At 48.8% G+C, this 63,431-nt stretch overlaps 1 protein-coding gene across 2 annotated transcripts; it reads left to right on the forward strand.

Moving 5' to 3' along the window:
- Nucleotides 1-13,345: 13,345 nt before the first annotated feature.
- Nucleotides 13,346-59,724, forward strand: WSCD1 (WSC domain containing 1). 2 transcript variants are annotated; one of them, XM_055131159.1, is made up of 9 exons: nucleotides 13,346-13,369; nucleotides 23,259-23,966; nucleotides 29,131-29,245; nucleotides 31,028-31,212; nucleotides 35,728-35,849; nucleotides 48,507-48,666; nucleotides 49,603-49,767; nucleotides 53,677-53,877; nucleotides 55,511-59,724. In XM_055131159.1, the coding sequence occupies exons 2-9, from the start codon at nucleotides 23,540-23,542 to the stop codon at nucleotides 55,861-55,863; spliced, it is 1,728 nt and encodes a 575-aa protein (XP_054987134.1). In that variant the 5' UTR covers nucleotides 13,346-13,369; nucleotides 23,259-23,539; the 3' UTR covers nucleotides 55,864-59,724. The 2 variants fall into 2 exon arrangements, with proteins under 2 accessions (XP_054987134.1, XP_054987133.1); XM_055131158.1 differs by lacking the exon at nucleotides 13,346-13,369 and adding an exon at nucleotides 14,518-14,762.
- The last annotated feature ends 3,707 nt before the right edge of the window (nucleotides 59,725-63,431 follow it).

Genomic DNA, 63,431 nt, shown 5'->3' on the forward strand with positions numbered 1-63,431 from the left:
AGTCTTCCTAATCCCAGCAGGGTCCAAGTCTCATCGTTACTTCTGGATCATGACAACATTTGTCTATGACCGTGCTCTCAACTTACAGTTGAGTATTGTGATGCTTTGGCCTGGCCCATTTTGATGCCAGGGTAGCTCACAGCTTGCCCTGGGTCCATTCCATCCCTCATTGGGACCCTGCTTTTGGGGTACTAAGAACTAAGGACAACTGAGTTGAGAAAGCAGATGCCCAGAAGTAAATATTATTGGAGTCAATCAACTCCCAAGTTACAAAGCATAATATTATCTGTCTTCCTGTTTCCATACAGAAGGGACAATTCTTTAAGGTAAACTAAGTTCCCTGCAGCAAGGCTAAAAGGTCAAACCTAATGTTATCCTACAATTGTCTAGAAGACCAAATTATTACATAAAGGTAAAGGCTTTGTGGTAATGCTTTTCTACCTAGTGCTGAGTTGAAAACAACAATGGTCTCTCTGCTGCAGAGAGAGGAGACAAAAGACAGAAGCAAAGGTAGAGAAATAAAAATATATAAAGGGACACAAAGAGAGAAACAGACATAAACAGGAAGAAAAATATTGAAATGTGATTAATACTTAAATAAAAGAAAAATAAAATGGATGGAGGTACACTCTGTGTTTCTGTGTTTATACTCCAAACCTCACTGAGGCCCAGCTGCATTCTTTCCCTGGGGTTCTATGAGATGCCCCATATTCAAATAACGAGCCCCCTTTACCTAAGTTATCTATCTATCTTGAGTGAGGACCTGACACAAACTAAAGTGTTGGTAAACTACACGACAATTTTAAGAACTTGGCACCATCATCATAAGACAAGAGAGAAGGCTGAGAGTTTAGATAAGGGGATCTGACTTTTGGTAAGAAATAAGGATGCTTCATGAGAGGCTGACATCAAATCACAGTCACAGAAGAACATAATCAGAGACAAACATTATTAAAATGTTACTCTACAGGTGATAGCAAGAGTCGAGTGGCATGGGCCTATACTATCCAACCCAGTTACCATTCCTGGCACCCTATAAGGTCTCCTGAGCCCCTCCAGTAGTGATCCCTGGGTGCAGAGTCAGGAGTAAGCCCTAAGCATCCCAGGTGTGGCCCAAACAAACAAAAAACAGCCACTCTATGCTACACAGTCTTCTAAGTACTCCATGCTTATCTCTAAATTAATCTTTGCATCAACCTAGGAAATATAGACAATGGTAATCTATTTCTTCAGATGGGAAAACTAAGATTCAGGTCACTTGCTCAAAATAACTCATGAGTAGTGACTGAAGTTTGCATCCTGGCCTCTGATTTTAATCAGTCACTGAGTTGTCCTACCTATCCTGTCCCCTGTACCCCCTCCCCAATGCTTAACACCTGAACAAGGAATAGGCAAGGCTGGGCCAAAGCCTGGTGAAACAACTTTTGCAAGGAAAGGGAGAGAAGGAAAGGATAAAATAGTGACTCTGAGCCAGGCTACATAATTTGTAGCATCTAGCACAAATAAGAACCTGGAGCACCTTGTCCAATGATTTCTAAGAATTTCAAGATGGCATCAGCAAAGCACAAAACCAGGTGAGGGTCCTTCAGGATGTCAGACCCTTGTGATTTCCAAGGTAGGGCCCACAAATATCACCTAGAGTTTGGGCAACCATCATGACCATTTCCAGCCTGGAGTTCGAAGAAGAGCTTGGTAGGTATCCTGGGGCTCCATGAATGGGAAGAAGGGTTTTTTTTAAATATTAAATGGTTTGGATTTAATGAATTTCAATGGGCTGGGAACAAGTGAAAAATTGTGAGAAACATGCAATTCCTTCCATCTAAGTTTGTACTTGCACGTTGTAAGTGCTACAAAGAGAGAAGGGCACAGCATTATTTCCATACGTAACTCCCACTGGGTTTTTAACACACCCTGCTTGGGACCTCTTGACTATTTGAAGTGATCTGGCCAAGGAAGTTCAGAGGCCACGAAGGGAAAATACTCATTTAGGGGATGTTGAATCCATTAACAGAATATTAAGAAAGAAGTCTCAGCTGGAGGAAAATATTTAAATAGAAGTCATTAGTGAGCATATTTCTGAAGCCAACAGCGCCTAATAAGTCAAAATTGCTTTCCCTAAAAATGAAACCTATTGAAGGTTTTCAACCCCCCTTTCTAAAGTGCTCAATTAGGATGGAAAAAAAAATCCATAGCTCTCGCTGGATTGAAATTGCTGAAAGGCAGGAGTGCTTTCTGGTTAGGCATTGTCCAACCACAGTGATACAAATCAGCCCTTTAAGATAATTTATATCTCAGAGAGGAGTTCGGAAATGGGTCTGCTTGGAGCTAAAAGCATCGTAAATAAGCTGGATTGGGCGGCTGAGCTGGCTGCAGTGGGAATTATAGACTGGTTTTCCTGCTGTACTTGCCTGAGGCCAGGGACCTGATTCCTGTTGGACGTGGTTCCACCCCATTCAGCCCACTAAGTCTTAGGGAAACTGAGTCTCGAGGATGGACATGGAGAGGCAGTGACAGAGACAGTCCAGTTCAATCCTCCTAATTACTTATTACATTTGTCTATCTTTCAGTCAGTGATGGCCTCTGCTGCCTGAGGGAGAGAGGGAACAGTGTAGATGATGAACGACCAGGACAGAAGGACACAAACACATGATAGAAAGCAGCAAACCTCAGTGCTAGACTGAGTGCTAGACATAAAAACTCTCTTGTGGATGTGCTCATGTATTGCACATTGCACATGATCATGAATGAACCTGTGTGGTACTCACATGTGCATGCACATGTGAATGGTTATATGTGTGTGTGCTCAAGTGTATTCACATGCCTGTGAATTGTTTGTGTGTGCACATGTGTGATCTTAAATGCACACACTTGTATGTGTGTGTCTGTATTAGGACTTGAAATACCTAAATCAGTTTGGGATAATCAGGGGATTTAATTCTGGGACAGAGAGTCAAGTCTTGGACCAGGCTGGCAAAGTGCAAATGGCAAATTTGACTGAATTGGGCCAGGATATGGACTGGCTAAAGAACCCTATCTTCTCATGTAGGGCTTTCAATCAAAAGCTGGTGATGACTTTGCCAATGCATTTCAGAGACTGCAAATGTCTACAAATAAAATGAGACTTTTTTCTCCAATCATTTCCTTCCAAAGTCTGTCATGTACCAAACAGGACACGTCTAGAATATTTTGAAAGCATGACTGGGGAAAGACATGGTAGCCTAAAATTCCTCAATCTTCCAGTAAAAATCGAAAAGGAGACAGTCAATTTCAACACAGATGGAGTAATTAATTATTCCTGGGAGACTGGACCCAGATTTGTTGGAGTGTAAGCAAATCTTTCAAAGGGTGTCTTTAAAACTACTATTGCCTAGTAAAAGCTGGTCCCACTGGCAAACAGTTCTGGGGTAAAGGCATTTTCTAAGAAAATGGTGCTTGGAGGTAAGGGTGCAGTTGTGGCTGCTCCCAGGGACCCAGGGACTAGGAGACAGCAGAACCTGACCTGGAATGGAGAAGCAGGGGCTGGAATCAGGGTTTGGGGCAGGAGAAAAGCCTCTGCAGGGACCAGGGTGTCTCTAGAGTGTCACATTCACTCAGAGTTGGCTCCATCTATCTAGAGATCATGGTGACAGAATGATAGTGACTCTTGGCACTTACTGTCACTTCCCATTTCCCAGGTCTTCAGAACTTGGTCAGAATGGAATGGAGGCTGATCAGAGAGCCTGAAGCACTGCTGAGCCCCACCATTTCTCACCACCTCACTGGGGAGGAGGGTGAGACCAGCAGAGGCACCAAACCCATAAGCCAGGCCTTAGTTTGCTGACATTGTCCTGAAATCTGACTGAGCTGTGGAGTCAGTGGGTCCTGCAATGTAGTCCTAAACTCAACCAAGGATTCCAAGTCAAGCACACAGGGACAGAAACAAAAGGATCCCTCTTTACTCCCCCCCTCCACTGGTTGCCATGACAGCAGGCAGGTCTAGGGATGTTTGTTGGGACAGTCAGAACTCTCCACTTATTCCCCTTCCTCACAGCACCATTTCTACCTCCAAGGAGAAATTGCTCCTTTTCTCATGTACCTACCTCCAGAGAAAAAAAACCAACTTCCTTAGCTTTCTCAAGGCACCCAGTTTCCAGCCCCTACATACCTGCTGCATGATTCCACACTTTAGCCTGAGCTTTCCAGGTATGTTTGCTCCCTTAAACCTGCTCTCATCCTCAAGACTCCTTTTCCCCATCTTCCCAACATTTCTTCTTTGAAGGGTTGGTCTTCAATTTCTATTTTTCTTCTTCCCAAAGTTGGCTTTGCTTTTATGAGTAACCCAACAGGTTGAAAACAGGATGGGAGGGTCTATTGGAATCATACAAGACCCTGCTGGCTCCAATCCTTCTCCACCAATGTCCAGCTTGCCACTTACCCGGACCAGAACACCAGGCCCTATTCCCACACTGTGTGGCAGGGGTGGTGGAAACTGGCACCCAGGCCATGCTTTTAGTTACCCAGGTCCAGAGAAGGCAGCACAAACAAGCTTGAGCACGGTCCTGTCTGTGGTTCTCAGGCAGATGCAAACCCCTACCTGCAAACCGTGCTGCTCTATCTGAAGGAAAGGAACTTCATGCAACCCTCAAAAAGAGGCTCCTTTTCATGGACTGTGTCAGCACCATACTGGACTACTGAGCTCCTCAAGGTGGAAGAGGCTGTAGGTCTGTGCAGTTTTGCTCTTTCCTGACCTTCTATTTCACGTGTATACCCCAAGTGGCACATACATGGAAGGGACAGAAAGACATCGATGAATGTGGAGAAAGACTTTCTCTGACTACTCCTCTGCATGTCCTGTGATAGAACCATTCCTCAAGGTCAGCCCACACACTGGGCTCTGCCCTGGGGACCCTACAGGACAGCCTAGGGAAAGCCTTTGCAGTGTTCCTTCCCTTCTCCCTAAACAATTCCCTTACCCAGCCCAGGGACCTCTCAGAGAGGAGAAATTTTCTCCTTGCTCCCCAATCTCCAGTCCTCTGACAGTGACATTGGCCACGTCTTCTGTCAGTGACAACTCAGCAGTATCCTTGCTGTGGAATTCTTCAGAACCTGGGATGGAGCATGCATGTCCTGGCCCGGAGGAGGATGACTGCAGGGAAGGGAACCAGAGACTTCTTCAGATATAACTGCAGGAGCATGCCTTAAATACTGGGGTGCAGTGGGGTTAAGGGAAGGGGATAGATTTGGAAGACAAGGCTAGGAACCAAACAGAGCTGAGCTCCAACCCAAGCTTTTTCACTTTCAAGTGAAAGTGATTCTGATTTAATCACTTAACCCTTCTGACTCAACTTTCTCATTTGAAAAATGGAACAACAGCCCATTCTGCATATGGTTCTGAGGAGGACTGAAAAAAAGCAATGTCTGTAAAATACCGTGTGTTCTTCTTCAGGGACATATGGTATCTTACATATGTTTCTTTACCATGCTTGCCATGCTCACCTGGGGCAGATGGTAAGCAAACAATTTCTTGGAAATAAAGCAATGAACCTTTCTTGGAAGTAAATCAGTCACCTTCACACACACACACACACTCACGCCTGCTTACATGTACACATGTATTTGTACACATATGCACATATACTTGAGCACATTTATACACACAAACACACACCATCTTATCTACTATAGTCCTGTATTTCCCATGGTCCTTCTATCTCAAGAAGGCTGCGTGAACATCAATGGAAGTGGAAGAGTGAACATGGATGTGGGGATCCCCAAAGACTTCTGAGAGGAGGTAGATCTGCGGCCGTCCCTAGAAGACAAGAGGCTCTGGTGACCAGAATGAGGAGGTGGGTGTTCCAGGCAGAGCAAACAATGGACACACTCCAGAGATGGGCTGACATGGGCCAACTGGGTGAAGTGAACAGGGCAAGGGAACACTAGAAGAGGCAGTTGGGAGAAAAGTGGCAATGACAGTACTTGGATTAAAAGAACAAATGACATATGAAACATACCTCCATTCTATCAGATCCCCAGGGGCTGGGCCACTGGACAGAGAGGCCTGCTGTGAAGTGTGGGCAAGGCAGAGGAAAATTATTCAAACAGGGGCACAGAAGCCAGTGAGAGCACAGGTTAGAAATGAGATGGGTGGAAGAAGAGAGTAAGAAATTCTGAGGCTGACCCCACCTGTCTAGTTCAGGCCATTTGGTGGATGCTTAGTGTGTTTATCACAGGGGAAGCAGGAGGAGGAGGCAGAAAGAGCCTCAGAAATGGGAACAAGAGATGGCATCACTATTCAGATGCTAATACCTACAAGGAGACCTTGACAGAAGGCAGAGGTCACAGAGAGCAAAAGTAGAGTCTAGAGGAGAACTAGGCAAGAAGGGATGCAAGGACAGAACATTCACGAAGATCTTTGTTTAAGGGGTGAGCAAAGAATGAGAAATCTCTGAAGAAGAGTGAGAATGAGTTGGAGAAAGAGGGAGATTGCAGCCTTGGGTACAGCACATTGAAGAGATGGAGAAGTAATCCTGCGCTCCTGCACCCCCTCTACACACACACACACACACACACACACACACACACACACACACACACACACACCATCTGGTAGCCAGGAGGCAGCTGATGATGATTAGGGGAAATTCTTCATTGAGTAAAGTGATTGAGGGCCAGTCTGACCTGGATGTTGCAAGGGTGTTTGCAGGAAGAAAGGTGATAAGAGCAGCTTGAAAGGAGGATGGAGAAACAATATGTGAAGTGTGAGGGAGCTGAAAGGTGATAAAGACAGTGAAAGGCCAGGGAAATAATTTTTAAGGTGCTTACCTTGTAGGTGGCTGACCCAGCTTCAATCCCTGGCACCTCATATGGTCCCCTAAGTACCACTAGGAATGATCCCTGAGCATAGAGCCAGTACTAAGCCCAGAACATCACAAAATGTGTCCCCTCGTCCCGAAATAAAATTTTTAAATAAATAAAGGCAGTGGAGAAAGTGGCATAATCAGAAGGAGCTGGAAAGAGGAGCTGGCAGGATGCCAGGGCCAGGGGACAGCATATTCCTGGAGAAGACAAATCACACAGGAAGGTGAGTATTCAGACAAGCTCTGAGAAGCAGGCAGAGAGGGGGGCTGGGAGCACCATGGATTTTCCATGAAGTTGGAGTCTTGCTGGTCTTCTCTTAGAGGTGAGGACAGGGAGGAGGAGATGGGAGAGATGTTGTAGGGAGGTACTAGTCCAGTGGGCAAACTAACAGGACTCACTCCAGATAGCCTTGACTTAAAGTCAGTTGGGGTTGAATAAAGATGAGGAGCTGGTGGAGGGTTCTATTCTGAGTAGAGTCCAAATACCCCAAATACCCCAAATACCCCAAATACCCCAAATACCCAAATACTCACTCTGAGCAAGCTGCAAGCACAGTATCACTCTGGCTCAGATGAGGCAAGTAGAAAGGCAGCACCTTCTGGCAGTTTGGGGGCTTCCTTGTACCCACATCCTTGCATACCTGTGAGGCAGGAACCAAGGAGTCTTGAGGCTTGACTCACCCCCTCATCTCGTAGGTCAAAATTTCCATCTGGGAGATATAATTTTCTCAACTTGAGAATCAGAACTGATCTTCGAGCATCACACATTTTTCTGACTCCTGTAAAGAATACCCCTTACAGAAAGGCAAAACAGGACTCTTAAAGATGAGTTCTTCGTGAGGTGATAAATGGCCCATTCAGATCTAGTCCTTTCAGATCTGCCTGGCATCCTTGTTCAAGTACTGGCTGTTCTCTCTGAGGTCTAGGAGCCTTTCAAGCACTTCTATTCCATGTCTGGGGAGCCCAGCTGCTCCCGCAGCAGACAGGTTTTCAGAAGGCCCCTGTCTTTCCCAGGCAGGTATAGCTTCTGCCTTGCCCAGCCCTCTCCCGGTGTCTGCAGGCCCCACTCAGCAGGGGGTACAATTACCCTCTGTGTCACTGGCATCTTTACAGAGGCAGTTTTAAGCTGCTGCAGCACTCACAGGAGAGAGCAAGTAAATAGGCAGCCCAACACAGCGCTGAACCTGGCCTCAGGTCTGAGCGTAGGAGGGCCCCCCAGCAGCTCACAGCACTGTGGAGAAAAGTAAAGGGAGAAGGAAGAATCTGCATCCGCCTCCTTCGGAGATTTTACTAAGGGCTCTCTTGGTCTTGGAATGATGCCGTCATCCTGAAGCAAATGTTCCACTGGAGCACAAGGCAGACTTTGCGAGCTATTCTGGGACAGTCTGGCCCAACTCGCTGTAGGCCAGCATGGGAGAACATGCAGATATGGGTATGTCAGGGTTTGTGGGGGGTACTGCCTTCTCATTCCAACACTTTGGCAGTGGGATGAGGTGCAGCCTTCTGCCTGCCCCAGATCTCAGCGGAGGCTAATGAATCCCCACAATTGTAAGAAGACTGCGTGCAAACCAGAATCTGCCTGTGAGTGGAGCGAGGAACAGTCTCAGGATTCTTGGGCAGAAATCTGGCAGCCACTGGGAACCCACTTGGATTCATTAAAAACATGTCATGCTTAGGCCCACTGCATTTTAAAAAGTCAGTTAATTATTTATTTAATAAATATTTAGTGAGCATGACGATGTGCCAAGAATTAAGCGAGGCACTAGAGAATTCAGAATGACACAGAAAGTTCTCTACTTTTAATGGGGGCTGAAATTCTAGCTGGGAAGGGGTAATTGTAAGGGTCCAGGAGAAGATAGCCAATTAACAGCAAACATATAAGGTGATCTATTATGCCACCTGGATGCTGGGCAGTGAGGTGGGGCTTTAACTGGATTTCCAGATGAAGACAGAGCTGGGAATGGGCTTCTGTCAGGGTTTGTCACCCTCATCAGGGTTCATGCTGCCATGGTCAACATGAGACAGGAGTCTGAGAGTAATGATTCATAACTTGCTGATGACTACTTCCAAAAGATGACGGCCAGGTAAGCATTCCAGAGAATAAGGCGGAATCTACTTGCTTGCTGCTCCAAAGATCTGAACAGCAGGTTGATACCAATGATCTGAATGAGAGCTCAGATAGCCAGTCATGGTATAACTTCCTCCCCAGCAACCATGTCCTACTCAGCCAAGATACCGAAAAGAGCACAACACACCATGAGTTACAGAGATTCCCACCTTTGCATGAGACACCTCTTTTCACCAGAATAACCTCTGCTTCAAATGGGCCCTTCCATGCCTACTTTTACAGTCAACTGAAATGCTCTTTCTTCTCTGAATCTTTTCCTGAATTTCTCTAGAGTGATGTGGCTGGCCTTTCAGTTTCCCACGCAACTAATCATGATGTTGACACACACACACCTAGTTGCCATCTTACAAATCATCTTCCAGCTTAATCTTTGCTAACACAGGAACAATTTTGACCAAGTGGAGATGTGCTCAAAGTTGTAAGCATCATAACTGGTAAAAGAGAGCTTCTTCTTTGTGGAATATTATTCCTTTGGGTCTATTCACTTGTTTAGTTTTCCACATTGAAAACTCCTTAGGGAGGAGGCTAGTCTTCCTTTTCAAAGATTTCCCAGTATTGGTGCAAAATATGCTACTCTATGGGTATCTTGATTAGCTAATAAATGAATTAAAGGATTGATGGGTGGATGGGTAGATGGGTGGAAGGATAAACCAGAATATGCTACAAAGCAAAGAGGAAATGTCAATACTTGTGATCCAATTTGGGGGGTCCACAAAGAGAGGAAGAGAGGGAGACAAGGGTGGAAGACAGATTGATTATATTGAAGTGGCATGAGACAGGTGTGATCCTGAGAACCAGACTTACAGAGAGTGTGGGAAGGAGTGCATTGCTACTCAGCAGTAATAGACATATACCATTCCATCATGGGTCCAACAAAGTCCCTTTGATATTAAGATATCTACCCACAATTGCCTATGGGTTATGTATTGATAGGGATGGTGTGCAAGAACCTACCAAATGGTCCTGGCTATGTAGGGAGAAGAGCTGAGATTCAGATAGTTGAACTGGGGTTGAAAGTGACTAGCAAAGTCATCAGGGAGATGCAAATAAAAACGACAATGAGATATCATCTCACACCACAGGACTGGCACACACTCAAAAGAACAAAGCAACCAGTGCTAACGTGGATGTGGGGGAAAAGGGAAGCTCCTTCACTGTTGGTGGGAATGCCAACTGGTACAGCCTTTCTGGAAAACAAAATGGACAGTCCTTCAAAAACCAGAAATTGAGCTTCCATATGACCCTGCAATACCACTTCTGGGAATATATCCTAAGGATGCAAAAAGCACAGTAGAAGTGACATCTATACCAATATGTTCACTGCAGCACTGTTCACAATAGCCAAAATCTGGAAACAACCCAAGTGTCCTAGAATAGATGACTGGTTAAAGAAACCTTGATACATCTACACAATGGAATACTATGCAGCTGTTAGGAGATACGAAGTCATGAAATATGTTTATAAATGGATTGGGATGGAGAGTGTCATGCTAAGTGAAGGACTGCACTCATTTGTGGAGTATAGAATAGCATCACATGAGGCTGACACCCAAGGACAGTAGATACAAGGGCCAGGAGGATTGCCCCATAGCTGGAAGACAGCTTCATTAATGGAGAGGAGAAGGCAGATGGAATAGAGAAGGGATCACTAAGAAAATAAAGACTAGAGGAATCAGTCAGGATGGGAGATGCGTGCTGAAGTAGACAATGAACGAAACATGATGACCTCTCAGTGTCTGTGTTGCAAGCCATAATGTCCAAAATTAGAGAGAGAGTATGGGGAATATTGTCTGCCATGGAGGCAGGGGGAGGGTGGTAATGGGGAGTTATACTAGGGATATTGGTGATGAGGAATGTGCACTGGTGGAGGGATGGGTGTTTGATCATTGTGTGATTGTAACCCAAACATGAAAGCTTATAACTATCTTATGATGATTTAATAAAAATTTTTTAAAAAGTGACTAGCAAAATTTCACCTGGTCTCCTTGTACCTTAGTGTTCTTCACCATTGCTATAAAGGAAGGTCTCCTCCCAACTTTAAACTATTTCAATTCTGTCTCCTTATAGATGGCCCAAGATACATGTCCCAAGCCCTTTCTTACAGTTGAACAACAGAGGTTCAAATAAACAGGTCCACTTATATCCAGGCGTATTTCAAAGATATGTCGATGTATTTTTCTCTTCCTTGATATTAACATTTTATTTTCTCTAACTTTCTAGTTTATGTTAGTGGCCAGGTTTTTAGTCAACTGCACATTATCACTGAAGTTTGGGAAAGTCAAATGTTATATGTGGATTTTCATCATACAGTGAGTTTGGTGACCTTAACCCTACATTGTTCAAGTATCAGTAACCTGCTGGATTCTTTTCTGCACCTCCATTCTCCCTTGAGTTAGCAGGTACGTCTACCTGTCTCCCACACAGGCGAAATGTCTTCAGAGGGCTTTTTAAAAAATGTTTTATTTTATAAAGTAGTTCACAATATTTGATTATATTTATTATTCAAACACCAATCCTACTACCATTACACCTTCTCACCACCATATTTGAAATGTTTCCATTCCAAACCCCAAGCCCTGTCCCAAAGCACAACCAAAATAATATATTTTGTATTATTTGTTATGAAAAACTGCTGAAACTGCTACAAAAAAGTATCCATAAAGGAAACAGTGTGAAGATTGTTCTATTTTGGCAGGGACCATTAAGACATTCCTTAGGATATCACTAACATGTTATCAAAGGTTGAATGATGTGAGCTTTCATTTATATATCTGAAAATATGTATATATGCATATATATATATTTTGCTCTATGATTGGTTGCCTACTATTTGGACCCCATCAAATGTGGTGTGATACTCTTTTTTTGATAATGGGTAGGGAGTGAACACAGGAATACATTCACTCATGCGTGAGGCTCAGCCTGAGCATGTGGGGAGCAGCCTTGAGCAATGCAGCAGTTGGGTCGTGGGGGTTTTCGTCTGTCAGGGCTGGGTCCCTTGGGGCGGGGAGGGCTCTCATCCTGCCCCTTCAGGGGGCTTTGTAAAACATGTGCGGTGTGACATCATGCACAGATAGTGAAGATGTCCAACAGTCTTTTCTCTCTCTGTTTTTGTTTTTGTTTTTGGATCACACCTGGTGATGCTCAGGGGTTACTCTTGACTCTGCACTCAGAAATTACTCCTGGCAGTGCTTAGGATATGGGATGCTGGGAATTAAACCCGGGTTGATCCCTTGCAAGGCAAGCACCCTATCCACTATACTATTGCTCCAGTACTATTTTTCTTCTGTTTTTAAAAAAAGTAATGACGGCAGCCACTTCAGCTTCTCAGCTTAAGTCTCAGTGACTTAAGTGGCATGTGGCTCTTCATGAGACCTATCTTCTCATGGGGTAGTTGAGGGTAGTGCCTCTCCCCACCCCCCACCCCTGACCCCCTAGAGGAACTTTTGTTTCCCTGGGCCTTACTAGCTATGATTCTGGGGCTTCATATGCCTTCAGGCTTCAGGAGCTGTATCTGGAAAGTGGAATGGGAAAGCAGCTCAAATTTAGGAATCTTTAAGTGAGACAATTTGGCATGAGAATCAGAGACAGCTTCCCAGGCATGAAACCCATGCTCCGAGGGGTTCGGTGTTTAGCTTCATGTCCTGCTCCGATGTCTTAAGTTTCTTAAACCAGACAACAACGTTTGTATTTTGCATTGGACCACACACATTGTGTGTTTGGCCCTGAAGTGGGCTTTTAACATCAAAATGCAATGCCAAAATCTGTGTATGAAATTAATGACAACAATATCAACGCAAACATTCACATTCTGGAAAGGATGTAAACAGGATGAAGGTTGAGAATTCAGCAAGCCAGGAAGGCTCCAGGAGCACAGGATGCATCTTTAGCTCCCTGTGCCCTGGTCCAATTTCCTCCCAGGGTTCCATAGTTCTCCCCAACTTACATCCCAGGGGAAAAATTCTATTCTAATTCTGGCTTTTGGACTGGCTAGCTCCTCAAACTTCAACAAGTCCCTTTCTTGTGCAGTCTCACAGAAAGCAGACCGCCCGCTGATCCCCAGACTAATCCTCTCCCTGCCTGTTTGCACCTGTTGAAACCCGGCTTCTCCACACCTCACCAAGCAGCTCTGCCCCTAGTGGGAGTCGATGGCATGAGATTCCCTTTCAGGAAGACAGGGTTAGAGTCACGCCACCACCAGCTTGCTCCTGCAGTCTCAGCTGGTCCTCAGCCTCCTAGAGCATCTTAACAGCCGGCCCTGGGTGAGGGCAGCATTGTATCTGGTGGGGCAGGGGTGGAGCTGTGGCTGGGCTTCAGAAGAGCAGGGCCAGGGCTTGGAGGGGAAATCCTGGGGTTGAATTCAGTCCCTTTAAAGGAGCTTGTGGATAGCAGTGTGATTATACCTGTAAGTCTGTACCAGCATCTTTCTGTTTTCCTCTCTCTCTCTCTCTCTCTCTCTCTCTCTCTCTCTCTCTCTCTCTCTCTCTCTCTCTCTCTCTCTCTCTCTCTCTCCCCCCTCTTTGAGTGTCTATATGTGTCTGTGTGTAGGTCCCTGTGGGGGGAGGGGAAGGCTGTGGACCAATGCTCAGTATGTGTGACTCTCTAAACAAAAATATGTTGGTGGACTCCAGTGTGTGGTATGCTTTTGTGGATAACTAAATCTCAGCGTGCGTCTGTCACTATGTGCCGCGTGGTAGTAGCTGGGAGCAGAATGAATGTAGGGGAAGGGAGTAGGCAGGGGAGAGGGAGTTCACTGATTTATCGGAGTGCTGTGGGCAGAGAGCATGTGAGTAGATAAGAACATGGGAGTCAGTGTCTAGCTCTGCACGGGACATTGGTGCCATGTGTATTGACTCTGTGTATTCGCATCAGCGTTGCAAACTGTGTGGCACTGGGTGTGTGTCTGTCATAGTGTCCCAGGTTGTCTGTGGATGGGACAGAGCCGTGTGTGTGTGTGTGTGTGTGTGTGTGTGTGTGTGTGTGTACAGACCTGAGCGAATCAAGGAGGTAATGATTCATGTGTGTCTGTCCCCTGGACATTTGTGTTGAGTGTGGGTTGTGTTCCTCAAGAAGGTGAGTAATCAGCGTGTTTGTGTATGTGTATGTCCATGTGATGTGTGCAATGGTGTGTCCATTAGAAGGAGTCAGGTTCTGAGTGTGTGTGTGTGTGTAGAAAGTATGCATTAGAAGCAGTAGAGCTGTGTATGCATTAGAGAGTGAGAATCTGTGTTTGTGTGTGTGTGTGTGTGTGTGTGTGTTAGAAGCAGTGGGGTTGTGTGTGCATTAGAGTGAGGCTGTGAGTGTGTGTGTGTGTGTGTGTGTGTGTGTGTGTGTGTGTGTGTGTTTCAGCGCCTTTGCTTGGGGCGCTTGTCCTGGAGGGGAGCCCGGGTCGGGTGGGGGCCCGTGGCCCTCGAGGGGCGACCCCTCCCGGGGGCAGAGCGCGGGCGTCTCTAGGACCCGGCGGCGGCCGGCCGCTGTCCCCGGGCCGCGCGAGTGAGCATGTGCAGAGCCAAGCGCCCGCTCGCCCGCTGCCCGCCTGCCGCCCGCTCGGCGCCCGCCGCCGGGTTCCGCGACCGCTCGCTCCACCGCCGCGGCTCAGCCCGGACGTCGGCAGCCCCAGGAGCCGGGCGGCGGCGCCCTGTGCCCGGGGCGCGTCGGGGGACTGGCCGCAGGCCAGCCGGGGGCGTGAGGGCGCAGGGGCGCCGGGGCTCCGGGCACTGCGGGGCTGCGGGCTCGGCGCCCGGGGGAGGCGGGCGCGTGGCCGCCGGTGCGGGCGCCCAGCCGGCCGCGATCTCCCGGTGAGTCCTGTGTGCCGGGTGCCCAGCCGGGACCCCCGCGCGGGCGCGGGCAGGCTGTTCCCCAGCGGCGGGCGAACAAGTTTGTGTCGACGCGGCCGGGAGCGCGGTGGGGCTGCGCCTGCCCCTGCTTTGGGGGCGTGCTAGCGGGGTCGCCTTTCTCGGGACCGGGGCAGCTTCTCCCGGGCTCGGGAGAGAGTGGGGAGCTCGGGAGGTGGGGGCGCTTCGGAATGCTCGGGATGGGGCGGGGAAGGGGCAGTTTCAGAAGCTGCGTCCTCCTCCCGGGATCCGAAGAGACTGTCCGTTTCCCGCGGATCCTGGCCGACGGAGGGGGCGCAGACAGGATTTGGGGTGCGCACTACCTAGGCTCCTCGGAGGAGACGTTCCCCCACGGCGGTAACCTCATTCAGAGACCTAGGCAGGCTTCCGGTCAGCGGAGGGTTTTCTCCCGCACTTGGTGAACTTAAACGGAGCCTTAAGCAAAAGCCGAACGTATTTATTTGGCCTGAAGAAATTGCTCCAAGTGAAGCTCTGTATCTTCCAAGGTGTGGATGGAGAGTCAAAACCGGAGCTGGCTGAGGGCGTTTTTCTTTTGTGCTGCTAAGCTTCCCGGGATATTTAACCTCGAGGTTACCCCCCCCCCCCCCATTCCGTGTCTGTTTTGCTGAGCATCTGAGCCACCGCTGGTGCCTGCTCTGACCTGGCTTGCTCCTGGGAGTTGGGAACAGAGAGGGGCTCTTCTGTCCCTTCTGCTGAGCAGTGGGATGGCCAGATGTGCCCGGGATCCAGCTGCTGCCCACACTCATCAACCCATACCCACTTTTCTAACCACATTGGATGCCACCAGCCCAAGGGTCCTGTGCAGTGTGCTTTGGTGGACTGGAATGCAGAGTGGTCCCTGGTTTGGAAGCTAGATATGGGATAGTGGCTTTCGGCTTCTGAATTGATTCCAGATGAGGAGGGGAAAGTGGGTCCCACCTGATGAGTGCAGGTACCAGAGAGGACTGTGAGGGTCTCCCACATGTGCCCCTTGCATTACTATGTTTCCAGGGTCCCCTGGGAGAAAGTAGCCCAGAGAGGCCCTAGAGCTAAGGGCTCTGTTAAGGGGGAGTAGCTGGGTCTGGAGCAAGTGTGTGGGTCTCCCAAGCACATTCTCTAAAAGATGCTAGGCAGGCAGAGGGGCAGGTGGGCTGAGCCTGGCCCCCGCTTCCCCTGCCCCAACCTGTGGCTGCATCTGCCTTGGCACAGTAGGACCATTTTCAAAGCACCTCTGGAGAATTGCTCTCTTCAGAGGGCATCAGAGTCCTTTAGACTTATCCCTTGACCCCCTTTTAGCTGGGCATAATGTGAACCCTGCATTCCTCAGAAGGCCAGACCCTGGGCCCTTCTCTGCTGTAATTTAGCTACACAGAAGTGTGTGCTTGATCCACAGGAAGGTCAGCTACCCATAGCCTAAGCTGCAGCCAGGCCAGTTAAGGCAGAGCACTGGGGAGCAAGTCCAGGCTGCTTCCCTGAAGAGTCTGCAGAAGGGGTTGCAGTGAGAGGTTCAGTAGGTTGTGTAGAACAGTATCTGAGCAGGGCCTCGCAGAAAGGGGTGTTTCTCTTTGTAGGCATTGCCTGTCCTGTCGGCCTATATGGGACCAGGCCCCCCAACTCTGCCTCTGGAATTGCCTTGGGGACAAGGACAAGGCAGTTTGGGGGCAGCTCAGTTCTGAGCTCTTTTGGATCTTCTGTGAAATCTTAACCACCATTCCAGCAGAGCTGGGCTAGAATTAGATTCTGCTCCTGTGTGGAGTGAGTGCCTGAGGGTGGCCTTTGACCCCTGCTCACTTAGCCTTGTGGGCTTGTTTTCACACACTTCTAATCATCCCTCACCAGGGCTTTAGTCATCATCATGTTGACACTTTGCCTGCAAAATTATTGGAAGCTTTTGGATAATGAGATACGGGAGGAACTGTCTCCGGTGTGGACATGGGGTGTGGACAGGAGAATAGGCTGAATTGATTTTATGTGCTCTACAATCCCACATGCCTGTTGGTACCAGCTAAAGCTGCACCCTACCCACTTGCCCAGGTATATTCATGTCATTCATTGGGTCTAGAAGTATAGGAACAGAAGAACAAAATAGGATTCTACAAAAAAGGGAGGAGCACAGATTATTGCAGAAGAGTTGGTGATGGGCTACTTCAAGAGGTCTTGTCTCTTCTTTGCATGTTTATAGTAGGCCCATTGCCTACCTAGCCATCTCATAGATAACATGTGAAGGCCATGTGATATGGCAGCTGAAACCAGTTTGGCAAAGATTGTCTCTCTGTTGTCAGGTTAATTGGCCCCCTCTGCTTCCATCTCATAATGGGACTGGCAATGACTGACCTCCTTAGGTGATTGGAAGATCATGCACAGAATCACACATACACTTGTTGATCTGGTGCGTCAGTGCTTTTGTGTCTAATCCAGTAGATCGGGATGTATTCATATGATATTATATCCAATGGTGGGTTTGATGGGGTTTTCCCCCACCCTGGTGACAAATGGTGTTTTGACCTTAGTGTGTTTTATGCCTTTTTGTTAATATTTCTAATTTGGGGGACCTCTTAAGTTCTAAAGTTCCAGAGATCAAAAGAGGGGCTTCTTCAAAAGCAGGGGCCTGGCCTCATTGCATTTCTCAAATCCTGTCCCATCCCTGGGTTCAGCAGTTTTCTTTGCTCACTTTCTCACCCTTTAAGGCCAGAAATGTGGGACCCCAGATGAGGGCAGCATGACCCTGATAATTGGAAGGTAGCAAGTGGGCACAGATTTCCTGAGAGAGGGGCAACACCCCAAACTGAGCAGAGACTGTGACTCTACCAGGGGCACAAGGACTGGCAGGTGAAGCAGGCAGAGTAACTGGGAGCCCGGTTGCCAGGGCACAGCACCCAGGTGCCCTTCCCAGACCTACCAGCTTTGCTGTCTAGCACTGGGAAATGACTCTGTCCCAGGGACCAGTAAAGCTTCCTGGAGGTGGTAGCAGTAGAGTCTAGTCTTGATGGCCAGTGGATATGACCCAGGCATCTGTGACCACCAGGAAAGCATGCGTGAGAATGACACATAGCATCCTATGCTGGCCAGGGCAGGCCAGTGTTCTAGAAGGAATACTGAGAGGAGTGGGGGACTAAATTGAGAAGGATTTTAGTGCCCAGCTGAAGCTATTAGTCTTCTGAGAGCTGGGGAGCCTCTGCAGGTGGCAGCATCGTTAGGAAGAACTTTGAGGAGAGGGTGCAGTCCAGATGATAGGTGCTGAGTCTGAGCTGATGAGAGAGCAGGCGTAGGAGTTGGGGGGACAGGGAGAGTGGGGAGAAGGGGGGGCTCGTTCAGAGCTTGAGGGTTCCTGATGTGGATTCGCCAATGTCCATGGCTGAGTCCTAGGCTGTAAGTCACCAAAGTCTTTGGGTGCTGGGCTGCTGGTGCCGTAAGTGGCCTGTCCTTGTGTGGGTGGGGCACAGCATGCTGGGCCATATACATTTGTTGTCAGAGTTCCTGCCCCTCCCGCTGCTCCCCGTTCCAGACTTCTTGACTACAAGCAAATGTACTTTTGGGGATATTTGGAGTTATTCTCCTCATCCTGTCCTTTCTGGCCAGGGGAGATAGTCATGTGATAGAAGCCCAGTGGCCCTTGGTTTGGCTGTGGCCAGCTGCAACCCCCAACACACTGGTACCCTCACCTCTCCCTTCCAATGCCCACCCTCACTCGCTTAGTCCTTGAACCCCCAACCCAGCTGAGAGGTTGGGACCTGGCGTCTTCCCAACCATGCCCCCCCTTCACACTCAGCATCTGCTTCCCAAGGGATCTAGATGGCAGCAGTCACAGACATCAGCTGGGATTTGCAGTGTGAGGCTCCTGCTTCCACCCTGGGAGCCCCACCAGAACAAGTCTCCATGCTCAACCTTGGAGCCCCTTGTTCCTCTGAGGCTCTTAGCATAGCCTTAAATGGGAGGTGAGGTAGGCAGTACGTTTTGTAGGGAATGGACTGACCCAGGAGAGGGGGCCCATTTGGAAGACTCAGTTCAGTGACCACGTGCAGCCTTGTCTCCAGCCAGGAGCTGCGGCCTGGCTGGTTTGCAAAAAGGTGCTGACGGAGGCAAACAAAACTCCTTTTAAGAATAAACTGCCTTGCGTGAAGCCACAGCCGGAGTGGGGAGAAGCAGGAAGCTCTGTGGGCACTGAGTAGGCCCTGGTGCAGGTGGCTTGGGCCTGCATGCAGTTCTGCTTGTCTGTGTCAGGGGCGGGTACTTTACCCAGCTGTGCTTTTGAGACCATGACTCTCAAAGTGGGGCTTGGGGGTGTCTGCTTGGTGGAGGGATGGAGTCAGTGAGCTGATGCAGGCCAGGCTAGCTGCCAGTACTCAGTACATGGTGCCACTGAAAACTAAAGCAAGTACTTAGTGTAGGGTCAGCCCGGAGCAAGAAAGAGGTCCCAGGCTTTCTCTGGGGAGTGGCGGTGCATGGCTGGTGAATGGCCCCTGCACTCTCACTTCACCCGTAGCAGGGCTGCCACAGTGCCACACTTTTGCCTCTTTTTAGTCATATCTGCATGCCCCAGCCAGTGGGTAACAAGTTTCTTATCCTGGCACCATCTCGCAGTCATGCTGATGTATGCCGGTTTAACGGGTGAGGAAGCAGTGGTCAACTGCAGGTGGATTTCATCTGACCAAGACTTCCTGAATTGGGGTGCAGCAGACACAGTGGATGTGCAGACAGACACACAGGTTCCCAGCCCCCTGCAGGCACTGGCTTGATACTCCCAGGTGTTGTCTGCTTCTACTGTCAAGTGACTCATGGCCTAGCTGTGAGCCCTCCCGCTACAGCCAGATCTGTAGCTGGCCCTTGCATGCTCAGTCACGCTGCCCTGTGGCTGTGTGCAGGGCACTGCCTGTCTTGAGAGGGGAGCCTGGCAGAAAGATGGACAATTGGAAGTATAATATTTACCCTTTGTGGGGTGGTGGTCTGGGCAGGAGGGAAAGGATATGTGTGTGTATGTGTGTGTAAGTGTAATATTTACCCTTTGTGGGGTGATGGTTTGGGCAGGAGGAAAGTGTGTGTGTGTGTGTGTGTGTGTCTGTGTCTGTGTAATATTTACCCTTTGTGAGGTGGTGATCTGGGCAGGAGAAAAAGGGTGTGTGTGTATGTGTGTGTGTGTGTGTGTGTGTGTGTGTGTGTGTGTGTGTGTGCAATATTTACCCTTTGTGAGGTGGTGATCTGGGCAGGAGAAAAAGGGTGTGTGTGTGTGTGTGTGTGTGTGAGACAGAGAGAGAGAGAGAGAGAGAGAGAGAGAGAGAGAGAGAGAGAGAGAGAGAGAGAGAGAGAGAGAGACCAGCCCATGGCAGATTCTCTGAGTTGGAAACCCAACTTGCAATTTAAAGTATTTGTTCATCTGAGGCTCTTAGCATAGCCTTAAATGGGAGGTGAGGTAGGCTTAGTAGGAGGTCTGGGGCTAGGAACTCTGCCCATCTTCCCATGCTGGGGAGATCCCTCTTAGAAAGGGGCAGCTCTGCTTTGGAAGAACTTTGGGGATCCAAGTGTAGTAGATGGAGTGCTGATAGAATTGCCCTGAACATTTTCCATCCTACTTGTCCTTGGTGTTCTGGTCCTATGGAAGATGTGTACAAGAGGCATACCACATACTGCCTTCAGCATTCTGTACTGTTGATCCTGCCTTTCTGCTCCTTCTTCAAATCTTTCCACCCAGAGTCTTTGCACCCAGAGTCTTTCCTTCTTCCCTTTAATTTTAGTACCATGGGATTTTCACAGATAGATAGTCTGGTGAGCAGACCTGAAGCCTCCTTCATAGAATCCCAGCACTGAAAGGAATTCCAGCATCTACAGCTTCACACCCTCATTCAGTTACCTGTGTCAGAAAGGTCTCAGCTGACCTCCCACATGCTTGTGCATGGCTCCACCTCTTCTACCTCTCAGCCTGGGCTCCCACAGTTCTGGATAAGTGGAACCTGAGATAGTCACCTCCCTAAGGAGCAGCTTTCTGTTAACAAGACGCCCTCATCAACCTCAGTCTTTTTAAAGAAATGTATTCAGAAACTATGACTGCGAGGCATGCAACCTCATTGCCTCAAGTTGGAGGAGCAGGGTATGGCCTCTAGCCTTGAGGGGATCATAGCCCTGCAAGAGTGATGGTTTAGTAGGTGGAGAATTCAAATCATCCTGCAATGGAGAGTGTCAGGTTGGGGTCAGGGAAAGCTTCTTGGAGAAGTTGGACTCTAGGCTGAGTTTTGGCAGATAGATGGACATTTGCCTGGCAACAGGGGAGAAATAGATGTGAAAGCAACCTGTGGAAAGATCCAGAGAGGTAGCCACTCTCTTGGACTGTGATATTTATGTTTGTGTGCATGTGTACGTACTAGAGAAGCTGAAGGGGAGAACTGGTTGGATCATCAAGGGAAGCATGGTAAAACATTCAAAGTTTGTCCCCAAAGCAGTAGAGAGCTATTGAAAGGGGTTTTAAGGTGGGGAGTACCATGATCAGATTTGTGTGTTAGGAAGATCGCCCTGGCGGCCTGGTGGTGAATGAATTGCAGGGGCCAAAGCTGGAGACCAAGAGATCAGTCAGGATTTTTGGGGATTTTCTCTGTGGTTTTTCAAATCTGTCGACGCTGGCTGGGATGGCCCGGATAGGCTTAGGAAATAATCCTAAAGCTCTGGAGACCAGTGAGAGGTGGCTTCCTGCCTCAATTTAATTCCCCCTTCATTTGCTGATTCCCAGGCGACCACCCCTAGTGGCCTAAAGCACCTGCTCACGTGGCTTCCCCGGATGCTGCCCTGGAGGAGACCTTAGAACCTGGGCAGCTTTGGCATCAAGTCAGAGAGGGTCGGGCTGTTGTGGGCCCCTCTGGATCTCTGCCCTTGCCGGCCCCAGGCCACAGAGCCCAAACATTGTCTTTCCTCTCACACCCGCTGCCGTCAGGCCCACAGAGCAGCCATTGAGGAGCAGTGCAGCCTGGCGGGAATCCCGGGCACATTAGTTACAGGCAGTGGCTTAGTCACGCTCCCTGGAGCCTTTCTCCCTGGGACAAGCCTGCCCTTGTCCTAAGGCCCTCCTCACCCAGCGGCCTGTCTTGAGCCAGCTGCAGGTGCCTCTGCCAACCCCTCACAGTCAACTTCAGAGGGGCCGCCAGTGAGAATTTATGCCCGGTGTAGGCGCTGAGCCCTGGGAATGGGAGCACCCTGGAAGTTTGCTCTGAGAACACTTTGCTCTGGGTTCTTCACATCACGTGTCCAGTCTCTCACCATAGGACACAGCCCAGGTGATGTCTGACTCTTTGGCTCCTGCCTGCATATTTTAGAAGCTGGGAGGGCAGTTCCAGCCCATTTTTCTTCTCCCCTATTCTCTCCTGTATCAAAGCTGACCAGGCTACCAGGCTGCAGAAGCAGTGTCCAAACCACGGGTGGCTTGCCAGTGCATGCCCAGGAGCCAGCAGACTGCATGTGCATGTTAAGCTGCATACTGTGCCTGGTCTGGGTGCTCATGTACCTGGTGATGTCTTATAACTGGCTGGGTCACATTCAGAACTCTGGATGCAGATGATTCCAAACCATGGCTCCTCTGTTTTCCTGCTGTGTGACTTTGCCCCTTTTTGCTACTATTGTATCATCTGTGGAATGGGGGTATTTTACTGGATTGGTATGAGGATTTTGGGAGAGGAATGTAAGATTGTTTTTTTTATTGAGGCATGATTTATAATAGCACTCATGATGTTTTTAAATGGAAAAATTTGTTATTTGGTTTAAATGATGTGGTCTCAATAATGTTAACATTTTTGATACTGATATACAAAAATTGGACTGGAGTGATACCACAGCGGGTAGGGCGTTTGCCTTGCATGCGACCGACCCGGGTTCGATTCCTCTGCCCCTCTCAGAGAGCCCAGCAAGCTACGGAGAGTATGTAGCCCCCACGGCAGAACCTGGCAAGCTATCCATTGTGTATTCGATATGCCAAAAACAGTAACAAGTCTCAAAATGGAGACGTTAGTGGTGCCCACTCGAGCAAATCGATGAGCAATGGGATGACAGTGACAGTGATATACAAAAATTATTGCACCTCACCACCAAATGCCAGGGACACCAGGCCTCCACTATTGCACCTAAGAGCATTAGGTAAGGGAATTCACACAAGTTTAGCCAAGGGCCAGCAGAGTCAGGATTCTATACACAGTTGCTCATTTCATCTTGGCATGTTTGCTATCAGCACTGAATCTTTCCCATTGCGGAAAATGGGGGTATTCCCATTTTATAAACGAGGGAGTCAAGACCCCACCAGGCCAAGTCGTGCACCACACATCTGGCCAGTGGCAGAATAGGAACTCGAACCTGGCTCTCTCCAGGATCCTGCTGCACATCTGGTGCTCCTAGGTGGTACAGCCCAGGTGGTCGGCACCCCTGACCCTGGAACAGAGGGAGAGTCAGCCTGTTTTGTTGCCTCTAAGCATTCTTTCTTTGCTCTTCCAGATCCCTGAGCCAGGAGACTCTCGTCAGTTGAGTCAGAGATGGCAAAATTCATTGACACTTGGGTAGAAGCTGCAACTGCTGGGCCCGGGTGCTCAGAGATAAGTGATGGTACCATTTGAGTACCAGCTGGAAACGAGGCAAGACCAGAAACTCTTGGAGCACACTGGCCGTATCAGGAATCAGAATGTGGGGATGACACCTCTGGAGGCCTGGGCCTCCCTCCCGCCTGGGTGCTAGGAGCCGTCCCCAGGCTCCAGCCAGGAGCCCTGCCACCAAGGGGCATGGCCAAACCTTTCTTCCGACTCCAGAAGTTTCTCCGCCGCACCCAGTTCCTGCTCTTCTTCCTTACGGCTGCCTACTTGATGACAGGCAGCCTGCTGCTGCTGCAGCGGGCCCGAGTGGCCCTCCCACAGGGCCCGCGGGCACCTGGCCCCCTGCCCGCCTTACCTGTGGCTGCCATGGCGCTGGGCGTGGGCCTACTGGACAGCAGAGCCCTGCATGACTCCCGCGTCAGTCCGGAGCTGCTGCTAGGTGTGGACGTGCTGCGGAACCCCCTGGCCCGGCCCCGACCTGGACCTCGCTGGCTTAGGAGCCGCAACTCAGAGCTGCGCCAGCTGCGGCGCCGCTGGTTCCACCACTTTATCGGTGATTCCCAGGGGCCACCCGCCCTGGGCCCTGAGGCCCCTCGGCCAGCTGCCAGCAGCCGAGGTAGGTGCTTTTGATATGCAGTACCACAGTGTGAGCCCCAAAGATGCACCATGGCTGTGTCGGTTGGTGACTAGGCCCAGCTATAGTGTGTCTACATCCCTGTTGCCACCCTTGTTGACCCTGTATTTTACCATAGTTGCAGGGGAACTGCTCTCTAAGGGTTAAACTGGGGAGACGCATGACAGGTGTGGCTGGAGCACAGCACTCTGACAGACAAAGCACCAAGGTAACAAGTGAATCTTGGGCCTGGGTTAGGAGCGATATGGATGCTGGTCTAGGCATTCTGCATTGTTCTGAGGGTGATGCGAAGGTTCCAGGGAACCAAGACTGTCTGCCTTAGAATAGCATTTTTCAACAGAGGATCATGTGGCCCAGGACACTGCAAGTCAGCCACAGTTGAGAAATCACATAAATGGGGGATGAATGTAGGAAACTAGGGGGTCCCAGAGGGCAGGGGGTCTACTGAAAGGAATCAAGGTCAAAAGGAAGCCAAGGTCAGGAAAAGGCTGAGAAGCACTGCCTTAGAGGGTAACTGGTGGTCCAGTAGAATCAAGTTTTGGAGGGCAATGCAAGAGTTTCTTGTTTGCAAGGAAGAAAGTTTCTTCTGAAGCCATAAAGCTCAAAGCCCTCACTGTACAATTCCTCAGTAAAGGTTCTATGTGAAAAGAAAGGGGGGAGCGTAGGTAACCGATTCTACAGCTCCTTGCATGCAGGTATGGTTTCCATACATCTTCCCCAAAACACTGAAAGACTGAATCTCTGTGCTGATCACATACACCAAGGCAGCTTGCTTAGGCTAAAGTGTAAATGATTTATCTAAATTATATGTGGTTTTCTAAGAGAAAATCATGAAAAGAGCTCAGAGTTTTCAAATAAACCAGTACTTCTTATTGGCTCTGTGGCCTTAGGAAAATGAGATGACTTCTCTCCGTCTCTCACATCCCAGTTACTGAGGATCCATGTGAGCTATTGACCGTAAACTTGATGTGCTTAGTCTAGTTGCAAAATGATAGAGGCACTCAGATGATCGCCACCCAGCACAACTGGGCACTCCGGGCATATGCAAAGGTCTGTGGACTCATCAGGGTGACCAAGCTGTAGCCCATGGTATAGAGTATATATGTCCCAAAGAAACAGTTGGTACCCCCTTATATCATCTCAGGACTTGTGAATGTGTGAGAGGCCTGTTATACCAGCTAGTGAGACTGACAGGGCTGCTGGGTGCCAGGATCAGTGTGAGGACCCCAGCCTTATGGGGTGCACCCAGCACTTCAATTGCATGCCCCGGCAACACCCCCAAACTTCCATTTCCAGCAGGTGAAGAGTGTTTGGTCATTATGTTAGAAGCATGAGGCCCTGCTGTTGAGTGTGGGGTACTGTCTGGTCAGCAGCCCTGTTGGTTATTAATATTTCTTCTTATACCTCCCCTGGAGAAAGGGGAAGAATGTGTGCTCTGACAGAGGATGTGGGGTCACATGGCTGAAGACATCTTGAGAATGGGGGAGACAGGAAACTGGTCTGGAACCCCCCCTGGACATTCTGGGTTACCGGCTCCCCTGGGTTCCGATGGCTGGGCAGGCCTCACTGTGGAGAGGAGCCCACGGACTGGCCTTCGGAACAGCTGCCGGGGCTGCAGACAAAGACGGCGTCTCTTTGAGGCCCCGGGCAGCCCGCCATTCTCCTGAAAGGGGATCCTGCAAGCCACGGAAGCTGTAGGAGACGCCATCAATCACCCGGCATTTCATTATACCTTGGACAACATCCATAATGGAATAAAATGTCAGTGAGTTTACTAGGGGAAAAATAGTAACTTCTCCATAGCCAGTTTGTTTTTTATTGATAGTAATTTCCAAAGACATTCCAATATCTCCAAAGCCATCGTTAATAGCCTCACGGCATGTCCATTTTGATGTGCAAATGAACAGATGCGGAGTTACAGACAATAATGCATTGCCTCCATTTCAGCCCAAAGTAATAAATCCGCCTCAGAGCGCGTCCCACTGTATCCCTCAGAAGTTCTTTCTTTTCCGCACATACTTGCCTCTGTCAGGGAGTTAGAAAAGCCATCTTTTTTCACTTTTGGGTTGTTGGATTTTTCTTGGTGGGGTGAGGGGGTGTCAGAAAATTAGGACTCAAATCCTCTCAAAGGACTTTACTAGCCTAAAGGAGCTGAGCCAACAGGTCAGCCCTTCCCGCCCTCCACCCCAAGGAGCAACCTTCCACATTACTTGATAACTTTTAGCTTCCAAAGAACCAGACCAGGCTGCTCAAAACCATTTCTTTCCCTCTTGTATTGATGTGTTAATTATTCAGCTAATATTTACTGATCCATCATCACATTGGGTCCCAGGTTAGAGTTGAGGATCAGAATACTAATTGTTGCTTTTTCAAGCTTCATTTTTCGAGCTTCATTTCATATAGATGTACATCTGCTGTCTCATTTCATCTTCAAATTGTGTTATGCTATAAGGCGTGTGATCACCACTTTAATGATGAAATATTTGAGTCTTAGAGAAGTAAAGCCATTTTAAAATGTTTGTATTGATAATGATGTGTTCCTCAGCACTGAATATTTACCCCATTCTCTCATGGAATTCGCTCATTGTACCCCCGAAATTGTGTAGGTCATCTGTCCATTTCATAGAGGGGAAGCTGAGACTCACAGAGGGAATCTACATTGTTGGCCACACAACCTCTAAATTAGATGGTGCACCCAGTCACTATCACCACCGCCCCCGCCAGAGCTCACCAGAAATATGCCAGGCCCAGCCTTCCAGGGTCTAGAGGCCAGACAACTTTTAAACCTTTTGGTTAATTTCCCAGCAACAATGACAAATGTTTAACAGTCCCTGTTTTTGTGTTTTGGGTGTTTAATTGGAAGCTGTAATAGAATTTCTTCTTTGCAAGATGTCAGAAAATTCTGAAATACTGTTTTTCTTTTGTTAAGTAGGCAGTTGACAGGGATGGTGAATGCTATTGCTCTCCAGATCTCAGCTGGTCCTGGGAAGATGGGGTGTGTATGTGTGTGTGTGGTGGTGGTGGTGGGGTGTTCCGCAGGGAAAGGAAGGGAAGAGACAGACCTGCAAGGCTTCTCTCTGGGCAGGAGTCCTCAGTAGAAAAGTGTTACCCTGTATATCAAGGGATATCAGAGGGAGGTGACCTTGAGAAGGTCATTGCCTGGAAGGCTCTTAGGCAGATGAGGGTAATCACGACTTGCTCTGGGCCCAGTGATCTCTAGTCTGAGATTGCGAGGTCTTTTGGCACTTCTTGGCACGCCCCTCCATTATGTCCTCATCCTCTGCTTCCCTTTCTCAAACATGGGTGCTGTGAGTTGCACATTGGTGTAGCCTCAGTGCTACCCTATCCCTTCACTTGGACTTTTTCCTCCTAGTGTCTGTCAGGACAGCTTTAGAGCTGCACTCCACAATAGGCCAGTAGGGGTTCATATTAACACTGGTGAGTTCCAGGGTGTGGGGTGGGGTGGGGGAACTGTGGAGGTCACAGCTTGGGGAATATATGGCCCCTGCATTGGTGATTCTTAAGTCATATGGCAGAGACAGAACTCACAGCTAGAAAGATTGTTCGCACGCTAATGACTTGGATTGGGGTGATGATAAGCTTTTCAGATACAAAATAGAAGATTTCCACAAAAGACCAGAAAGTTGGAGTGCTGAGCATTGTGAGTTTACCAGTACAGTTAGGAGGGCTAGGCACAGGCCCACACTTGGGACTAGAGAGACAAAGTGGATGGGGTGGGTACTTAGCCATTTGGTAGTTGTGGAAACTTTGGTCTGGGATGTTGAAATGATTTATCCAGGTTAAACTTGGATGTTATATTTTTCACCACAGAACCATATGTGAGTCAGCAGGTTGTTGGGATGCCTTTCTTCCCAGAGCCCCCGATATGTTTGGAGACTGTGGCACTTTGCCCAGGTGCCATTTCAGACCCCAGGAGTCAAATGCAGGTGCTTTCAGGAGTGTGTGTGACATTTTTGCCAGGGGCCTAATGCAGATGCAACAAAGCTATGGTGCATGAACCTCCTTGGCCCTGGGCCTCTCTCTGTGGACCAGATAAAGTTGAAATCATCTTGGTGAAGAACAGACATCCTGCCTTCGCACTTGGGACCCTGGAGGGAGTGTTTACAAATACCCCCCTCCCTCAAACAGCTGCCGTCCCCCAAGCAGCTGCCCCAAAAAGGAAGGTCATTGACTCTCCTTGTACATTTGTGAGATTCTCCTGGATTCTCCATGCCTCTCTGGGGCATCCCTGCCTCCCTTTGGGTGACAGAGCAGGTTTCTCAGTCTCCCTCCAGGGTGTGCCTTGGGTGGGTCAGCAGGGTCACTGTCATGTCCCCATGTTCTCTTCCAAGCATGTTCCAGAGATGCTTGGGCTGGGGAGGGCCTCACAGCCCTCACTGCCAGACCCCAGAAAGGGCAGAACCTTCACCTCCAGCATAGGGGTGCACCCCCTCTGGGGAGGACAGGTTGTTTTCCCCAGAGCTTGTTCTCACCATTTGAAACATTTTTCTCTTGAGTAGCCCAAACCAGACTTTTTTGAGGAAATAGGGGAGCTTGGGCCACACCTAGTGGTGCTCAGGGGTCACTCCTGGATCTGCTCTCAGGGATCACTCCTGGTGGGCTCAGAGAACCATATGGGATGCTGGGGATCTAACCCAGATTGGTTGTACAAGGCAAGCATCCTACCTGTTGTACTATCACTCTGGTCCCCAGACATTTTATAACTGATTTTCCCCCCTCTGGATCATGAAGACATGATGTCCAATCAGGACATCTGGAGACATGGAGCCTTCCCAGGAGTGGGGATAAGGGAAAGGGGGAGCTTGTGGGGAGCCTATTCCATCACAGTCAGGCTAGGGGTGGTGGGAGAGGTGTCATCAGGCTGACTTCAGGCTCCCGGGTGGACACTGGACCATTGACTTAGAAAAACTGCAGGGAGGGAACAAGATGGAAGTGCCCAGAGGTACTGTGGGCAGGTTGGATGGCAGTTACACCCTGGTCTCAGAGAGGGGGCTTGGCCAGGTAGGACTGAGATCACTGGCCAGGTAGGGCTGAAGTCTCCTTGGCATTTCCTTGAGTGTGCTCAGCATCAGTCTCTTCCTTCCAGCCTGTCTCCCTCAGAGTGTCTGTGCTTCCCACCCTGCAGGCACCTATGTTGGATGTTTCAGTGATGATGGCCAGGAGAGGACTCTGAAGGGGATTGTGTTTTATGACCTGAGGAAAATGACCATCTCTCACTGCCAGGATGCCTGTGCTGAGCGGTAAGTGTCGACTCCCTTGGAATCAGGCTAGGAGACAGTCCCAGGACCAGGTAAGGCCTTCCTGTCTTGTGCCTGGCCTTGGGCAGCTAATGCCCATCCATCAGAAGCCTCTTGTCCAGAAGAGTTTAATGATGAGATGGCACAGGGGTGGGGAAGGAACCTCAGGCCTAATCAGGAGTGATGGTCCTGTAACTTCAGTCAATTTTGTTCCTGGCCTCCAAGGTACACTCAGAGATTTAAAATACAAGTCTTTGAGCTGGATTTCTCTGAGGGTCCTATTCTTCTGGGGAAAGTTTCTGGCTTGACTTTGTCACCAAATTGCCAGCCCACCTAGTGGTCACCTGCACTAGTCACATCCCGAGGCTAGTCCTGCTGCCTGGCCACTCAGTTGACCCTGAAGGCCAGGGAGTGTGTAGGGGAGGCAGCCAGCATGAGGTCAGTGCTTGCTTCTTTAGAGTCTGGTAGCTGTAACCCCATCTGGGGTCTCATAACTGAAGGTGGGGGTCCTGACAAATTTGGCAGCAGTGAAATGTTTCTGATCGTACAATAGCCACGAATTAATTCAATCACAAATTCAGCAGTACAGTGAACTGGGGGTGTTTCTGCCAGCACCTGCTGGGTCGCAGCTCTGCATCGAAAAAATGCTCACGAGGGAATGAAGTTGAAAAAAGCCCTGCTCTGGACTTCTTCACCTTGAGTTCACTCACAGTTGTGCCATATACATCCTCACCACCTTCTGCATGGCAGCAACGAAGTGGCCTGGTTCACAGTTGGGGACACCAGCCCTGGAGAAGGAAAAGTCTGGGGTTCCTGCTCCAGTGGCTTCCCAGCCTCATAAACTTGAAGCTGAGACTGACCTGGCCTCTGTTCCTTCTAACACTCAGGAAACTGTGACTCAGAGGTAGTGGGGATTCTAGCTCACACAGCTGCGAAGTGTCCAGTCTGGGTTTTTGCCTGTGGTCCATGGAGATGGGAGTTTGAGAGCCATGGCTTCCTCCATAGTAAAAACCTGGTGTGATGGCTGCGGGGGGTGGGCGGAGAGCTCGGAGTTCCCCTTAGCTGCAGTAGCAGCAGCAACAGCAGCACAGCAAGGGTCAGAGCCAAAGGGCAGTGAGGTCAGCAGACCTGTTAGTGCAGGTGTGGCCCAACGGACTGAGTGTGGGGAGCTGGTCTGTTGCTCCAGAGGGAAAACTTAAAGAAGCCCATGACTAGAACATCAGGAGTTTGGCGCTGTCTGTGATGAGCATGTTTACAACTGTAAGAACTGACAGCTGATGTAGTTTAGGTCTCCCCATGCTGAGAACCAGCGCACCACTGCTTCACACCCACCGGCACTATATTTTTTCCAAATATTTGTTTTGGGGGCCATGCCCGGCTGTGCTCAGGGCTTTTTCCTGGCTCCGCTCTGGGATCACTCCTGGCAATGCTTAGGGGACCATATGTGGTGCTGGGCATGGAACCTAAGTCAGCAAGGTAAGCACTTTACCCACTGTAAAGTCTCTGGCCTCCATCCAGGCCGCATTAGGACTCACCCAAGGGAACAATGGGAAGACTGTTCCTGATACTCACCAGATAGCCCTCACGTTTGACCTGATCCCTCCCCTCAACCCTCTGCTGATGGCTACAATCATTGTCTTCTCACTTGACCAGCTTCAATCCTGACCCTTGTCCTGGGCCCAGGTCCACCCACTGTTCCCTAATGGAGACCTCAGTGCTGTTAGGACCCCGGCCCTCTCTCGGGGCCAAGATCAGAACTCAGGCCAGCCCGCACTGTCCCTGCAGGTCCTACGTCTATGCCGGTTTGGAGGCTGGTGCTGAGTGCTACTGTGGGAACCGACTTCCCGTGCTGAGTGTCGGGCCTCAGGAATGCAACCACGAATGCAAAGGGGAGAAGGGCTTTGTGTGCGGTGGAGCTGGTCGCCTCTCTGTGTACCGCGTGGAGGAGCTGCAGCCAGGCTCCAGGAAGAGTAAGTGTCCCAGCCTCGCCCTGAACTCTGACCACCCACTGCTCTCCTATCCCTCTGACCCCTGCCCTTCGTCCAAATTACATGGACAGGACCTGGGCCTCTCCCTCCCAGTTGCCTTCATTCTACAGATTTAAGACTGGGAGATTGGGCTGAGGGTCCACTGCAAGTGGTTTGAATTCTGGACCACAACATATCTCTCCTAGTACGTACAAGATAGAGAACCTCATCTGAAGGCCTGAGGCAGGGTGCAGATCTCTGACACTGCGCTGTAGCCTCAGGCAGTTTGCAGCCCTTCTCTGCTCCAGTCTATTTGATGGGGTGTGAAGACAGTCCTAGCAATGGGCAGACCAGATCCCCTGAAAGCTTTCTGGAGATAAAATTAGCACTGCTGATAAACCAAAGCCAAGCTATTTGTTTGTTCAGCATAGCTGAACTAGCAAGCTGTTAATGATGCAGGAGTGATATAGGCGGGCCTCTGTGTTGGTCCATGGTTTCCAGGTTCTTAAATATTTTCAAGAATGAAAATTCTGAGTGATGAAATGCTCAGGCTCAGAGTAGAAATATTATTGGAAAGCAGAAGAGAAAAATCTCCCCAAGGAGGAGAGGAACTTCGTATAGGGTTAAGTTAACTTGGTTTAGGGGTATTTCATAGAAAACTAGGTCTTTTTGTTACAGAGGAAAGGGGGAAGGTAAAGATTACAGTTTTTTGTCTAGGTCCTTTTAAATGAAAATTGAGCTATTCACATTTCTTATGTTTGGCCATTTGCCCTAAGTATTGCCCAATATGTCAGTCTCTCCGTAAGCCTAAGCTATGGGGCAGAATTTTATGGTCTTTTGGGAATTGTTAATTTTCATGCTTATCAGAAAGAACCCAGAAATTTTCAGGGACATTAAAAAAAGTGGGATGGGGGCAGTCAAAAATAGGACTCCTCACAGCAACTGGCAAGGGGAAACTGAGGCTTTCTTTTTCAGTAAGGAAACCCCAGATTCCAGAAAGAGAGGAGGAGCTGAGGATCATGGCAGGGAGCTGAGATGGACATATAGGGTCCTGGGCTCCCAAAAAGTATAGTTGCTAGGCCTGGTGACCCTCAGGCCTTGGTATTGGTGTCCAAGTAGGACAATAAGGGGAGTTTGGATCCCAACAGGAAAGAGAATTGCATTAAAACCTCTGGGCATCAAGTGACATTCAACTTCACAGAAGTATAAATCACTGGCATTTTAGATGTTTAAAAGAAATAGCACTTCCAGGGCAGGGAGACAGGACTAAACCATGTCCAATTAGACCTGAACTTGGAGTGGAAGGAAGAAAAAAAAAAACCTTCCTAGGATGTTTCACCTAAGAATTATAGTTGCAGTCCTGCATTAGTGCAAGTTGTGAGGTTCAAATTTATGCTGTCCTCCTGGTCCTGAAAGCTCCAACATAAAAACTGGCCCTAGGCCATCTGGAGTTCCTGGCATAAGCAAATGCAAACTCTCTTGAGGGCCTTGCCATCAACCCAGGTGTAGAGTTCCCATAAATAAATTCCCATTGAAGATGAGCTTACAGTTCAGAATTATAGAACACGGGAGGAAATCATCCTTGGGAACAGTGGAGTCAAGTTGATGCATCAAAGAGCAAGATAGACCCCCTCAGGATTCCAACTGAAAGTTGAAAGTACAATTTGGGAGCATAGCAATATTTGTGCAAAACTCAGGTTTATTCTGATGAGGCCCAAATCCGCTGAATCCGACTCTGAAGGGGTCCTTTATAGAATGTGCTTGCACACACACACATATGTAGGGGTTGTTCTTTTTTTGATTGGAAGGAGCTGAGAAAAGCATAGCAAAGTTACTACACCACCCCTACTAGCAAATGCAAGACAGCCCAGCTTCCAGGCTCATGGACTGATGGGCATGCCTGCTTCTGGCCACAGTCTACATAACTGTGCTCAGAGACAAGTCAGAAGATAAGACCACAAAGGCATGCGTGGGGAACTACTTCTAATAAAGAATAAGTTTGCTGAGCATATGGAAGCTAAGCTCTAAGAACATGGGCTTCAAGGCCAACCCTCACCACCCTATATAGGGACAGAATGACAGGAAGAGGGACCCAGGGCCCAGAGCCAGCCTGTTGGGAGTATTTACACACTTCTTATACTCAGGATGTGTGTGGGTACAGGGAGCATAGTCTGGGGGAAGGGATAGAGACTGACAACACACTGGTTAGCTTATGGATTCACTGAGACTGTTTCCTCCACAAATTCTCATTGTACCTCCAGGCCTGGAACAGGTTTGCTGTCGGGCCTGTGACAGGCCTGGGCTGCCATCTGGGTTGCCATCTGGGCCTCCTGAGGACCGGAGTGTTGCATGCTGGCTTTTTGGACCTTTGATTTCTCTGGGCTCCATCGACATCAGCATGCTCTGACTTCTTACTCCTAAAGCACCAGGCCTGTGTGTGGACTCTGGGCCTCCCTGCCAGCTCCTCCTGTCTGTTCCGCCCAACTCTTACAGGTCATTGTTTTGCTTCAGATGTCCCATGGATTAGGGGACAGACAGTTCAGTCATCCATGCCAGACTCAGCTCTGCCGGTAGCTGGGGTCAGTTTCATAGTAAGAAAATAGTATAGTAGCTGTCCCTCAGGGCAGACGGGGGCAAACCCCATGCACTGACCTTTGCCTGCTGCTCCTTCTCAAGGGGTTGAGCTGACATGCTTGAGAGGCTCTGTGTCAAGCATGACCAGGTGTCACCTCATACCTTAGTGCCTTGCTTATCATTGTGGGAGGACTGACAGGGAACAAGACCAATAGGCAGCCCCCCACCTCCACACCCAGATCAGCAGCAGAGCCAGAGAGTTCTAGGAGGGCCCCTCCTCCCTCCAGAGGCCCCAGGGCTTTCCCCTGGGGAGCATGAGAGACACTGGTGAGCAGCTTGAACTACAGGATAGTCACATGAGCACCATCACCTCCAGTTGACGCTGCCTCTGCAGGGAGATCCCTGTTGCTTATGTGCCCTCATATGCAGGCCATTCATGCACTCAGCACTTCCTGGGCACCTGCTGTGTGTCAGGGCCAGGGATGGTGCAGGGAGCACAGGTGAACTCAAGTGCAGCACTCCCAGAAGCTGATTTTGTAGTTCCTACGGCTGGAACAGGCAGGACACTAGTCACCTGATCTTCCACCCCCAACCCCCAGCTGCCAGTCTGCCTGGCTCACCCTCCCTTCCCCTGAGCCCCAGAGACTATCTCCCTGCAGTCAGCTGTGCCCTGGAACAGGTTGAGGATCAACAGTCCCATCCCTGTAGGTGCTTTGTAAAATGAGGGCCTGGTAATGCCACAAGACAGGAAGGAGTTCTGGGAGCCCTACTCATGCCACCGCCAAGGGCCCTTACACCACAAGTCAGGGCAGGGGGTGGTCATGGAGAGTGCAGCTCCACAAGGAGCTGGATTGAGCGTGTGTCCTGACCCTCTTGGAGCAGGATATTCAGCAGGAGAAGAAATGGACAATGACCATATCCACTGCATGCCGAGCAAGACACCAGGAATGCTAATGCCAGCAGGTGTCAGGTCCCTGAGGCCGATCTCTTGCCCCACGTCTGCTGCTTTCCTTTTCTCTGCCAGAGAGGTGCATGCCCTGATCTCCAGACCATGGGTGCTGTGGTCACTTAGGAAGGGCTTCCAGACCCAGGTTTGGGCCTGGGTTTTTATGGTTTTTTTTTTTAACTTTTAATGGAGAAATGACCCCAGCTGCCATGATTCTGGCAAATGTGAGGGTTTCTGCTACCGGCCAGTAAGATGTAAGGCAGGCAGAGATGCTGGGAGAGACTGAGCTTCGGGGAATATAGACTGAGTATCAGGATTCCATCTAGAGAAACTCTGGTGAGTCTGGGAGGAAAACTAGCAGTTGTTGCTGGAACATTCCAGAAGGTTTTTTCAGCACCAAGGAAGCTAAGTAGGGAGCTGGACTTTTCCACCAGAAGGTCTGGAGGAAACTTGGCAGGCAACTCCTTTTGAAACATGGGCTTGAGGAGCATTCCTAGAATATGGGTAGGAATTCAAGATCGAGAGAAAGAAAAGCAGCAGAGATAGGGAGAGAGAGTGTGGCAGGATTTCAGGTTTCCAAATCTACATTTCTTTTACTGCCCATGCTAGGAGGACATAGAATGGCCAGAGAATCAGCCTCTTAGAATCACCTTGAGTTAAAGAATCTGGCACAATCACAACCATCCAGTTTTGTTGAATGAAGGAGGTACAGGTGGATTGACGTTATTCCCCACAGGGCACATGGAAAATTGGAAACCTAAAGTCAACTGTTTGAACTAGGCTGACTGAGATCCTGGGTTTCCAAGGTGTAGGACTCGCTTTCTCTTGGGAGCTTGGTGTAAACTCAGCCCCTGCAGACCCATTCACCCTCTGTTTGAAACCAGCCCCTCCTGCATGTATTTGCCCCTGTATCATGATCTACAGCCACTAGTGCCCCCCATGACCAGCACCTACCTTTAAGGGCATCATTTCTAAGAAACCTGTTTTCTTTTCCTCAGGGAGGAGCTTCACATATCGTGGCTGCTTCCGAGTACCAGAGAACACCACGCACACCTTCCCCGACTCTCTGGTCCAGGCCAACATCACTGTGGAGACGTGCTCCGGGTTTTGCTCCCATAAAGTAAGATGTGCCCTCATCTCTCAATGCTGTGTGTGTGGTGGCCTCCAGGAAAGGGATGGGGGCTAGGGCTAGGCCACCCAAGTGCAAGCTGGGAATGGGGTAGGACTTGAGAGGACAAGCAGGCAGCAGGGCTTGATGCTACAGATACCACCAAGGGTGCCAGGAGGGAGCTTGTTGCTAAGGCCACTGATCCAAGACAGGGTGGGGAATTGTCAGTGATGGTTGTAAAGCTGAAAGGATCGTGCCTTTCCCCATATGAGCTATTGGCACAAGTGTCAGATGTTAAATTGACTCGGTTTGGAAGCAGAAAGATGCTGGCTCGGGACTTGGGGAGAACTGATGAATTTCCTGTGATTTGCACTGATGGTGTTGGGCCATGAATCTGATGTCAGCAGGGACTGTCATTATTGTTGACTCAACCTGGGTCGGGAGTGAACTGTCATTGTGTAAGAGTAGGGCTGGACCCCCAAGGCCACTGTCATTCGACATGTGTTAGAACTAGGGTGGAAGAAAGTGGTGAAGCCCCAGATGGGCCCTTAAAAAGTCAGGCACAGGGAGGAGGGGAAGAAGGAGAGCCAGCTGGCCACCCAACAGACACTGAGATCTTGGGCTGGAATCCAGTGCTCTCCGGATTGGGCCAGACACTGGCTCTAGAGGTGGTTTTAGGTGGCAGTAGGCTGGGGTCCTATGATGTTCCATACATGCTGAGGTTCAGTAGCTGGGATGGGGCTGTGAGACATGAAGTGAGGATGAGGATGGCTGTCAGCATTTACTCACTCTTTTTTTTTTAATTTATTTATTTTTAATTAGTACTCACTCTTATTCATGTACTCTATACCGTTGCTGGCTACTGTCCTCAGCACTTTGCATGTATTCACACACTTAATCCACATAATAACCCTCCAGGATAGGCGCTGCTGTTTGCATTTTTCAGGTGAGAAACTGAAACTAAGAGAACCTCAATCACCTGCCACTGGGGGTGGCTATCAGCATTTGCTGATACAGCACCCTTATTCATCCCACAGCAGTAAGTGGGGAGCCAGGAGTCCAACTGGGTCCAACACCATTACTGGATGGTGGTTAGGAGGGTACAGGAGAGGTATGCTTTGGTGAAAGAGCCTGTGGTAGGGCACAGAGGAACCCACCCTTCTCTGGTCTGTCATGTCCCCCACTGACCCTGGGGGCTGCCCCTCCTCTTTCCTCTGAGGATTTTGGGTAGGGAGTGACAACCAGATTCACATGCAACCTTTGAAGCACGTCTCTTGCTTGCCCAGCATTTCTGAAGTCACTGCCTAGGGCATCTGAAGTGTCAGGGCTCACACCAGATAGAGTGCGTAAGCGGAAGGCTGTTTGTCAAGCTCACATATTGGAGCTGGAAGTCCTGCCCCTCCCTGACCCCATCTGGAGCAGAGCTGAGGGTAAAGACCATGGGACCCCACCCAGCTGCTGGTTTTGCTGATGTGTGCCGGAAAACCAGTCACTCTGGTGGCTTCCTGCCCCCATAGTTCAGAGCAGTTCCCTGGAGAGACCTGTCAGGGGTGAGAGGAACTGGGCTGACCCAGTGCAGGCTATTGCCCAGCCGCCTCCTCCTACATGCTGGGCACCCTGCCGGGGTTTCCTGCCCATTTGTGCCTCCACCCTCCCTGTTCTTCTCAGCCATGGGAGGGGCTCTCTTCCCTGTAAGAAATAGCGAGCAGGTCTGCAGAGCTGAGGTCCCTGGCAGGTGGAGAGAAACTGGCAGCACCCAGACTATACACCCTGCCTGCAGTTTGGTGTGACTTGGGAGGAAGGTGTCCCCAGTCAGGGAGAAGAGAATGACAAGGGAGATGAGAAGAAGCAGGAGCAGAGAGCATTGCAGCATTCGGCCATGTACCCTTATCGTTCTTTGGGGATCTAAGTAGGTAATCAGGGCACAGGAGCACAGTCAGAAGGCCCAGAGGGGTGCACGGGGGAGTTTCCCTCACCACTGTCTCCTCTTTCAGCTCCACTCCACCCTGCCTGTGCTCTCTGCCCTGATGGTCTGTCTGAGAGATTGCTGGACAGGCCACAGAAAGTGCTTTCAATTCCCTTAATCCTCACCTTGTCATTTATTTAACCAGTCACTTGCTAGCAAGCATTTAGGTTGTTCCTAGTCTATTGCTTTTACAGACACTACAAGAAATGACCGTCTTTGCAGGTCTGTCAATTGGTGACGATGAGATTCTGCACGGAAAATCTCTTGGCTTTACTCTGCTGTATACCTTTGTCATCATGGTCAACTTGGCAATAGGGATATTAATGTTTCGCCTCCACTAGCAATGTGAAAGGAACATGGGCTGGTGACTCTTCTTTTTTATCATGGGGCCGGAGCACTCCTGGAAGCCTCCGGTAGATGCCATCATGTTCTGGGGCACCCCCTCTTGGGTAGTCTATCAGGGTAATGTAACTACTTAAACTTAAAGATTTAAAACACTTCAACTCCTACTTATAGCCTTTTCCTTATATCTGGCACAAACCCAGGTTTCTTCAATATCATGTTGGAGCATGTGCCAACAGATTTCTTGATATCTTACACCACTTTTTCACCTTGTACACCTCCCTTAGCAACATATTTCAAGGACAAGTTACCTGCTCTGCTCTAGCTGGTGCTGCTGTGAATTGTTCAGGTGGGAGCCACATTGAAAGGGCAGCCAAGGTTTTTAGAAGTGGCCTCTGCTCTCAGCACACTCAGGCACTGGGCTCTGGGCCCACGGCTTATGTTTCCTGGCCTTTGCTGTATTGTCAGATGGACCAGGGAGGTAAGTGGGTGCTTCCTGGATCTCCATTGTTTAGATCCCATGCCCCTGCAGCTGTGAGGAGTGGAGACATTTCCAGACTTCTGGAGGAAGGTGGGTCTTGGCAGGACATATTTAGTGGGTTGTGGCCAAACACAAATGCTGATACCTGGGATAGGTGCTAGCAGGAGGCAGCAATGGGGGAGACCTGGCCCACCACTCCTGCGGTCCAGTTGGGAGAGAAACCAATGGGGTGACCATCACTCAAAAGAGTAAGATCAGTGTCTAGTGCAGGATTGGGGAGAAGAGTTAGAGGGATGTTCAGAAGGAGGATTGAGGCTCTTGGAGTTAGCTATATCTGAGGATGCTGGCAGCTGTGTGAGCATTGCATCACAGGGAAAGGCAATTGCTTGGCCGGGAGGAGGCGGTAGGGAAGTGACTCCTGCAGGGTGTTGTATAAAAGGGAGTGGTGACAAATTGCAAAGGGTCTGTGGTGCCATCCCCAAAGACAAGACTTTGGGATTGGTTTGAGGGAGCTGCTGATTGCATGGCGGCTGCTCTGGGGCATTAGGAGGAATGAGGGGTTCTGTGTGGGTCCTTTGGGGAAGTCGTAGCCTAAAAAACCACCCTCAGAGGTGCCTCCTGGGTATTGCCCAGTGACTTGGCTCTGGAACTGAGAGATTCAGCTCAAGCAAGGATTATCCCTAGATGGCCTGATCCTGATCAAGCCACTAACCACCTTTCTGCAGAGGACACTTGCTTTCCTGGCCAGCCTCTCCCTTAACCCGAGCTTGAGGGAGTGACTGTACCCCGGCTTTCTGGACTGTCATGAGTCAACTCTCAGCTTAGGGGCTCCTGGGCAGTACCTGTCAGAGCTGAAACTTCCCTCCAGGGCCTGGCAACTGTTGGCATGTGGGGGTCTGTGGATTCTTCCTTCTGGCATGGCTTGTGCAGGGGAGTTATTAGGCAGCTTTGCCAGCCTCTCCCTGCTACTTTCCAATAAGGCCTCCCCTGTGCTCAGCTGGAGATAAGCCAGATTGGAAATTTACCTCACCCAGGTTGTCAGGGGCTTGGGGCTGTATCCAGGAATGGCCTTTGCTCCCCTCTCCTGAACTTGGAGGGTGCGAGTGAGGGGAGACAGCGAGTCTGGGATGTCTGGCCATGTTTCACTGCCCCAAAGTGCCAAGCACATCCTCTCCAGCAGGCTGGTAGCACCAAGGTGGCAGGCTGCCCCAGGAACATCTTTTTTCCCCAATTTGGCTGAGAAACAAGTGCAAATGTCCTGTGGTGCAGGAATGGTTACATACATCATGCCAGGGCCATGCAGTGGACTGTAATGCAGCCATTGAAAATGTTTTCAAAGATTTTTATGATGGAAAATGCTTACTTCAGTGTTAAATGGAGCAGAGCTAAATCTGGGGGAAAGGGGCTCTCTGGGCTTAATTAGGACTGGTTGGGCAGTGAAGCTAGAACAGCAGGTGTAGGGACTGGGACTTGGAAACAGGGAGGGAGGGGATGGGCTGCTTGTGGCACCCCAATTTCAGGCATCCTCTGAGGTTTACTCCTGGCCTCAGAGAGAAATCTCTGCTGCTTTTTGTTAGTACATTGTATTTGGGGAGCTCCAAGAGTGTAGTTTGAGAGTAAAAGAACATTTGGGGCAATATCTGCATCTTACTGAACTGATTCTGTGCCAGTGAGAGGGACTTGACCGACGCAATGTGTTTTTAAACACAGTAAAAGGATTTTGTCTCATTTTCTGCGATTGTAGTGAAGATGGAAGAAAAACTGCTCATTCGCAGCATTCAAGATGCTATCACCTCCTTCATTTGGAGGGAAGGTGAGAATGATCAGAGGGGGTGCTTAGATATTTGCATTGCTACGCATTCAGATCTGGGGTAATTAATTTTGATATTTGCGTGAGAGCAGATAGACCGTTTGTGGGAGTGCCGTCCCTGCAGTGGGGCTGATGAGTGAAATCTAACACCATCTGCAAATAGATTCCTGAGGTGAGCAGTGATGCCAGCTCCTGTGCAGTGTGATCAGAGGTTTTGCTCTCCCAGCAGCTGCTAGTGAGAACGTTCTACTGAGAGATGAGGAAGGAGGGAGAGGGGTGTCGCCCTTTCTTCCTGTCCTTTAGCCCTTTGGGAGCATGTTAAGTTCTTCACTCAAAAAAGCAATTGTTTGAATGCTCCCCCCCATTGACAATTCTTCCAGTGTTTTTCCTTTGGCCCTTGAGTGCTGATGCTAGCCCCGCTGCCTGCATCAGTGTTTGTTTTCTGCTAGCAGCTGCTCCTGCGAAATCTACCTGGATCCTGATAAGTGCATTCCATCTTGGTGGTTCTGGTGTCACCATGGGGTGTAGGATATTCCATCTTTGCCAAGGATCGGTTCTGTGGGAGTTTGGGTTTTGTGGTTTAGTGCCTTGGTATGAGGAATTCTCCCCTTAGGCAGAATACTGCAATAAGTGACTGATACAGTGGCTTTGGAGCTCCAGTAGCATTCTGAAATGAACCTGTTAACATTATTTCAATATGTGGTGCTGTGGGGATTGCCCCAATGATGCTCAGGGCCTCTAAAATGGTACCTGATGATGCTTAGGGAATGTGCTATCAGTGATTGACCTGGGCTTGGTCTCATGTAAAACATGTGCTTTAACACCCTCCCTCCTCCTCCACACACACCAAGCTATAACTCTGTAGTATGGCTCCAGAATTTTTTAAATTGTATTTTCCCTTTTTTGTTCCCTTTTTTTGTTTGTTTTGTTTGTTTTGTTGTTTGGGGGCCATATCCAGCTGTGCTCAGGGCTTACTCCTAGCTCTGCCCTCAGAGATCACTCTTAGCAAGCTCAGGGAATCATATGGGGAGCTACGAATTGAACCTGGGTCAGCTGCATGCAAGGCAAGTTTCCTATCTGCTCTTATATCTCTCCTGAATCTTGTTTCCTTTTTTTTTTTATTACATACCATGTGGGCTTCTCTGTTATGCCCTTCAAAATGGCATCCTATCTACTGTTGAACATTTCAGTAATCTGCCATGAACATCTTCGCAAGTAAACCTTTGAGTGTGTCCATAATTCCCTCGGGCTGTCTTGCCAGACATGGACTTGCCAAGGATATGTGCACTTTTAAAAAGTTTTAGCCGGTTTTTAAGTAGCGAGTTCCCTGAAGATATCCTAGAGGTGATTTCAGGGTCATCTGTTTTTTTCTTGCTAGATAATTCTGACCAATTTACATAACTCAAAACCTTAGGGTCCCCATGGGCCATGTGGGATTGCTGGAGGTGGAATTATCTCAGCAGACTTCGAGGAAGACAGGGGTGCTGTCGACATGAAAGTTTAGACTCTGGGTGTCTTGCAGGTAGCAGGTACTCCAGGTGATGGTTCTAATGGTCATTCTTGTTGACCTTCCTGTTTCCTTTATCATGTGTGGGATGTCAGAGAAACAGCCTAATTTTGTGGTTTTGTGGTCTGCAGAGAGCCATAGGACACCCTGGAGACACTCTGACATTTGAGGTAGCACTCTTAGAGGCTGCTCCAGTGGAGAAGGGTGGAAAAGGAAGCCCAGGCTCTCTTCCCCAACTGCTTACACTGAGCCTCCCCAGACTGACCAGCCACTGCACTGCTGGCATCTGCTCTCTGCCATACTGTGTCTGCCTGGCACCTCCCCGGTGTTTCATTCCATCCTCAAGTCCCCTCAGGTGCAGAAATGGAGAAATACAGACTTAGTATTTCTCAGTCCTGCCTGGCTCCTAAGCCATTCATCACTCAGAAGGCCCCTCTTATAGATAATTCTCCAGGCTTGTGGACAGCCACACAAATGGGGTGCAAAGCCGGGGATTCCTGAAGACAAGCCTGAGGCTGGTTCCACCCCCCAAACCACCTGCCCCACACAGCCCCGAATATGCTCAATTTCCAGGGTGCCAGACAGAGAGGGGCATGCTTGCAGCTACGGGAACAGCAGAGGGGCTCCTGTTCCATCTGCCATCAACCCCAAAGCACCATTGTCACTTCCTCTGCCCTCCCTGAAGCCACCTAGGTGGGCATCTTCCTTCCTCCTGGTGTCTTGAGGGTACAAATCTGCCCCTGGGTCAAGGGACCTGCCCTGGGGGACAGGAACTGGTCAAAGCGCCTCTTCCAAATGGTTTGTAGCTTTCTGTGAAAATTCATCCCTTTTCAAGCTTGCTTCCAAGGAGCAGAGTAGAACAAACATTTAAGAAATGTGTCGCAAAGCCCTCGATTGCATTTCCAGAGGACAGGCTAGTTCCCAGCCACCCTTGACAGCCAACGAGTTCACCCACCTGACACCTGAAGTTCTGAGCTCTGAAGATTTTTTTGTTTTTCTTTCCATTGCACTTTATTTATTTTGTGGGGCCAGGGGTTAGATTCCAGGGCTTCACACATGGGAGGCAGGCACTCTACCACCGAGGCACATTCGTGGCTTCTGGAATTTCTTTATCCTGTGATACCCTTGAGACCCCAAGGAGATTTTGTAGGAGGAAGGAAAATGGAGCACAAGAACCAGATGGCAGGCTTTTTCAAGGCATCCTTCTTCTTCACACCTGCCTCCCCGCTGCCCCACCTCCCACCCCAGCCACAACCACACCTTTGTCCATGGATCTCTGGCCAGCACAATGCATAGCCCCTCACTCCCTGTCGCTGGGTTAAAGCCCCACCTCCCCAAAGGCCTCGTCCCTGCCCATGCCCCTACCTGAGTGCTCATCTCAGAACTCTGGCTCAGGCTGGCAGTGGATTACTGTGTATATCCATCCTGCCCTCAGATGTAAGCTGAGCTAATGCCCTCTTGTTTAATTTTTGGGGTTAGATTTTGGGCTTTATTACTCATTTGTTTGCTATAGAAGCCATATTTATCTGCCACTGGTATACAGTCCTGTGTAGGTTTCAGGAGTCCAGCTTTATACACTGTGTGTATAAGCTACCAGCCAGCCTTTATCACGCCCCCATTTATTTGACTGAAACGGTCCCACGGCTGGGTTCTCGCTTTTTTCCTGCTTTGCCTCCTCTGATCCTTTCTCCCTTTTCTGTCTCTCTTTGCTCACTTACTGTCGCACGCTCGCTCTCTTGAAGTGGGGGAAGGGGGAGCAGAGAAGTTGGCAGAGAGAAGATCATCAATATTTAATTTTTATGGAAATCACGTCCTAAAATCCCCAAAGGGCTGAAAATTGTTCTGTGTTTTCAGAAGCCAGTGATGTTGCTGAAGCGGTTATGTTGTAAATAAAACCACATTTACTGTCTGCAGCTCTCCCGTTGTGCTGCAAACACCCAGAAACTTGACAGTTTAATCCACTCAAGGAAGCAAAAAGGTTCAGGGTCACTGAAGGGGCCAGCCTCCCCCAGCCAAGGGATAGAGGATCATGAGGCCTCCACATTGGTGTTCCTGCAGCGGGGACGCTGAGGTACAGCCACGTGGGGAGACTTACCATGCTCTGGGTTTATTTTTTCTCATCTGGGGTTCCTGATGTTGAGGAGCCTTTGCTTCGAGGTACCAGACTTCTGGAACTCCTTTATGGTCAGGTCACAACTAATCAAATACAACTAAAGACACATTCTCTATATTCAACAGCTTTTTGGAAACTTGGGATCTAGAAAGAATGTTCATTCCTTCCATTTATTTCATTGGACATATTTATTAGGCTTCTGCCATGTTCTGGACACTGTTCTGAATGCAGCAGGACATCCCAGTTACTCCACACTCTTGAGTGCATGCTTATGGATAGAGGCCGACAGTTAACCAGGTGATCAAGTGAAATAAGTTAAACAGGGAGAGAATGATCAAAGAAAAAAATGAAGCAAGAATCTTAGCTATTTAGCCACAGGAGATGAAAATTATTATATACTTCTCTTGTTGAAAATATTCATTTGTGGAACATTCCATGACAACTTGATTTGTCATGGCTAGAGACCAAAAGTGGACCAGGTATCCTCTAGGTGTCCACTTGGCATAGCACCCATGGAATACTACTCAGCCATGAAAGGGAATAATCTGGGGCCAGGAGATGACTCAAAGTTCTAGAGTGCATGCTGACATCCCCAGCACTGTGTGGTTCCCTGACTATAGAACTGGGAACACCCCTTGAGCACAACTGGGTATGATTCCAAATCAGAAAAGGTGACAGTCTATGAGCATGCCATCTACATCAACGTGGGCAAATTGAACAAATACATCTTGAATGCAAGAATTCAAACACACAAAAATATATATGCTATGAACCCAGTGGTTCTGTTCATAGGACATTCTAGAAGAATTCACATTAACTGGTGGTGGAAATCATAGTTATTGCTGCTTGGGGGTTGGGAGAGCTGACTGGGAAGGAGCCAAGGAAAGAGGTGCAGGGGAATACCATGATCTTTTTTATGCATTTATCCAACTGAGTGAACAGTCATTGGCTAGCTTTAACTCAGCAAAACAAATGAGAAAACCCAGCAAGGAAGTAGGGTACCTCTGTGAGGGCAGGAGTGGGGTTGCAGTGAGGTTTAAGAGATTAGGAAGGTCTTTGGGAGAAGGTGACTTGTAAGAGAGGCAAAAAGTACAAAGGTCCTGCTGTGGGGCTGGAGAGATAGTATAGGCAATTGGGCACTTGCCTTGCACACAGCCTAACTAGGTTCAATTCCAGATACCCCATATATGATCCCCCACACCCTATGTGGTTCCTGAGCACAGCTTTTGGTCAAAAAGCCAAAACCAAAGAACATTAAGAAACAGAGGCCCCAAAGTGGAAGTGGGACTGCAGTCACCAAGCACAGAAAGAAATGGAGTGCTTTCATTGGTTCAGGGAGCTGAACCAGAAATAGATTTTCTCACAGATTGGGGACTGGCAGTCAGGGTACCATTGGTTGGTTCCCTCTGAACCCGAGTCTTGCTCACAGGCCGTCTTCTTGCTGGTTCCTCATGTGAGCACCCCTGTCTGTGTGTCTGTCTCAATATTTTCATATAAAGACACCCATCTTATGAGATCAGGCCCCATTTTCATGTAATTTCCTTAAAGATTTGATTGTTACCAGTGCTCATACACTGAGATCCAAGGTTTAGGACTCCATCCTCTGCCTCCTCAGGGATCTAGTTGGCTGGCACAGTCAGGGTGGGAAGAAGTATCAGGGGCACTGGCAATTTCACAGGACAGATGCTCCTGGCTCTGCTGACCACTGTGATGAAGGTGTGGGTCTGGAATGAGGCAGGACTTGACCTACCTCATTTGTGGTGGACAAAGGACAGACAGCTGTGGTTGAGCCTGGAGCCTGCTGTTCTTGCAATGCCTTCGCAGTAATTGACAGAATGTGTCTCCGAAAGCCACTGGTGTCCTGACCTTCCATGGGGGATGAAAAACAGAGTGGGGCTCCAGCAGCTGGAGTCCAGTGCTAGAGGGCACTGCAACCCAGACAGGAGGCACACCCTGGGAGGGCGTGGCTGGTGCCAGGGTTAGGGCTCTTTTGATGTCCCTGTATCTTTAAAGCTGTTCTTTTCTTTTATCTAGACAAAAGGCCCAGGTGTCACCAGTAATGGAGCTTCAGGTCTTTGCTTCATTCTGAGCTTTGGAGGCCTGGGGAAAGAGGAAAGAGTGGGGAATTTTAGGAAGCAACACTCAGGTACATGCTGAGTATCAGGAGAGTGGTCCGAGATCTAAGAGATCAGGAAATAGGGGAAACCTACTGTGTAGACACTGCACGAGGCCTTTTCCTTCCACCTAGTGGCTCCATGAGATGCAGGTGCCCCCCGTGTTACAGATAAGAACATCAGGATCTGAAGGGGGCTTTGCTTGCCCAGGCGGCCTCCGATCATGAACTCTGACTGGCACGGGGCTTTGAGTCCAGTGCGGCTGGGTTCTGATGCTGGTGCTTCCTTTCCACCACAGTGCTTCCTTCCTGGGCTCTGAACACAAAACCCTGGCCAGGAACACCCAGAGTCACCCACCCCTTTTGCTGCCCTTGGGAGGATTTATCTCTTCAGGCTTTTTCAGGAAAGATGTAAACATAGATATCCCATCCTCACTGCCCCTTATATACCAAGGGAAGCTACCCCGAGTACAGGGGAGAGGAGAGAGCCTCGGACTCTGCCTACAGGCTCTCTCATAGAACATGTCCAATCTATAGAGGGAAACAGTAGGATTCTTCCCTAAGGCGACATGCTTTGCTTATGTCCCCACTGAGTGCATCTGAGGTTTTTCCAGTTCCAAAGGGAGCTCTGAGTGCTGCAAGTAGATAGGGCTGCAAGATTGTGTGTGAACAGTGATGTGTATGTGGCTGTGGTGTGTGAGGCACGTCTGTGTGCAACGATGTGTATAAGAAAGTCTGTGTGTGTTTATTGTGTGTATATGTGTGTGTGTGTGTGTGTAGGAGTGTGTAAGGATATGGAGGGGTATATATCTGAGAATAGTGACAGCATCCTTTCGGCCCCATGTGGGAGCTCAGTGACAAGTGAAGTGGGCCTGGGCTCTGGTGAAATTCCCAGCAGAGACAAAGCTGCCCCTGAGCCTTGAAGCATGAGGGAGGCAGAAATGATGGTCCCGGGGCTGCTGAACATGAAGGAGAGACCAGGCCTGTGCTTCCAAGAATCACCCTAGGCTCAGGTCTGCGTCCAGTGGCTCTTCCCCGGCCCCCTCCTAACAAGCCTCCCCATCTCCTTCTTCCCCACCCCACACCCAGCCCCAATTTCCCTCCCTTGGCCAGGACACTGGGGTACCATCTATTGTCTTGTGAGCACTGCTCCACGATCCTTGGCTTTGCCAAGCCACGCTGAGAAAACACTACTGATTTTCTCTTACTTATTTATGAGGTTTTGCTCTGAGCCCCAAATGAAAAGGTTTCTGCAGTTTCCCCGAGCACTGAGAAGCTCTCCCTGCCCACACACACACTCCTCCATTACTCTCCGCACACTCCCCCTCCAGAGACCTGGCTCTTGTCTGCAGATGCAGGGAGGGGCAGTGGGAAACGGAGACGAGTGTCCCCAGGAGAGCCCAGTGAAGAGACAGCATTCCACGGCCGAGAGGAAGGGGTCCCTGAATGCTCTGAGTACCCATCAGGGTGAGAAGGCCAGGGGAGGCCACTGCTCTGTGAAAGCATCTAGGGGCGCCAGGCACTTTGTACCTGTCTCATCTGAGACCCCAGAACAAACATGTAAGGAGCAAAGTGCGAATGTCAATGGGGGAACTCAGGTCCATTGCCATGCTGGAGGTGACCTGACGGAAGTCAGCTAGTATAACACCTCGGATTTATGTCCAGGCCTTTGCCCTGTGTGGTGCTGCCACCCCAGAGGGGAGCAAGGAATCGTGTAAGAGCCTTAACGCACATTACAGGGTAATTCCCCTCCCCTGAGCCTGGCATTACTTCTCTGTTATCTGGGAGCCCTGAGGCATAGAGCATATGAAGGATCCCCTTTCCCTCCCACCTTGGAGAAAGGGCTGTGGGAAACTGTCCCGGACTGTACCCACCAGTGCCTTCAGGCACGGGATGGGGTGAGATTCTTTGCAGCAAGGTGGCTGGCCAGGAGAGCCAGGGAGGACTCCACACCTCATTCAGGCACAGAGTCGGCCAGGGAAAGATGTATCACAGTGACCCCCAGCTGTCTGTTCCCATATTCATGCTTCCAATGCCCTGCTTGAAGCATGCAGGCCTGTCTGCTCAACCCTCGGGCCACCTTCAGGAATATGCAGAGCTAGGTCTACTTCTGATCTCTGCACAAGGCTCACCTCTGCTGGAGCTCGCTCCACATCATGGCTGCTGGCTTTTCGCTCACCCATGTGAGCTATGGGCCGAGTAGGGTCTCCCCTGGTCTGGCGCTGACTGGCTGTTAGCCCTGTGGCTCCCTCATGTTTGGAGCTGAGCGCCAGCCAGCCTGGCCCTCGCTCCTACCTGAGGTATTTCTGTGTTTCTCTTTCTCTCCCTCCCTGACAGGAGTTCCCCTTGGCCGTGCTCCGGGGCTGGGAGTGCTACTGTGCTTACCCAACCCCCGAGTTCAGCCTGCAGGATGCTGTGGATGGTGTGCTGTGCAGCCAGGAGCCAGAGGCCCAGAGGCTGGCAGAATACTGCCAGGTCTACCAGACACCAGTTCAAGGTGAGTCCTGCCTGCAGAGGGGTCACCCCACCTCCTGCATCCACCACTGGGTGTGGCATTAAGTCTGTGACCAGGAGAATGACCAGGGTTTGAAAACAGCAGCTGTGGCTGTGTGTGCCATCCTGGCACGGGAAGGGTGACTGCAGAGTGGTGGATGGCACCATCTCAGCATATGCTGAGTGGTAGGCCCCTGCCATACCTGGTGGCTGGACCAGCACCTCCTACCTCCCCTTTCCTTGTGTCTTTCTGGGGAGGAAGGTGATTTAAGAGAAAACAAAGAGGCAGGGTCCAGCGGAGAGCAGTGGCCAGGGGTGAGGTGGAGGTTAGGAGTGAGTGCTAACTCAGCCCAAGGGCCTGAGAACCAGGGAAGCTTCCGGGCTATGCCAAACACCTTCCTTATCTGAGCATCTGCCCCCCAACCCCATCCCCCACCAATTTGTGTGAAGTGGTGGGGGTTGAGGGGATGAGCAGGAGAGAGAGACATCTTTATTCAGTGCTATCACTCCCCTCACTGCCCCACTAATTGCAGGTGATCTGGCACTAGCCTGGCGGGACAGATAATGAGGCAGGGAGATGACTGGATTTGCCTGACCCGGTTCCTTTTTGGTGTTCCCTATGTGGGGACCTTAGTCAGCCTTCAGAATCTGGAGTTCTCTCTGCCTTCCTGGGAGCCAGGGGTTCAGCTTCAGCCACGGAGGCCCACAGAGCTGATTGTCCCCCTGACATAATTCCCACTTGACTCATTTACTGGGATACAAGGAGCCTCATCGTCGTGGGCCTCACAGCTGCTGCAGCTGAGATCCCGATGGCAGCCCTGTGCCCCACTTTGGCCCCCATCTCTGTGGGTCAGCAGTCCCTGGAAGGGGGACAGTGGTGAGTCTGGTAGTGACAGTCACAGTGGGTAACACTGAGCCATCTTGTCTTCTGGGCTTGCAGACACACGCTGCACCGACAGGAGGTTCCTGCCCACCAAATCCAAAGTGTTTGTGGCGCTGTCGAGCTTCCCAGGAGCTGGGAACACATGGGCACGGCACCTCATTGAGCATGCCACCGGCTTCTACACCGGGAGCTACTACTTTGATGGCACACTCTACAACAAAGGTAAACAAAGCTTAGGGGGCTGGGCTCCTGTGCTGGGCCAGCCCCTCTGCCATGGAGCTGCAGCAACACGGGAGCAGGGCCTGCGAAACACTTGGGGGCTTTGTTGAATCCATTGATGTGCTGGACCACACACACTTCAGGGACTCTGATGTAGGGCTTGGGGACGGGCCTGGGACTGGGCATTTCTAACAAGCTCCCAGAGGCCTCCAGGTACATGGAATAAAAGAGAAAGTGCCTGTGAGTTAAAAATGGGGTGGGGGGGCCTGGAGAGATAGCACAGCTCGTAGGGTGTTTGCCTTACACACGGCCAACCCGGGTTCGATTCCCAGCATCCCATATGGTCCCCTGAGCACCGCCAGGGATAATTCCTGAGTGAAGAGCCAGGAGTGGCCCCTGTGCATTGCCAGGTGTGACCCAAAAAAGCAAAAAAAATAAGGTGGGGGTGGGAGTGGGGGGGCGTGCAACACATTTGGTGACTGAAAGCCGCCTCCCCAGGCTTCTTCAGCAGAGAGATAGAGATGGGGGACCATGGATAGATGGTAAAATAGCCCATTAATGTAGAGCTGTTAGCATACTTATAGAACATCTGAAGGGGGTCAAGATATAGGACTGTATGTAGGAGTGATTGATCATTTACAGAGGTGGAAGCAATTCTCTTGGGGATTAACTCAAGAAGATGCTCTGTCTCCCAAGGACATCTATATTGCTTTTCTCTTTCCCTTTAGTTATACATATTAAACAGTTAAGTTTACTAAATTCGTATTATTACTTGCAGTTATTTGGATAAACACAGTAAGAGGTATAAGTTCCAAAACTTAGTTCTCTGGGCTCTGAGGGTAAGCAAGACTTCTTACCATAGGTTCCATACTAAGTCCTCAGGCCAGTTCAGTATGTCCTTCCCCAGGGGAGTCCTGTATCTTAAGTCATAATAGGTTGCATCAAGACCATGCATTTATGCTTTCTAAACTGTCCTTTTTCAATGCCGAGGTAGCTTTGCCACTTGCCCTGTAGCCATCCCATTCCCATGGTGGGACCTCCCTTTTTGGGGTTAGGAACTACAGCAACCGAAGCCTGAGTCAAGTAATTATGATGGATGCCCAAGAGTAGATATATTTCAGAGTCAATGAACTCCCAGATATTAGGAGCTTTCTGTGTTTAAGCAAAGAACATTGCTCTATAGTAAAACATGAAAAAGGCTGTGGGGGAAGTAGAAAAGCAAGTAATTCACACAAATTCAAAGTCCAGAATTACCAGAAAGTTTTGGCTTGTAAGTAACCAAGGCATACTTGGGGAATTGTGACAATGAGAAGTAAATCACAAAGGAAAGGTTAAAGATAAACTCAGGGGATTAGGGATGCTCACAAGAGCATTGTAAGTTTCTCTGTGGAGAGGGAAAGGGGGCAATTCACTGATGAAGCCTAAAACACTTAGGGTTAATATGCAACAGTGCCCATGCCAAAAGGAAGGTTGGATACCTTCTCTATCAACATTTACAAGTTTGTCTTAGTTTCAGGTCTCAATAATCGTGTGGGACTGACTTCATCTGCTCATTTATTCCTTCATTTGACTTTGAGGCAAAAGGTAGCTAATCCAATGCTGTTATAAAAAATAATGTCCAAAATTCTTCAAGAGTTTTTATGATTTCTAATCTTTCCCTTGTAGAAATAAGAGCCTCATTATGCCAAGTAAATGCACTTAAATGTCTGGAGTCTGCGTGCTGTTTATGAACTAAAATCTTCAGACAAGTCAAGTGGAATCTAAATTTGGTGAAATATATTTTTCTGTTGTCAAGTGTTACAGCATTTTCTCTGGATTTCATCACTAGAGTTTGGCTTAGGAAAGAATGATTGATAGTCTCAGTAAGGTCTTAGGGAAAATGGAGAATTCGTGAACGTCAAAGTGAGTTCTAGAATCATCCACAGATTGGGGGAGGGAAAGGACAGATTCAGATGGTCTGTATAAGCCAGCCCTACAGTCTTTGGAAGTCTAGTTGTCTGGGCACCGTAAGAAAGTGACAGATGAAGCCCAGGGTCCTGTGACTTGTTCTTCTGCCTTGAAAATTGCACACTGCTCCCAGGCTGCGGTTACCCTCCAGTTCATCTGGAAGACCTTTGACTTAGTCGAGCAACTCCACTGATCCACATGAGAGTAGGTGATCAATGATGGGATTAGGTTGGAATAACAGGTGTAAGTGGTTGGCATACTTTGCCTCACCTTATCCAGTGTGTCTTGGAGCTTCATAGATGTAGCTGGTTAGATAACTACTGGCCTCAGCACAGTGAAGCACGAGTGTGAGATTCTTAAGGCAGCCCCAATGGCAGAATATCAAACCTATCATATACATCTGTGATCCAAATCACAAAGAATAGCAGCTGCCATTGAAATGAGCCAGAATGGTATAAATGGTGCCCACGGTCTCAGGTTAGCAAAGACTAGATTTCTGGTTTGCAGTCTGTGGTTTGAGCCACTCATGCCAGATATTTAACAGAATGAGTCAAAGCAGACTTTTGCTGTTTGACCAATGGCAGTGTTGAGCTTGAAATATGTTGTTTCAGTGATTGAACCCAGAATCCCAGATTCCAAAGAGGCTTGCATTTTCCAGGCATCAGAATCCCTCCCTGCTGGATGTGGATATCCAGGTTTCCTAGCATCAAAAATGGAGGTGTGGTAGATATACAGGTTTCCTAGCCATCAAAAATATAGCCCAAGATAAACTGAGCATATATTCAGATGAGCCCAAAGCTACATGGCAGTGGCCTAGAGACGAGCTTCAGGGGGCATCTTTCCAGGAAGCCCTCTGTAACATCTTGCTCCATCCCTATGGTGGGTCCCCCTGTTCCCTGTTTCTATAAAACCCTGTGCTCTGAAATATACTTGAGTGCTGGGACTGCCCCTAGTAAACAGGCTTGAAGTAGGGACACCTCTAGGATTAAGAAAAGAGAAATAAGGATTCATTCTTAGAACCATTAATCACAAAAAGGAGAATAACAACATTCTTTAGTCAAATGAATCTATCTTAGACTTTTACATATCTGAGGACCTTACTATATGGTAATCATCATCTTTGCAAAGGGCTTTCACAGCTGTAATTCCTTCCAAGAAAGGAGACAGAAAGTAGATTCAGGAGCCCCGCCTGGGGCAGCATACCACCTCGGATACCAGTTTTATGGACTGAAAGGTCTCCTAAATTACCCTCCCTGTCCACCTCTTTATCTGTCTGTCTATCTATCTATCTATCTATCTAGAACAAACACTGTCTTCCCTGAGAAGCATGTGGATTTTGTGTACAGACATGTAGGAATTCATATGTGCACTTGCTCTAGGCCCAAGCCCTAAGGTCCCAGGGGAATCCCTTGGGAATCCTGCTTTGCTGTGGGGAGTTAGTTTGAAACTGGGGACCTTACCAGGATATACAGAGCCATGTGGAGAAAGCCTGGGTCAGTTACCATCGTGTTTGGATAAGCTCCCTACTTATCTGGGCCTTGGGTTCCTCATCTGGCTAGACTTGCAGCTGTCATTAATTCACGGGTTTATTTGTGATGTTTTTGCCAAGTCTCCATCAAAATATCCAAGGTATGCATCTCCACTGTCTGTCTGCGGTGGGGCATGGGTAGGTCCTCTTCCTCTTGTCTTCTGGGTCTGCAAGAGATACCTTGTTCCTTTCCCTTACAGACATTGTCCTTGCCCACTCTCTGAAACAGAGGTCAGTCACACAAGGAAGGACAATGTCTCAACCTTCTCTAGGCCCTCCTACTGCAGTGACCTCTACTGTGTGTCCACAGTCTCTCTAACACCCCCAATCCTGACTTCCCTCAGGATACAGGTTCGCATTCACATCTGTCTACTACTATCGCACTGGAAGCCCATGGCACCTTCTTCCATAGGGCCCCTGTCCTTTCTCTCTGGCAGGGTTTAAGGGTGAGAAGGACCACTGGCGGAGCCGGCGCACCATCTGTGTGAAGACCCATGAGAGTGGCAGGAGGGAGATTGAGATGTTTGACTCAGCCATCCTGCTGATCCGGAACCCATACAGATCGCTTGTGGCCGAGTTCAACAGGAAATGTGCCGGGCACCTGGGCTATGCAGCTGACCGTAACTGGAAGAGCAAAGGTGAACACGAGAGACTAGCAGGGTGTGGTGGGGCTCATCATTGTGGCCAGGAAACCCCTGGAGATGCAGGACCAGTACCCTGGGTGGGGTCTCAGGCCTATCCTCCCGGGGTCTCACTGCCCTGCCTGATTTGCCCACTCCTTCTCCTTCCCTCTGTCTCCAAGCAGGTGTTTTCTGGGATACATGGATTATTGTCAAGAATTGGCCCTGGAGGATCTACCCCCTTTCCTATGCCTGCTCATCTCCAGGATGAGCTCTGGAAAGACCCTAGTCCTTACATTTAGAGACTCCAGGTTTGCATCTCCTTTCACTGCAGGACTAATTTCCTCCTTTACAGCAGGAGGTAAAAGCTGACACTTCAGGGAGAGTCAGGTTCTCAAGATCCCACATGTATGCCTGGACCATGATCAGCACTCACGTGTTACCTCCTTCCACTTCTCATGTTTTGTTTGTTTGTTTGTTTGTTTGTTTTTGCATTGCACAGGAGTCACTCCTGGCTCTGCAGTCAGAAATTACCCCTGGCGGTGCTCAGGGGACCATATGGGATGCTGGGAATCGAACCCAGGTCGGCTACGTGCAAGACAAACACCCTACCTGCTGTGCTATCACTCCAGCCCCTTCTTCCACCTCTCATGGAGTCTTTATCCCAAAGATCAGGCCCCCGAAGGGCAGCCCCTCAAAGTCCTACTTTCCAGTTGGCACCAAGGGCCTGGCCATGGGGCATGCAGTCTAGGAGGAAGGCAGCAGTGTCAGCACTCACACTCAGTACCATAGTCAGCTTAGGTTATTTGAACCAATCACCATAAACTACATGAAGAACAGTGATCATTTGTTTTCTCACTTTCGGAGGTCAGTACATCCCCGATCAAGGTGCGGGCCAGTTTGATTTCTGGTGATGACTGTCTTCCTGGCTCGTAGCTATCTCTGTATCCTCATATGGCCTTCCTCCAGTATGTGGATGTGGAGAGAACAGGACTGATGGAAAGATGAAGCAGGGAGAGATAAAGTCTCTCTTAAGGGCACTGATCCCATTACAGGGGACCCTGATGTCATGGCCTTTTCCATCCCTAATCACCCCCTTGAGGCCCTATTTCCAGACATTCACATTGGGGGTCTGGACTCGGAACCCTGAATATTTTCAATGAATACTGCCCTAGTTTTCTGATTCTGGCAGCTACTAGGGAAGGTGAATGAAGGTCACCACTGCCAAGTCCTACCATAGTTCCCCACCTCTCTCGCATGACTCTGCAATGTAGCCTGAGACTGTACTTGCCTGCAGCTATCCCCTCACAAGTACCGTCAAAAGGTCAGGAACTCATAGTTTCATAGAAGAGGCAAATGATTCTTTATGTGCAAACTCCACAGTCCTCTTGGCTTGGTGTATTTCCAAGAGAACCAGTGGGGAAAGTAGGCTTGAGGCCCCATCCCCAGGCTGACCCAGGACATATCTGAGCCCAGCTGGCTAGGAACCCTTTGTTCACAGGAAGTCACCAGAAGACCTTCCTGCCAGGGACTTGGACCAGCTGACCCAATGCTGAGATTAGGGGTGGGGGCTCTGGAATCTTGAGCTTTCCTGTCCTGAATCCTGCCCAGATTGGGCCCTGACCCTACCCTCCTTCTCTCCTCTACCCAGAGTGGCCAGACTTCGTCAACAGCTACGCATCCTGGTGGTCCTCTCACGTGCTGGACTGGCTCAAGTATGGGAAGCGGCTGCTGGTGGTGCATTACGAGGAGCTGCGGCGCAGCCTGGTGCCCACGCTGCGGGAGATGGTGGCCTTCCTCAACGTGTCTGTGAGCGAGGAGCGGCTGCTGTGTGTGGAGAACAACAAGGAGGGAAGCTTCCGGCGGCACGGCCGGCACCCTCATGACCCCGAGCCCTTCACCCCGGAGATGAAGGACTTGATCAATGGCTACATCCGGACAGTGGACAAGGCCCTGCGTGACCACAATTGGGCTGGGCTGCCCAGGGAATATGTGCCCAGATGATAGGCCCCGGCCCAATGTTCCCACCCACCCTGGGCTGTCCCAATGCTAAGACACTGGAGCTGGCAGTTTTCTTGGACCCAGCACTGCTGCAGATGCTGCTGTATCCTGCAGGATTCCCTCTAGGCACTGGACTCAGCCCTTTGCCCAGCACAGATTCATAGGACACACACACAACGCCTCTCTGACACGCTTTCCTGGCCCTCCACATGCACGGTGCCTGCATCAGCAGCCTGGACTTGCAGAGTCCCCTACTCAGACACGCATGGGTGCCGTGTGTGTCCCAAGGCTGGTGGCTGCCTCTCACACTCAGACATCCACTCTGGCTCTTGGAGGCCACTTCCAAATTTTCAGGCCAGGGGTGTGAACGTGCATGTCAGGGTGCCTGAGGGCAGCTGGGAGCAGTGGGCAGGGGGTGAGCTCTGGGACTGATGCTACTAAGCCGTGTGGTTCTGGCCATATGTGTAACGTGTCATAAATGTGTGTGGTGTGACAACCAAGCACCACTGGCCCTGAAGTCCAAGCCCCTTCTCTGTAGATGGGCTTTCAGCACCATCAACACACACACACACACACACACACACACACACACACACACACGCGCGCGCGCGCGCGCACACACAGGCACGCACACCAACCTCAAAATCTCACTAGTTCTGTGTATCCCCTTCCCACCTGCCACGTCGTCATCCCTCCCAAACTTTGTGCTTCCAGGAAGGGACCTTTCTTGCCTTGCATCTTCTCCCAGCTGTCACTAGGAAAACTGGGCCTTTATGCCATGCTCCAGATCCAGGGGAACCCTAGACGCAACTTAGAGGCCTGTGTGCCAGCCATAGCAGTTCTGCTCTCTGGGGCCCACTCTGGGGTGGGGAGGAAGGGGAGCTGCATGGCTCCCTCAGTTAGACCCCTGAAGGAGAATCTGAAACCACAGCTTCTGCCTGAACCCCACTTTCCAAGCCTTCACTGACCCTCTGTGACACCCCCGCCCACTTCCTGTCCCCGTGCTTGCAGCCATCCAATATCTCTGTTTCCTTGAGGCTGACTTCTCTCCCACTGGGCGACTATTCCTGCAGGAGGGCCATGCGCTTATACTGCCACCATCTTGCCCACTTGGTCTTTGGAGAAAGTGAAGCTGAAGCCTCCTGCCTCACCCCTGCCCCCAGTTCACAGCCCCTTGAGAGATGGGAGAGGTGTCAGAGAGGAATGTATGGACTCAGGGTCGGCCCGTGTGCCTGGGGTCTTTAGGAAAGGAATCACAGTGACTTAAAGCTGTACTTGAGAAGGTGGAGGGATCATCCCAGCAAGACTGAGCTGGACAGGAGAGACAGAACAACCTATGCAGAGGCTCCAAGCTGGACACCTTGACGTGTTTTGCAGGACAGGTGGGGCAAGGGAGGGGGTGCTGGGAGGAGTCTGCGCAGGAAGTGGATGACTGAGGAAAAAGGTGGAGACACAGAAAGGATCTCTGTCCTTGTAATTCGGTGCTCAGCTTGGGGTGAGGATGGGGGCAATGGCAATTGCCAGCTAGGGCCACCCCTACACATGTCAGGCTCAGAAGTGAAGATAGCAGCTTAGGGCTGGAGGGCATGATGGAGCTGGAAGCATGACTCAGGTGTAGAGATACAGGGAGATCATTGAATGTTCAGTTGTCCTCTACTTTTGAGGAGAAAGGTGAATGAGCCTGAACTCGGCCAGTTCCTGAGCCCGTTTGCAGCTTCTCTGGGTCTTGTGTAACTCTGGGGGAGTCCTGTAGTCTTGTTCTGGGATAGCAGCAAGACCTTGGCTCAAGCTACATCAAGAAATAATGGGGTGGGAATGGATGTCAAGTTCTAGGTCATCCCCCACTTCAGCTTCACTTGGTACCACTCAAAGCTGGAAACACCAGATTCTTTATACATGCTTTGGCAGAGGCTGACTGCATGATCAAGTCCTGAAGCTAGATAAGTGTTTCTCTTCATTGGGATCCAAAAGAACTTCCCACAGCTCTGTTGGAGGCCTGGGGATGCCTGCAACCCAGAGAAAACCTGGAATCTCAAAGGAAACCACAGCACCCAGGGCTTGGAAACAAGGCTGTGACCTCAAGAGTGACTCGCCAATCTCTGGTCCTCATGCTCCCAGCCACCCAAGATCACCACTTGGAAGCAGATTCAGAAACCATGCTGACAAGGAAAAGCTAAAGAGTGGTAAACCACAGCCCAGGGATGGTCTCTGGAATTAGGAAAGCAGTGCTACCAGCCTATTCCTCCTGATAGATGGGTGGGCACCGCCCCTATGCCAGGGACCCAGAGGCCTCTCCCCCCAGAGCCAGTGCTACCTTCATTTTACCGTTCCCCTTGGCCAGACATGCAGATAGAATGAAGGATGGGGCCAGAGTGCATCCAAAGTGCATTGCATCTTTCTATGTGATCAGGCACTTAGCACTTGCTTTTATTTGTTGGATGAGCAAGGAGATGCAAAAACCCTGGTGTTGCTGCTGTTCTCAGCACTCATTATCCCAAGTGGCTCCTATTCCTGTAGGAGAGCTCAAAAGCTAAGAAAGAGAAATCTGTTTGTCTTTTGAGTAAGTCCAAATCTGTTTGTCTTTGGAGTAAGTCTAGGTTAGGTCTTCTTAACTGCACTCAGCCTTCTTGAAAGAGAACTCTCCCAACCAGACAGATCTGCCAATAGAGAAGAAATATATGAAGTTCTCAAAATCCTAAGTATCTACAGAGTACAACGTTATAGTAAGGCTACAGAGTTATATAAACCTGTGCTAAAACATAATCTTCATGGATTTCATCTCCCGTTGTGGATCAATTTGGAAAAACCAAAATATATAATTTTTAAAAGTTAAAAACACATTTTGATTATCTCAGTTTTGTGTAAATGAGAGAAAAGAATAGACAGACTTCCAAACCCTGGGAAGAAAGCTTAATTATGTGAACATCTTATCATGAAGTCTCTTGCAGCTAAAATTAGATTTTGAGTGCATGAATATGCGATAATGTTTGCACACCAGAAGGCATTTTTCCCTTAAAAGTAGCAGGAGCCACTTGGCTCTTAGGGGGCATCCAGAGAAGAAATGGGAAAGCTGAGATGGATCCATGTGGCTGTCAGAATTCATAGGGCATCAGTTTATTTTCTTTTACTAAAAATTTGTTGGAGGTATTTACAATATGGTGCCTCCTAAGAGGTCCATTCAGGTTTAGGAAAAAATTGAGTTGTCTGATTCCACATTTATCTCAACTCAATATTGGATGTCAAATAGAGTGGAGTAGTGCATGATTTGCAAATTAAAGATCACATCTTAGCTCTACTACACTATGACAGGGAACAAAGCCTTTTCTCTCTCTGGCCTCAGCTATGGCCACACCCATAAAAGGATGGGTGTGGTAGGTATTGTTTGAATCCCTAATGTTTATTTCCCCATTTCCTTTCTCATAATCTGATTTTTGTTTGTGGATTTTATGCTCTGTCGAGGCTAACTTTATCATCATTTCTGGGGTAAATACACAATTTGATTCAGCCAAGAGACAGTCCATATCTGGCCACTGTAATTAGTTCTGCTATGTCATAAGGCAATACAGCCAGAGGGGACATAAGGACTTTTTTCTTGGAATGTTGGATAGAGATTCTTTATTCACAGATTAAGTGTGAAAGGAGAATTAGGCAGTCTGGACTCTTGCTGGGGATTATCCTGGGGCCATGGAGGGGAGCCAGTCTCAACATGAAGCTTGACTGTACTAAGGGAGGTTCAAGAGAAAAGAAGATCTCAGTTCCTTGTGGCACTGTTGGAGTACAGGCGCCTTGCCTGTGATTGGTCAGGGCCAATCCTCTGGACGTTTTTGTTCACATGAGTCAATAAATTTCCTTTGTTTAAGTTGGGTTGAGTTATCGGTTTTTGTTTTAATTCATTTTGTTTTTCTCTACTTACAGCTCAGAGCACTAAAGATCTTGAATGAAAAAACCCTGGGCCCCAACATTCTCTGTCTCTGGCAATAAAGACTAAGACTGACCAGTATATACTGGAAGGATGGAGAACTTGCATTTTACAGAAATGGAACTGGGTGTGAAGTGCTCAAAAGGAAACCTTAGGGGTCAGCCAGAACAAATAGCATGTGTTGTGTCATTACATGGTAAAGTCACCCATCTGTCTTTAGAAAATAATCTTCAGGATTCTTAGACCAAACCATCAACTGTCCAAATGATGAGCTTTAGCAAACCTTTCACTTTTTTCTACTTGACAGACTGGGATACTAGTGACCTATTCTCTTCACTGTAACTACTTACATGGAGCAAGAATATGATGTGCAATAGACAGGAATGCTTTTATAAGCTACTTGGTTTGAGAAAGAGACTCTTCAAGAGCTGTTTTTGACAGTTTATCAGTAAACTGCCTTCTAGGGACAGTAAGTATGAGTAACAATTTTGGTTTGGCCCAGTGGGCCACTCAAGCTTGGGGCAAAACTTTAGATGATGCCACTGAGAATCTCCTCCCCTGTCCTCTCTAGAAGGACTTTTTAAGTCTTTCTCTATACTAGATTTTAGATAAATAAAGGGAATAATACATATCCTCTAGGTCTCACTTTAGGAGAGCATGCCAGAATGGCAATATACAGTATGCAAAGTCAAGGATCACAGAAAATGGATGTAAGTATATTTTTTCCAGAGTGTTCTCTTTTGTCACTCAAGAGAAATTTTTATGCCCCTCCCAAGAATCTGTGCAGAAACACTGCGTAAATAGATTCACTGAGAAAATATGAACAGAACCACCCTAAATCGTAAGCCTAATTATTTATATATAATTACTTGGGACTGGAGCACAGCAGATAGGGCATTTGCCTTGCATGCGGCTGACCCAGGTTCGTTTCCTCCACCCCTCTCGGAGAGCCCGGCAAGCTACAGAGAGTATCCCACCTGCACAGCAGAGCCTGGCAAGCTACCCATGACATATTCAATATGCCAAAAACAGTAACAAGTCTCACAATGGAGACATTACTGGTGCCCGCTTGAGCAAATCAATGAACAATGGGACAACAGTGCTACAGTGCTATATAATTACTTGATATCAAACAAAAATAAGAACCATTCCAGTTGATGTTGGAAGCATAAGCATGAATTGAGTGAATTAACTTTCCAAAATGTGTATAATGTCTTCATGGGCCATATCTGACATCTTGTCATAGAACCATATTTTGCAGGTTTTTTTATCCTAAGTTTATACATCAGCAAGCAATAGATTTATGGCTTGTTGAAGTGATCATTGATGCCCAATAATAGTAAGCTGTGTTATTACAGGTCGTGAAGTTTCACAGACATCATCCCACATGTGTTTCAGTGCAATCAGTGACCATTATTATTTCCATTTAGGAGGAAGAGAAATGCAGTTCAAAGATGAGTTGTCCAAAGTTCAAACCATTTATTTTACAGATAAGAAAAATGAAACTGGGAATGGGGACAGGGTCCCACTAGGGTCATGTTTTTGGCTTGAGCGGTGAACTGAAAGCCAGAATATGGGCCTTTTTTTTTCCATGAAACAACCTGATTGCCCTGTACTACATCTCTATAGCTCTTTAAGAAGGTACACGTGAACATTCAGTTCACTTGGAAAGGCCCTCATTAATTCCACTGCTAATTCTTTGCCAGAATACTTTTTCATGGACACCTGAGTTAAATTCTAAGTACTGTTTATCAAGTATACCCAGAACTCTAAAATGCACATAAAGGGAGAAAACTTCTTTACAAAGAAGTTAGATTCAAGAGAAATATTACAGCTTTCTATAAAATAAAAGCCCAGGGTTTTTACTCCATGTCACTAACATTCGCTGCAACATATAGGCCCTGTTTCTCTAAGACATTAAATATAAGCATGTTTGGTATGTCTGAACCAGTAGTATGTTTATTAGTATATGTTCATGCAGCTGGCTTCACATGTGCAAGCATTAAAAAAATACATCTTTGAATCATCCTCCATCCATCCTGAATATTACAAGTATTAAAAGCCTGATTATGCAAGAATTTGGCAGTAATTCACTTGGATAGCTCAATCGCCCACAATCAGAACTGCCAGATCCAAAAGGCACAGCAATGGATTCCTACTTTGGAAGGCAAGTATAAGGCACATTATGTTTTTGAGGAAGCCTGGCAGGGCAAAGACGTCGTCCTAGATGCAGATTTTCTCTCTATCTAACCCACAACCATCCAAATCATATCATGAGAACTGCCAATGGCTGAGGTCATGCCGTACCACATAGTCTGAATTAGTTTTCTCTTGCTAGAAAACAAATGACCATAAACTCAGCAGTTACACACAACACACAAATTATACCATATGCCGCTTTGGGGCAAAGTTCTTGGCATAGCTTCTCTGGGCCCTCTGCTTCAGGATGTCACTAGATGCAATCACAGCCAGGCTGCATTCTCATGTTGGGGTTCTACTAGGGAAAGTGTACATGTCCAAGTTGAGATTTTTGGCAAAATTATTGCTTACATTTAGAGGGTAAGCCTCTCAGATCTCCCATTCATCCCCAGTCCCTTGATGTGTGAACTTCTCATACATATAGGCCATTCATAACATGAATATTTGTTACTTCAGGTCTGACAACCTTAGTCATATTCTATGATAATGGGATTACTACACTTTCACCTTTACCATATTCTGCTCTATAGCAGAGAGTTGGAGGCCCTACTCACACTCAGGATCAGGGAGGTAGGGATCACTGGAGACCTTCTCTTTGGGTCAGTCTGTCATACCTTTTAAGAAAAATTCTCGAAATCAGTACATTCTTTATGGCCTATAATAGCTCTGCTGACCACTGGGCTGTTGTGAATGCAGTGGGTGTGAACGAGTGGGTGAGAATTCTCAGTTCCATAATAATGAATGTAGGGATAATATCCCAATTTACTACACTAATAGAAGAATAATTAGGATTCTGGTGGCCCAATTCATACTCTTTAAAATTTTATCCTGGATCTTTAAATTTTTTTCTTCAGTTTTAGGATATTATTGATTTGAATATTGTTAATTCTTTCTTTCCTTAATTACTGGTTCTGGAAATCTTTTACAATGAAGTTGGGCCTCTCAAGGATCTACCTTAACTCTTTTCCCATACTTTCCAACTTCTCGATTTCATCATTCTGGGTCTATGAAATGTAGGCCTTTGATAGTCAAAAGTTATGGCTGGGTCTTCACTGTGCAAATCCTTCTCTTCAAATCACCTGTTGAATTTTTTAAATGAGTTTTGTATATCTGAGACAGAAAATTCATTGAATAAGCAATTTGAATTTGTTTCATGAAAGACACCATCATTTGTCTCTAAGAATATTAAGCATACATATGTAAACAGTCTAACACATTACTAATGCAGTTTCCTGGGATGTTAGACTTTCCATTTGTCAATTTTTCTGTTTCTTTTGTGGCTTTTGTTTTGTCAGACTTTTGAATCATGTTTTCATAAATAGAGTTAATTATTCAGGGATAAGAGATCCTGTACACAAACTCCGGAAGACCCAAGTTTGAAGCTTCAATAATAAACCATATTTATTATCCATGGTCTACCTCCTGATTCTCAGTCCAACTCTCTGTGGGAAGC

The sequence above is a fragment of the Sorex araneus genome, chromosome 3, assembly GCF_027595985.1.
Source record: "Sorex araneus isolate mSorAra2 chromosome 3, mSorAra2.pri, whole genome shotgun sequence".
NCBI lineage: Eukaryota > Metazoa > Chordata > Mammalia > Eulipotyphla > Soricidae > Sorex > Sorex araneus.

Coding starts and splice junctions, on each gene's coding strand:
- WSCD1 (XM_055131159.1), top strand. CDS start 23,540: ATGGCCAAACCTTTCTTCCGACTCCAGAAGTTTCTCCGCCGCACCCAG. Junction 35,850..48,506: donor CCGGGTTTTGCTCCCATAAA/GTAAGATGTGCC, acceptor CCTCCCTGACAG/GAGTTCCCCTTGGCCGTGCT. Junction 49,768..53,676: donor TGGCACACTCTACAACAAAG/GTAAACAAAGCT, acceptor TCTCTCTGGCAG/GGTTTAAGGGTGAGAAGGAC.